Source organism: Onychomys torridus, chromosome 6 (genome assembly GCF_903995425.1).
Source record: "Onychomys torridus chromosome 6, mOncTor1.1, whole genome shotgun sequence".
NCBI classification, from domain to species: Eukaryota; Metazoa; Chordata; class Mammalia; order Rodentia; family Cricetidae; genus Onychomys; species Onychomys torridus.
Genome location: NC_050448.1, coordinates 81,501,343 through 81,573,020, shown reverse-complemented (window position 1 = coordinate 81,573,020; position 71,678 = coordinate 81,501,343). Strand labels below are relative to the sequence as shown.

At 46.4% G+C, this 71,678-nt stretch overlaps 1 protein-coding gene across 4 annotated transcripts; it reads right to left on the bottom strand.

The window, feature by feature from the left end:
- Positions 1-37,827: 37,827 nt before the first annotated feature.
- On the bottom strand, positions 37,828-51,550 carry Kcna2 (potassium voltage-gated channel subfamily A member 2). Of its 4 annotated transcripts, none has more exons than XM_036189312.1 (3): positions 51,460-51,550; positions 49,038-49,376; positions 37,828-48,601 (listed from the first exon to the last, which is right to left on the bottom strand). In XM_036189312.1, exon 3 carries the CDS (start codon positions 48,442-48,444, stop codon positions 46,945-46,947), a length of 1,500 nt encoding a protein of 499 aa, XP_036045205.1. In that variant the 5' UTR covers positions 48,445-48,601; positions 49,038-49,376; positions 51,460-51,550; the 3' UTR covers positions 37,828-46,944. The 4 variants fall into 4 exon arrangements, with proteins under 4 accessions (XP_036045205.1, XP_036045204.1, XP_036045202.1 ...); XM_036189311.1 differs by lacking the exon at positions 51,460-51,550 and adding an exon at positions 51,181-51,303; XM_036189309.1 differs by lacking the exon at positions 51,460-51,550 and adding an exon at positions 50,804-50,997.
- Positions 51,551-71,678: the final 20,128 nt, after the last annotated feature.

Sequence of the window (71,678 nt, the reverse complement as noted above, 5' to 3'; positions counted from 1 at the left end):
CTACTCGACTTGTTCTTGTTTGTCCTGGACCCAGTTCAGATAAGACTCTCCACCTTTCCCTGGAATAAGTACCACTCTGCAAAGAAAATGAGTTAATATATAAACAGTACTTAGAACAGTGCCAGACACCCTCTGAGATCCATACCAGTGCTAGTTATTGTTACTCCATTCTTTGACATACTGTGCCCTTCACCATCCTTAAATAGGATCACACTTTATAATAGCTTGCTTACTTTCCCTTGGTAAGCAGATAACACATCTTTTCTTCATACCCATGCCTTCTAGCACAGTGCCTGACACATCGTGGATGATCAATAAAAGTATGTAGAACGAATGGAGGCATTGTGATGGTATAGTTAAAAAAAAAAAGAGACTCCTTTAAAGCATATTTAATCAGGGCTGCTTAGTGGTGATTCACTGACAATGGTCAGCAGTGGCACCTTGTTGTTTAATAATTACTGAATATTGAGTAAATGAGTTAATATAGGTAGATGGTTGGTTGGGCAGACAGATGGATAGATCGAAGATGGATAGATGGATAATAAATTGTGTGGAAGAAGGCCAGGGTTAGCAAGGAGGGGCGGTTGGAGGGTGGGAAGAAAAGGGCTTTAACATTTCACAGATTCCAAGCCAATCAGGGATGAATTGGGGAGGGGACCCTTGAAGAGCCCTTGCAGCCCCTGTGATCTTGCTTAGGTGAGAATAAAGAAGTGCTGTCCCCGCAGGTCCCCATCTGCAGGCAGTGTGCTGCAGGGAAGATGCTTTGGTCATTACTCACTCTGACACATCCCCGAGGTCACGACAAATGCTGCCTGCTGAATCAGTGAGAGATGGAGAGTTGGTGGACCGGCTTTACTGGAGAAAGCCTAGAGACAAGGAACCAGAAGCTCTGGCTCCTGTGTATTCAGGGGACTGACAGAGAGTTCCCCAGGGAAGGAATCAGGGCTCTAACTTCCCAGAGAGCATGGTTGGGTGCATGCCTACACTCTATTTCAAGGATTTCCCATTACAGAGAGAGCTTGCATTTGGTCATTGGTGGGATAAGCAGGCAGGCAGGCAGTCTGACTAATAGGCAGATCTATTTTGTTGACAGACACTTTGGGTGAGACAGCTGGGGTCTGTCAGTTGAATTGGTAAGGGGTCACACTAGTTAACCACCTCACCACTATGATAGAATTCTCGACATCAATATCTTAGAGGAGGGCATTTTTATTTTGGCTCTTGGTTTCACAGAGTTTGGTCCACAGCCATTTGGCCTTGTGTTTCTGGGCCTACTGTGAGTCAGAATATCACAATGCTGGGAGAGGGTGGAGGAAGAGGCTGTTCATTTCTGGTGGACAGGAATCTGGGTGCAAGGAGGAAATTAAGAGAGGTCTAATCTTCAGAGGCACGTCCCCTCTGATCTACTTCCTCCAGTGAAGGTCTACCTCCTGAAGTTTCTGGAACCTACCAAGCAAGACAGTCTTACTAGATAACTATGTTCTCAGCACATGAGCTAGTGCAGGGCATCAAAACCATTGCAGGGTGCCCTACTGCCATGGGCATCAAGTACCATGGAAGAGGGAATTGGTTAAGAGGCAAGTCAGTGGCTTACTCCTTGCTCTACAGAACCCTTGTGGGTGATTCTTCAAGGGGCAGTACTGTTTCCCTGGAGAGCACAAAAAGTCTGGGGGCTGTAATTCTACCTTGAGAGGACAGTGCTTTATAAAGCACCCATGTCCGGGAAGGAGACATATTCTGGAATCCTGCAATGAAGGACAGCTCTGTACAAGCAAGAACTCTTCCAGCTCCCAAAGAAGGTGGTGTCCTTTTAAAGAAATAGAGTTTAGCCGAAAGGATCATTTTATACTACTCATTTGTGGTGGTTTGTTCCCAGCTTTGTTTTCCTCCACACACTTAGCCCACTGACACAGCCCTTTGGGTCTCCTCTGGAAGATCTGGGGTTACGGCCATGAGCTTGGGGAGGAGAGGTGGGAAGTAAGTGAGAAGTAGCTAGATCATCTGCCTGTGGGGCTGGCTCCCTTCTGTAGCAGGAGGTCTGACCACAGGCCTGGAGGAGGTGGGCTTCCAGGAAGTGAACAGGGGGAATTCTGCCCCTCATCCTCTAGTCTTCGTTTTGGGGCTCCTGGGGTCTGCCTCAAGGCAGAATCTTGGGAATGTGTGGGTTAGGCGGGGCTTTCAGCACCGTTTCTACCCTGTGACTGGTCAGGAACACTTTTGTCTCCTCCCCATCTTGGTTCCTCCCCTTGACTCAGGACTGGGTTGTCAAGTGTAGCTTGGGAGGCAGGGAGGGAGGGAGCTGAGTCTAGCACCATGTGTCCTGGAAGGACAAAGGTGAAAATATAAAAAGCCTCTGGTCTTGGGGCCAAGTCACACGGCTGGGTGGCCTGCCACCTTGACTGTTGAATTGTTAGCTTCTGGGAGGGTTGAGGCTCCAGATTCAGCCAGGGGGTGCTGGGGAAAGCTGGCTTGTAAAGATAACAGCTTTGAGTTGAGCCATTATTGTACCTTCCTGCAGATGTTTACCAGCTCCAGAGGAGGAAACTGAGGCTCAGGGCCCCGGCTGGCCGGGAGTATGCTAACTCAGACTGGGGTCCTCTGATTCCTTATCTAGCCTTGTTTGTCTGCAGGGTAGCCCAAGTCTTCTCTTCCCGGCAGACACTAGTGAAGCTAGCTGAGGAGGGGGCAGATGTCCAGGGGCCTTTCTCTGGAGGGTGATGTGGAGGTTTGGGGGGAAGTGTCAGCATTTCCTGTAGTCCCTTGCATTTGGCCCAGGAAGGACAATGTGTGACCAAGCCACCTTCCAGGGCTGCTCCAGGGGTCAGGCACTGGCTCTGGTACCCTGCAGGACCAGACTGGATGTCTTGAATGAGCTCAGGAAAGACAGCTGGCTTCTGTAACGACAGGTCACTGAACAGCTTGCAGGAGTTTAGTGACATTCTGGCTGCCAACTCTTTGGGCCACTGGGAGGCAACCAGAGAAGAAGGGGCAGCTTGGTAGGCCTTGGCCAGGAGGGCTTTGGGCAGCTAGGCTCCTGAATAATTGTTCTAATTTCACTTGATGAATACGAATACTGGGCACCCCGAAGGGACATGGGGTACAAGGCTCATGTCATCTCTGGCCCACTGATAGTCAGGAACCTCTACCTCCAGCCTCTTCAAGAACACTGCTTAATGCCCACAGATTGCCTTTAGTCTCCCCTGGGCCTCTGCTCAGCCAAGCAGCCTGGGCCAAGATGAGAGCGAAGCTGTCAATAATTCATGCCTCAGCTGCCCTTGCCTCCCCTGCTTGACTGACTGTAAATATTTCACAGGTTTCGGTGGGCAGAGATGCCCAGCAGAGACTTCAGGACAGGAATGCAGGTAGCCTCCTCTTTCCCAGAGCTCCCCACCAGACCTTGGCAAGGTGAGCCCTGCCCCCACCTGTGGCTTGATCAGGCTAGACTTGTATTCTCTGCTGGAGACCACAGCGTAGGGCTGCACCCTCTGTAGGCTGGCTACTTGGAGTAGCAGGTTCTGGGGAGAGAAGGGGAGGTGGCAGCTGCCCCAGAAGAGCTCTGGAGGTATTCTGCTCTGCCCTCTTCTCATCTCTCACATTTCTCAGGCACACCTCATCTTCAGCATCCTGTGTCACCTGCCCTGGTTCAGCCCTCGGCCATTATCTGAATTATTAGTCCTCCTGTGACCATAGCGAAGCTGAGAAATCTTTCTGAAATGGGAACCTGACGGTCCTGCTTCTCAGCTTTCACCCTTCAGGAGGCCTTAAGGGGGAATATCTGCTTCTCTCACACCAACACATGCAGCTCATGTGATGTGGTCCTTGAGCTCTTGAGCCTCTCAGCCTGCTTTCCATGCAGCTATTACTCACCTTTCCTGTACCCCTAAGCTCTTTCCCACATTCCAGGATCTGTTCTAGTTACACCAGTGCCATGAGATTCTGGGGTGCCTGTTTCAGGGCTGTGTGCAGCTTCAAGATGTTCTGGTGGTCGCTGCCACTCTGGGGACACTCCTGTATGATATCAAGTGAGGTGCTTGACAGAAGGAGGTCCAATTTCCAGCTTGGCCAGTAGTTGTCTGTTACAAAGGCGGGTGACCCGTTCTTCCCAAGCTTGGTGCTTCTGCAAAGTGAGGGGTTAATGCTTTCTTCAGAGGCCGGGAAATATGGCCTGGAAGTGCCAGTACAGTCCATGGCAGGGCAGGTGTTCCAGCCCTGTCTTTATGATGATGTTGTGGATTGATGGCTGTGGAATTTCCATTAGTAGGTAGAAAGATACCATCCTGTGTACAGGATGGAAGATCAAAAGGACGGGTGGGATTATGTGGTATCCTGAGGCAGGTGGCATATCTGAGAGGATCCCAAAAGGTGAAGGGAAGGAAAAACCCTAAGTAAGAGGCTGCATATGGAGGGCACTCCCAGAGGATATTAAAGCGGATTCTAATAAGTCTTCCTGGGGGAACCCAGACTACATGTCACAATGGGCCATCTGAGCATCAGCCTGAGGAGCTTTCATCTGTTTGCTTCATATCACACTGGTTTAAGGTTGCCTCCATTGTGTTGGTTTTCTAAGTACGTGCTCCAAGCCAGTTCACATATTTTCCATATATTTATACAAGTCCAGGAGCAGAGAGGACAAGATTGACTTCAGCAAGCACTTGAGTCAAGTTCAAGCAAGGAGAGAGAACAGCAAGAGAACATGGTGTTTCCCAAGAGGTAGGTTTGAGGCTTGTGGAGGAAGAGGAGGTATTGTGAAGGGTAGACTATGGCCTTCTTGATATTCACTCATTTGCAAGTGCTCATTGGTTGAGTAGACAGTAAGAGACAACGAGCAACCAGAGCAACCTAAGCATGACTAGCTCTTTTTCTGCTTCTATCTGAGGTCCAGAGCTAACTTGGAACGAACTCAGGGCATCAGGCAGATTGCTAAGTGGATTGTGGGTAAGTGGGCCTCTCTTAAGAGTTGGAGAGCAGGGCTAGAAAGAGCAGGGCTTTTTGTTCTCCTTCCAGATGCTACTTTTCTGTTGGGCTCCCAAAAGATAGACATTCAGTCTGGAAGAAGCCTGTCTTGCTGGTTTCAGGTGGCTACCCCTGGCCACGATGGCAGAAGCAACCACCAGGACCCAGACCCCTCCTTCCCAAAGGCCAATAGGGACCTTTGTAAGATTGTGTGTGAGGTCCTCCCTCACAGTCTGTGTATAAGTGGAAACAGGTATTCATCTTTTTCTCTGTCTACCTGTCTCTGTTTCTGTCTTAGACTTCTGTCTCTGTCTCTGACTATCTCTATCTCTATCTCTGTCTGTCTGTCTGTCTGTCTGTCTCTCTCTCCTTTCCTTTCAACCATCTCTAAGGAGTCTGCTGAGAGTAGCATCCCTGAACACACCCATCCACTCATCCAGTACTTCCCAGACCTGGGCTCGGGGAGGAAAAGGGAAATGACCCATCTCCCCATTTTGAGATTTTAGCATGGATGTGTGATTGGAGTCCATCTGCAATTCTGCCCTAGCCATTCACTCCTTTTGTGTCCCTTAGAGGAAGTCATTCCACCCCGGGAGCTCAATCCTCTTCTGTAATCCTGGGGTGGATGATAGTGACCACAGTGGCCTCTCAGAGATGCTTGGAGGCCAGGATGACATCTGCATATGAAGATGCATTGCAAGCAATGCTATGCACTAGTGCGAGACCTTTGTCCTGTTTCGTCACGTTTACCATCTTCACCATCACTGTCGTCCTTAGCAGGCAGAAGCACAGCTGTCTGCAGCAAGGTGAGCTTTGCTGGCGTGCTCGGAAATGCCTGTCTGAAGTAGGCCACGTGAGCTGCAGAGAGCAGTGGGCTTAATTTATAATCAGCTTCATTAGGGGTCTGTTTTAGAGGTGGGTTCATGGATGCTCTAACCCACATATCCGCTGGGCTCTCCTCTATGACTGCCCAGGGCCTCCCCCAGCTATACATAGCTTAGAGATATGAAGGGCTGGAGGCAGGAACTGCAAAGGAAGTAGCAGCTAATGAAAAATTCAAGCTAATTGTTTGTTAAGAAGCTCTGTCTGCCTCGAATGGGATTTTCTGAGCTGGGGAGGGGGATGTGGGGTGGCCTGTGGCCACTGTCGGTTTGCTGGGTACTTGTTTCCTGGAGGCTCTGGGTGGGTGGTGAATGGGATTGAAGAGGATGGGGAGCTTCCTGGGCAGGCAGCCAAACTGCATCTGTGGCACCCACATTTGGGGGAGGGAATGCTGACATGGATGCTCGGGCTTTCGTTGGGTTTTGACACAATGTCCTGGTCTGCATGGCTAGATTTGTGTGGCGAGCATGTGTCTTGGGTATGTAGAGCAAGAGCAGAGGGCAAATTGTAAGCTGTAAGGCTCCAGAGCAGTTTAGATCTCCCACCTTGACCCCAGAGTTCATCAGGGATTGGAGAATGACTTCCCCTTTCTCTAGTATCTAAAGACTGTCAGGCAGTGGCCTTGGCTGAAATGTCAGGAGAGGTAGGCTTACTCCAAAATTGGGGAAACCAGAAGTTTGTTGGGTAGTGAAGACATTTAGTGATGAGTTAGTTCATTGATACCATGCATTGATGTAGCTGGGTAGCTTGGCCCCGCTGAGGCCCCTGTGAGAGGCTGGGCTAATGTGAGAGTGAGAATTATGTGACAGGCCCAGCCAATACCAGAGTGGGAAGCAGGATGTGGGAAGGGCTGCTAGTCGTGTGGATTCTGGGAGCGGTCCCAGAGGCAAGGATGAAGAGTGCAGAAATTAGATCAGACTATTTGATAAACGGATTGAGGTTGCAAGAAGTGGCCATTAGGATCAGCTCAAAAGTAGCGGGCTGAAAGATAGAGGAGTGCAGGAAGATGTCTGTAAGTGGGCCTAAAAAGGAGGAATGCGCCATAGAATTTGGGGGTCTGAGAGGCAAAACAGAGAGCAGAATTGGCTCCCAGAGTATAAGGATACAGTTAAGGCACAGTGAGGAAGGGTTGTATGTCCTAAGGTCAGGGGTGATGGAGACAGCTGGTCTCTTTGAAGATATTCTCAGGACATGGGACATTGTAGGTTGTAATTTTTAGTTCAACTGGGTCAGGCTGGTTTTCATTGCTCTCTATTTGCCTGGCTGGCCTCTCTCGTTGAGTATAATATGTATCCTGTGATTTCTTCACTGTGAGAAACAGGTTTTGTAAGTGGGGCACAGTGGTCCAAGATTATAAGGACCCATGAGGCTTGCAGTGGAGGGCCCCTGGCTGCACCCTGGCCTGCTGCTTTTTGAAAAGCCTCTGTGATCCTCCTAGGGCAGTTCTATGTTTCAGTGACACCCATGCTTACTGATCTCCATCTCTGCACTCCATACTGTCGTCCAGTGTGGTCAAATTCATGTCTGAGTCACACTGTCCATCTAGATTTCACTCTGAAATCTCTTTGCCTGATACCTCTTCTCTGAAGCGTATATTTGCTGTCCCAAGTCTCTTAATGATTGGAAATATTAAAAGTGGGGACCACATTTCTTTTTCCTATTGACCTCTAACCCTTTGGCTTGTCTTTGTGGAACTGAGCTGATTTGTGGTCAATGAACCCTTTAGAGACTGGAATTCTCATTGGTAGATGGTACACAGCCTAAGGTGTCCACCTTGGGACTTGTGGAGGCCTGAGAGAAATGAACACCCCTGGTGAAAGACACTGTATATTCACATGTTCTGGTGAATGCCAGGTGTCCTGAGTCTGGCATCTTTTTTCTTATTGTTTTGAGTCAAAACGTTTTATCCAGAGGCTTGGGAAAGCCTGGAGAGGACCACTCTGTCTGGTGTCCTCCTCAGGGCAGACTTTGGAGGTCTGCCTGTTGTTAAGATGAGTCGAACTGTTATCAGTTGGACCTTCTTGCATAGGACTTGACACTGCCTTTCTGACTGAAGGGCTACAGGGATCTTTCCTGGTCCAAGGTGAAAGCATTGCCATGCATTTTTTATGCAGTGCTTAAAGTTTTTTTTTTTTTAATTTAACTTTTCACCTTTAACCTTTAGATATACCTGGGTTAGATCATGATCAGCAGTGTCTGTCCCTCATTTGTTGGTGAAGCATATTAGTGATATACTTGAAGAGCTAGGGAAGCCTGGTTGGATAGAGTCAGGTTCTAACTTGAGTGGCAGGGAATCCATGAAGGGGAGGGGGAAGTGGAAGTGGGGACACAAGCCTGGAACCTGAAGGATCTGAAGCTGTGTCTTGCCAGCAGGGGGAACACTCTGAGGACAGACTAAGCAGGAACCAGCCTATGCACTTTAGATGATGTTTCCTGATGATGCTAAATTGTTTTCATCTCAGAAAATTATTTTTAAAATTTAGACAACTCCTCTCAGTTTGGTTTAAGAAAACACACACACACACACATACACACACATACACACACACACACACACACACACACACACACACACACACACACACAGCTCCATAATCTTTCCTTTGCCTTACTTTGTTGCCATCTAAAATATAAGAACACAGAAATCTAGTTTTACAAAGATTTGAAGAAGTATACATCTTAGGTAAAGCAAATGGGGGAGCTCCCTTGGTCCCCAAGCCCCCTTCTTTCTTCTTCTTTCTGAAGGGCCAACTGTTAACAGTGTGAGAGGTACTCTTTTAGAACATTGCCCACACATTTACATGTGTGTGTGCCTAAACAAAAAACAGATATGAAGCTTTAGGAATAAGCAGGATATTATGATTTTCCCATGCAACATTTTTGGAGACCTTTTTCAAATTTGTAATTAAAAGAAGAATGTCTCTATAGTGTTCCTTAACATGAATGGATTATAATTTCTAGCCATTTTTGACATGCATTCTGCTTATAAATTAATTTTTAACAATTTTTGATATCTATTCTAGTTAAAATTATGTACAAGTCAGTTGAATTTCATTTTTATTGAATTTTAAAAATAATTTCTTTTTTTATGTTTGTTAGGTATTTGGTATTTTATAATTGACTTGAGATTATTGCTTAAAGTATACTAATTAATCCTTTTGTTTTAGATATACATTACAATTCTTTCTCCTATCCTTTCATTTAAAATTATTTTACTCTAGGGAAGTTTGAATTTGTAATGATTTGTTTGCAATTTGTCAACTTTTCCTTTATGGCTTGGAGTATTATATTTCATTTGGAAAATTTTCTCCTAGTCCAAGATTGCAAACAATGTTCATGTCTTTCCTTTCTCTTTGTTTCTTTGTTACTCTTTCTTGCTTTTTTTGGGTGTGTTCAAGTGTATACATATATATACATGCATGTGTGGAAGTCAAATGTAAGTTATTCCTCAGAAGCCATCCACTGTATATTTATTTATTTTTTAAGTTAAAATCTTTCATTAGGAGCTGGGACTCACTACTAGGCTGGGTGGCCGGCCAATGAGCCTCCAAAATCTCTTTGTTTTTACTTCCTCAACACAGGTATTACAAGCACACTCCACCACACACACTCAGCCTTTTTTTGTTTTGTTTTGTTTTGTTTTGTTTTGTTTTGTTTTGTTTTGTTTGTTTTTCAAGACAGGGTTTCTTTGTGTAGTTTTGGTGCCTGTCCTGGAGCTCGCTCTGTAGACCAGGCTGGCCTTGAACAAAACTCACAGAGATCTCCCTGTCTCTGCTTCCTGAGTGCTGGAATTAAAGGCTTGCGCCACCACCGCTCAGCCCACACTCAGTTTTTTCTGTGGGTTTTGTGGGATTGAACTCAGATCCTGAGTGGCATTTTACCAACTGAGTTATCTCCCCAGTCTATCTCTGTGTGTGTGTGTGTGTGTGTGTGTGTGTGTGTGTGTGTGTGTTAAAGATTTATTTATTTATTATGCATATAGAAGAGGGCACCAGATCTCATTACAGATGGTTGTGAGCCACCACGTGGCTGTTGGGAATTGAACTTAGGACCTCTGGAAGAGCAGTTGGTGCTCTTAACCTCTGAGCCATTTCTCCAGCCCTATCTTTTGTGTTTTAATGTACTTTAAATTTCTTTTATTTATGTGTATGTGTCTCTGCATGTGTGTGTGTGTGAAGGTGCCTGCAGAGGCTAGCAAAAGGCACTGGATCCCCTAGTTCTTTGACAATTATGTATGTTCTGAATGTTTTGGAAATTTCAGTCTGTAACAGTCACTGAATTAAAACGCTATCATTTTATTTACCTGTGTTTCATTTATTCACATGGGTGAGCAGTACAATATGATGGAAAAGAACACTGAACAGAAGTAAAAAGAACTGGGTTTATGATGTGGCGCATCCACCACTGGCTCTGTAATGTGTACACTACTCATGACCGCTTGAGAGATGAAGCTATGGTCTTTCTTCCTCCACCACTGGGTCTACGATGACCTTATTTTGTGGGCAAATGCATGGCAGATTCACACACTGTCTTGGGTTCGATTTCTCTATGGATGTGCTGAACAGAGAACTGGGAACTGGGGTAACTACTCATCAATGAGAGGAAAAGCACCAACTTTGGTGGTGAGAGTAGTGAGTGGTAGTTAAGAGTAGTGGTTGGTGGTGAGGGTAGTGGTTGGTGGTTGGTGGTGAAGGTAGTGGTTGGTGGTGAGGGTAGTGGTTGGTGGTGAGGGTAGTGGTTGGTGGTGAGGTTGGTGGTTGGTGGTGAGGTTGGTGGTTGGTGGTGAGGATAGTGGTTGGTGGTGAGGGTAGTGGTTGGTGGTGAGGGTAGTGGTTGGTGGTAAGGTTGGTGGTTGGTGGTGAGGGTAGTGGTTGGTGGTGAGGGTAGTGGTTGGTGGTGAGGGTAGTGGTTGGTGGTGAGGGTAGTGGTTGGTGGTTGGTGGTGAGGTTGGTGGTTGGTGGTGAGGTTGGTGGTTGGTGGTGAGGTTGGTGGTTGGTGGTGAGGGTAGTGGTTGGTGGTGAGGGTAGTGGTTGGTGGTGAGGGTAGTGGTTGGTGGTGAGGGTAGTGGTTGGTGGTGAGGGTAGTGGTTGGTGGTGAGGGTAGTGGTTGGTGGTGAGGGTAGTGGTTGGTGGTGAGGGTAGTGGTTGGTGGTGAGGGTAGTGGTTGGTGGTGAGGGTGGTGGTTGGTGGTGAGGGTAGTGGTTGGTGGTGAGGGTAATGGTTGGTGGTGAGGGTAGTGGTTGGTGGTGAGGGTAATGGTGATTGGGTCAAACAGATCACAGACCCCAGAGAAGACACAGGAGGGCTGTTACGTTAGCAGGAACTAAAATGCTTGGCACCTCAGATAAGTCTTTTTCCCTATTTGATTTCAGAATTTTTGTCTAGAAAACCGGACTTGGGGGAATGGCGGTGAGTAGGAGTTTCTGAGTCCCCTCTCTGTAATGGGTCACAGCAGGTGCCTCTGTAGCTCCTGGGCTGGCTGTTCTTCTGGTCAGCCCTCTGCACTCTTTCACACAGCAAACAGTCTTTACAAAATTGGTTTGGTTGTCATGATGTGTCCCTGTCTGAGCAACTTGAGAACAAGATGCTTCACCAACTAAAAAAAAACTTACTGAAAAATATTTTATTTTTTCCCTCACCATGTTAATTATCATTGTCATTGTAGAAAGAAAAGAGAGTTCATATAAACCACCAATAGTCCAAGCATCTGCTACTAGCACCATGCCTTTCCTTTGATGTCTTCTCTGAATTTTTGAAGATATAATAAAATTCTCTTTGAGCATCATTTAAAAACGTGTAATATCAGAGAGAGAGTATACTGTTTAACATTGTCCTTATGTATATGTCATTTTGTCTCCCTAACCGAACAACATGGAGCAGAACAGGTGTGGCTGTCCCTGATGTGGAAGTGGAAAGTGAAGGGCAGAGAAATCTTGGGCCACGTGCAGCATGGTCTACACTGGGCATACGTTCACAGTGTTTTTACACCCATCTTCTTTACTTCTCACAGAAGTCTCTAAAAAAATTAGTGATCAGCAGTTCACACTCTCTTTCCTGGAGCAAACTGAGGCTTAAGAGAATTGACTGCCTTTCCCAAAGATGCAGAGTCTGCAGCAAACCCAAGACTTGAACCTCCCCGACCCCATTTCCTGAATTTCCTGATCCCAGGTTTAGTGCTCTTGCATTCCCAGGTGAGAACTCATCCCACTAACATCCCAGTGCTATGTGGAACTTCAGTGGTGCTAGTGGGCAGCAAGATTTCAGAAATGGGAGGTCAGGCTTGTTGCTAGAGGGAAAGCCAATCCTCCAATCAATCTAGACATCATTTATTTATAACCACAGGAACTCAAAGAAGGCACACAGCAGCAGAGGTGGAGGAGGTAATAGAGCTGCCCAAAGAGTAGGGTGGGCTTCTGATGGAAGTGTTGGCACTGGGGAAGCTGGCCCTGGGGGGAGGGTAGAACTGGTGGAAAGGGGCATTGCAGGGCCCAGCCTGGCACTGATCCTGGTAGCAAGTGCCTTTCCTGGGTCAATGGAATGGGTCTTGGAGAATCCTCCCTCCTCTGTCGCTCTGCATTAGGTCCTTTAAGACAAATATGATTTAGTTCTCTCTCTGTCCAGCCCTTGACTCCTCTGGACAGAAATAACCTGAAAGAAATTGCTCCATTGCCAGAGCAAAATATGGGTTTGGTGTTTCTCCAGAAAGCACTTGTCTCAGCTTGGTTTGTCTACTGCTGACCTGTCTAGTCTGATTTTCCATCAGCACAGAGACTGCTCAGTTCTTGCACACGGTGTTCAGGGCTGGAGCCTTGCAGGTCATCCTATAGAAACTGCAGAACAAATATATATATTGGATAAAGGCTATGGTGGTGTCATAGTGAGATGGAGCTGTACTGGGAGTTAGGGGCCTGGGTTTCATCTGTCCCAACCATTGCACACTTTGGGTTGGGATGGCTTCTCTTCTGAGCCCTTAGTTACCTTATCTCTGGATGAAGGGTTTAGCTGGGTGGTGGTGTCCTACGTCTTTAATCCCAGCATTCTGGAGGCAGAGGCAGGTGGATCTCTGAGTTCAAGGCCAGCCGAGTCTGTAGAGTGAGTTCCAAGATAGCCAGAGCTGCACAGGGAAGCCCCATCTAAAAACAAAACAAAACAAAAAACAAAAACAAAAAACCAAAAGAACAAAAAAAAAAAAACAAACCCCAAAACAAAACAAAACAAAACAAAACAAAAAACAAAAAACAACAACAAAAAAGAAGGATTTAGAGTATGTGGTGTTCAGGGTCTATTTAGCTCTTGAGTTCCTCTACTTATCTGGAAATAGTATAATGTGTAGAACTTGTGTATAGACTCTGAAATAGAGAATACAGCCTGGGCTTGAATTCTGATTTCATCTCTAGACAGCTGGGTGAGCAAGCCACTCAACCTCTGCAACCTCTATTTCCTTATCTCTATTATAGGGATCTTTATTATTCCTTACCACATGACTATGTGATTGAATTGTTAATTCCCCCCACACATGGAAGAGTGTACAACATGTTGTGCTTTATCCACTTTTTGCTGTTATGTTCATGGGAGGTGAGAATGGGCACCTCTTCTCTTCTGGAGGCTCACAGATTGGGGTCATAGTTCTTTCCTCCTCTCTGAGAAAGGCTGAGATTGTACTAGACAAGTCAATGTTCAACAGTGATTGAACAACCAACCACTCAATTAACCTGGTGGCTTTCAGAGAGTCTGCTTGCTATACAGTGTTATTGGGCTCATAAGTTTTTGTCAATTTGACATAAATTAGAGTCACCTGTGGAGAAGGAGCGTCAACTGGGGAATTGCCTCTATCAGATTGGCCTATGAGCATATCTGTGGGAACATTTTCTTTATTTATGGTATATATGGGAGGGCCAAGTCCACTGTGTGTGATAATACCCCTGGGCAGGTGTGTAAGAATTCAGGCTAAGCAAGCTATGGAGAGCAAGCCAGTAAGCAGTATTCCTCTTGGTCTCTGCTTCAGTTTCTATCTCCAGGTTCTATCCTTGACTTCTTACCTTGGGTTCCCTCAACGATGGACTGTGACCAAGAAGTGTAACAATTAAATGCTTTCCTTCCCAAGTTACTTTTGTTCAGTGTTTCATTACAACAACAGGCAGAGGCTAAAACCATATATACTCTTCTCTCAACACTGCGAGGCTGGCTGATATTGTCGGTCACTCACAAGTAAAGGCTAGGGTCACAGAGAGGAACGGATGTGGTGCCAGGATTCACATTGTCCTGTCTGCCTCTGTAGTGCAAAAATTGGGTGCAGACTTTCCACTCATTGGGAGTTGTGTGCTTAAGGCCACCAAAGAAAGCAAATTAGCTGAAGCCAGAAAGGAGGGCTAACCATGAGCCAGGTCAGGGAATGTGTGTGCTTTTAAGAACTGATTTTACTGACCATATTAAGTCTAAAGATTTATCATGCTTTGAAAATCTTGTTTGCTTACTGCTGAACATTTAAGCTATTTTCAATTTTAGGAATCATTATGCACCTATTAAACTAGTAAAATGATGATTTCATTACTTTAGAAACAGTCACATGCACATATTGTTGAGTACTCCATAAATTGATCCAGTTTTTCAAGAGAACAATCTAGTAATATTTAAGCACTATAAAATTATTTCTGACCCTTGACCTGATAATTTCACTTCTGAGAATAAACTCAAAAGGAAAACAAAAAGCTCAAAAGAAAAGAATTTGTACTTAGTTGCTCTTATGAATGCTATTTATAAAAACTGGAAGCCACCCAAATGCCCAGACATTGGAGCTTGGCTTAAAGCTCATAGTGTATTTACGTTTTAGAATATGATGTCAATATTAAAAAAGAAGGATGTATACCATGTGAAGGTATGGACAAGTGTGTATGTACAAAGTAACAAGTGGAATGGGGCTAGGTCTTATGCATTTCTGACAACAACTACATAAAACATAGGCCTGTATTTGTTCAACGAACTGATAAAGCTAAGATACAAATAGGTGATTTCAATATTCATCAAAGGGTCAGAGTCAGGCTGGGGATTTAGCTCAGTGGTAGCGCTCTGGCCTTGCAAGCGCAAGGCCCTGGGTTCCATCCTCAGCTCAAAAAAAAAGGGTCAGAGTCATTCAACGATTATAGGAAATGAGCAGGATCTGCTGCATCATAGCAGGGCCCAGTGCAAAACGAAAATTCCAAGAAACTTGCTTTAAATTAGACAATTTCAAGATGCCAATGGTAGACCTTTAAGCCATGTGGGGACCTATGTGATCTGATTGTTCTGGAAGCCCATGAAGGAAGCCTTGATTGGAGCAGCCAACCCCATTTGCTTGTCATCTGTGAGAACACTAAGCTTGTAACTTTTGGCTCTGCTTAGGAACCTCAAAAGGATCATCATTCTGAGGTTGGATCTCTGAGCTGAGAGTTCGTGATGAGGCCACTAACACTGGAAGATTGTGATGTTGGGAGGATGTGGTCACAAAATGTGGGCCATTTGTCTCTAGCCCATGCTTGCTTCTCCCATTGCACGTCATCCATTCTTCTATATTCATTTATCAAATATTTATTCATTAGTTATTGTCTACTAGGTGCCGTATTCAGTGACAAGGACAAAAGAGCTTATTGCTAATAGACAAAGGGCTGTGACAGCTTTGGGGTAATAACTATAGCCAGCATAGAAGAGTAGTAGTGGTAGATAGAGGGTCTGAAGTTGCTGACTGGCACTTGTCTATAGAACAGTGTATACTTTGATGAAGATAGAGGGTGTCTAGGTCGAAGAGACACCATGTTTTAGAAAGCTCAAATGAGGACAATGTGTGTGGGGATCTGCAAGTCATGCTTTTTGGATCTGATTAGCTTACAAGGGGATGAGTCAACTAAAGGACCAGAGTCTTTGCTTGGAGAAATGTTCCCAAGCTAGGCATTTCCCATTTTACATTTATTTAGCTGATCTTGTTACTCTTCTGCATATTGTTTAAGCCTAAGGATTTTTAGAAGATGGACACTGACATCCCTTGTGGCTTCATGCCATTGCAGGTTTGATCAGCAAGCCAACCATTTCCTCATCCAAATGGCCACTAAGAATGCTGATCAGGACAGGACCAACATTGGCACCATGCAGCCTCCATGACCCCACCGCCTGGAGACTTCTTGAAGTTGTCCACAGGACTTTGTGAGAGGCTCTGATGAGTATCTTCCTGACAGTGGATGTACTGGTTGATAACACAAGAATCTTGCTGGCTGTGTGGTAGAGTGTTCAGTGCTTTCACTTCGTTTCTAGCTTCATAATATATACTATGTAATATACAATGTGTCATAATATCACAGCTGATGAGAGAAAGTGGGGATTGTCCATAGTAAGATTAGAATAGCCAATAATACCCTTTACCCCACCATCTACAATACATACTCTGTTCTGGCCACATGACAGACCCAACTCTGAACCTCAGTGGTACAAAATTTCCTCAGCATGGGAGGCCCTGGGTTCCCTAGGACTCCCTCAAGACCTTGGCCAATGATTTCCTCCTCTGGAGCTCAGGTAAATGTTTAGGAAAGATGGTAGGTACCAGATGATGGCTATGGGATCATTCCATTCTCTTGGGGCCTCTGTATATTGCTCTTTATTCACCTTCTGAGACTGTTTGCTACTCAGTTTTAGATTTTTAACTGTCTTTTCTCCCTTGTTTATATAAAAAGTTGAATATAAAAGAAAATATTTGACTGAAAAAATTACCCAAATCATAATAATTCCTAAAGGATCATTATTAAAAGTCTCAGGTAACCATCTGAGGGAAGTTTCTATCTGTGTAAATATAAAGAGGAGATACATGGATGGGCACATTGAGACACAGGGAAATGACTTATCAAAGTGAAATCCATCCTGCTGTATTTAGCATTTTCACTAAAATATATTAAATTTAATTAACTAGAATTTTAAATAATATAGTAAGAAACTCAAGGAATGACACAGAACTTCTGAATATCAGATAGGTGTTTTTAAAACAAGAAATATTGGTTCCTAAAATAACCCACAAAATTAAGAAAAAATAAAAATATTAAGAAGATAAAGTTTCAAGCAAGATTTTAATTTTAGACACTTATTATGAAAGATGAAGAAATTAGCATGTTGTTCTTTCCCCTTCTACATCACATGCATTTATTCAATGCCTGACTTTGATGTTGCCCAACTTAATAACAAGCTTCTTCTGTTCTCTGGTTATAATTTCGAATTGTTTAATCTGTGGGCTGTGGATGACTGTGAAATGCTCACTGGCAGGGCTTGTTAGATTTTAACCACAAATCTGCTCTTTGAATTATTTTGATTTACTATTTGGTTGGTAAGAATTGCTGTCTCACATTGCTTGTTCTCTCTCTCTCTCTCTCTCTCTCTCTCTCTCTCTCTCTCTCTCTCTTTGAAGAAGGCCCCTAATTTTGTATGCATGATGATATCCCTTGGAGAGGGTACATGTCTGGGTATCTTTTTGTTGGTCTGTCTGTTTTCTACCCAGGGTTTCTCTGTGTAGCCTGTCCTAGTCATCCTGGAACTCACTCTGCAGACCAGGCTGTCCTTGAACTCAAAGATCTGCCTGCCTCTGCCCCCTGGGTGCTGGGATGTCTGATGCTTTTCATCTCTTTAGAAGCCTATGGCCGACCATTACTGGCCTGCCTGTGAGATCCAGTGGATGTAAGGGGAAGTCTGTGGTGTTTCCTTTCTGTTAGTCTGCACGTGAAAAGTTGTCATGACCCAAACTGACCTCCCTAGCTATTCCAGTGACCCACTCTGTCACTTCACACCTTATTTTCAGTCCTTAAGAAAAGACAATTACCCTGTCTTCAAAATATAGCAAGTTCATCTCTTCCACTGGTCCTGTCTCAGTCCAAGTCATCACACTTGTCTTTCACACTATTTTTCCTGTATCTATTTTTTACTGAATATTGTTATTTTAATAGTACATATTTTTGGGGTGCTGTGTGATAGTTTCATGTGTGCATGCAGTATGAAAATACTACATCAGGGTAGTTAACATTTTCACCTCCACAAACATTTATGGAGTGATACAGAACTAAGAGGGAAGCAATTACGTAAAGAAACAACTTACAGCATGGGAGGAAATTTTTAGCCACCATTCATTTGATAAAGATTTAATGTTTAGAATATATAAAGGACTGAAAATAATCAATAGCAAAGAAGCCAATAATAATAACTTATACTGTTGTAATTGTCTTCTAGATAACTTCCTGCTTCTATTCTGCCCTGTTTTATGCCATCCTACAAAAATACCCAGTTTTTTAAAAAAATCAAATTGTACCATTGCCCCGCCAGAAATCTCTCATAGTTTCCATCACATTTAGAATAAATATATTTTACAAGACCTTATGTTATCCCACCCAGGCAACCTCTCTGATATTATTTCTGCCAGCCACTCGTCACTTGCTCACTGTGTCTTAACCACATCTTGTTGGTCCTTGAAACAACATGCATGATCCCAACTTAACATTTTTTCTTTTTCGCTTAATTCTCAGAATACTCTGTCCTCCATATATCCTTATTACTTCCTCTTCATTTCTTTCAGGCCTGGGTTGAAAAGTATCCTCATCTAGGAGGCATTTTCTAACCATCTCTGTAGTACGAAATAAAACCCCTGTTAGCACACTTTCTCTGAACATGTTGATTAGTACTCTTCATCACTTAGATTGTGGAAACTGGGTGCTTCCTGTTGCCCATTTACTCCATTCGTCTTACTATAAAGATGCTTTCTGGATCAAGAACTTTGCTCTGTCCATTACTTCAACTTCAGGCAACTCACACCCAATATGGGCAACTAACAGCTAACAAAACTGTTGTGAGATATTTGTGTAAAGATATGTCACCATGATTGGTCTAATAAATACTAAATGGACAATATCTAGGCAGGAGGTATAGGAAGAGCTTCTGGACAGAAAGAGATCTGGGAAGAAGCAAGAGGGAGTTGCCAGCCAGATGCAAAGGAAGCATGACATGTAGGAGGAGAGGTAAAAGCCACAAACCATATGGCAGCATGTAGATTAATAAAAATGGGTTAATTTAAGTTATAAGAGCTAGTTAGAAACAGGCCTAAACTAAGGCTGAGCTTTCACAATTAATAAGAAGTCTCTGTTCATGTTTGGGAGATGGTGGCCTAAAGAAAAATCTGTCTACAAGCAATTTAACCAAGAAATTAACATTTTCCACATTATGTGTAACTTCTTTCTTTTTTAAATATTCTATTATTCCTTATCTTTGAAGTTCAGTACATTCAGTGGAATGTTTAACTATAGACTGCTCTTCATATACTGCTGTGGGATGTCTTTCTGTATGCTGTGAATATGTGTTGCTCCCATTGACTAATAAATAAAGCTTCATTGATGGCAGGGCAGGATGGAGCAAGGTGGGAAAATCCAAGAGAGACAGTGAGAGGAGAAGGAGAGTGGGGGGAGACACCGACCCACCACCCAAGCAGCAACAAGATGCCAGTGAACTGGTAACACCATGGCTACATGGCAACATATAGATTAATAGAAATGGGTTGAGTTAAATTGTAAGAGCTAGCTAGCAAGAAGCCTGAGCCATAGGCCATACAGTTTGTAAATAATATAAGCCTCTGTGTGTTTACTTGCGACCAAGCAGCTGCGGGACGTGGGTGGGAGAATTGTCCTGACTGCGGGGCTGGGCAGGACCAGAGAAACTTCCGGCTACAATATATTTTTACTTTCTGGAATGCTATGTACCTTTGCTGTTGTTGTATTTTGATATGCAGGCTTTTCAGGAAGGTTTTATTTTGCTGTCTTTTAAATTTATCAGTTTTAGTATCTATTCTCTCTGCAAATGGCAATGATATTTATTTTGTCTTTGACTATTTGTGTTATGCAATTATTATTATTATTATTATTATTATTATTATTATTATTATTACTATCTGGTTTTTTGAGACAAGGTTTCTCTATGTAACAGCCCTGGCTGTTCTGGAACTTGCTTTGTAGACCAGTCTGCTCTCAAACTCACAGGTGTCTGCCTGCCTCTGCCTCCTGAGTGCTGGGATTAAAGGTGTGCATCACCACCACCCAGTGTATACAATTATTTTTAATATTTATTTTCCTCTCATATTTTATAGTTTCCTTTGTCCTGTCTGCCATCTGTTGAGAGAATTTAAATAAATACTCAGTGTTTCATTATTTATTTTTAGTTAATTTATATTTTCAATATTTTAAAATTAAAATAGATTGTAGTATATATGACTTTTATAAAACAAAACATTATCACATGTATAGCCAACATATTTTGATCCTATTTACTCTCTTTCCTCTCTCCAAATAAGCCCCCTTTGCTTTCATGCCCCCTCCCCCAGTCTAGTTTTTGGAGGTAAGAAAATATATAGCATTTGTCTTTTGGAGCCCGGTTCATTTCACTTAGCAGACCATCTCCACTTCTATCCATTTTAGTTCTTTTAATTTTTTACTTTTTGTGGTGAATTCTGACAAATGCAAAGTGGGCCTATTTCACCCTGAATCACTCTCTGTGGTCCCCCCCCCCTTTTTTTTTGCCAGTTCTTCCCAGGGCTGCCACTCTACCCTTTAGAAAAGACTATCCCCATAGTTTGCTCTTTTCCAGAAAAATCAGTGAAGAGATACGTTACACAGGCTTTGGGGCCTGACTTCTTTTGCTTAGCAAAATGCACTTGAGATTCATTGATGTCACTGTGTGTGTAGACTTCATTTCATTTCATTGTGGAACACTCCGACTTGCTTATTCAGTGATGTTAGTTGTTCCCAGCTCCCAGAGATCGCAAACAAAGTACCTATAGTTATGCACACAGTGGTTTGTGTGAGCATTTACATTTTCATTTCTCTAGGGGAAACATCTAAGGGTGGGATTACTAGGTTATCTGTATGCCTGGCTTTGTAGGAAGCGATTATTTCCCGAGTGGCTGCACGGTCTGCAGCTAACAGCGTATGAGAGGCCAGTTGTTCCACAGCCGCCGCCGCCGCCGCAGCGCTTGCGATTGTCAGGAATTTTTCACCATTCTGATAGGTGTGTGATGGGATTTCATATATAGTTTTAGTGTGCATCTTTCCTAAGGTAATTGATACCTTTTCAGGGGCTTCTTTTCCATTCACATATCTGTGTGTGTGTATGTGAAATATCTATTCAAATGTTTTCAGAGGATGTTATTTGTGTTCTTATTACCAAGTTCTGAGAGTTATTAAAAAGTGCAAACTAGACATAAGTCCTTTGCCGGGTAGTGATTTACAAGTGTTTCTCCCAGCATGAGGTCTGTCTTTTTAATTAAATAATTAATTTTGTTTTTTTAATATATTTCGAGGCAAGGTTTCTCTGTGTAGCTTTGTGCCTGTCCTCGAACTCACAGAGATCCATATGGCTTTGCCTTGTGCTGGGATTAGAGGTGTGCGCCACCACCGCTCAGCTTTGTCTTTTTAGTCTTAACCATCTCTTTCACAGAGCAGAAGGCTTTCATTTTGGCAGAGTTCAGTTTACCAATTTCATGAAATGGATTGCGCTTTCTGTGCTGCCTCTGACCTCCTCCTGACGGACACTGTGGTGACTTTTCTCCTTGGCCTCCTTTTAGAAGTTTTACGGTTTTGTTTGACCTTCAGGGTTATGATCCACTTTGAGTTCGTTTTCACATATGGTGGGAGTGTTCGTGACCACTCTGACGGCTTGCTGTGTGTGGGTGGCACACACGTCTTTCTGAAGTCTGAGGCTGGAGAAGAAGGCAGCTATCCCTGGTCAAACAGCCTACGGATGAGAGCAGGTGTTGGACTCGGCATGTGAGAATGTGACAATATCTCTAGAAAGCCTGAGGAAGGTGAGGGCTTGCACAGGGTATAAGCAGAAGGTACGGAGAAATGTTTATCCAGGAAAACAGCTGCGGAGGGTATGGGGTCTGGTGGGAGGAAGACTGGGTATTAACAGGGTGAAAATTTGAGAATAATAACAAAAGTGAGAATAGCTGGCTTTTGCTGAGCAGTAATCTATGCCAGACAGTTTGAATACAGACATGTTTTAAGCCTTATAGCTATCTCGCAGGGGGAGGCAGCATCATCCTTTTCCTACAGATGAGAGATCCAAAGTTCAGAGAGGCAAAGTTATCTACTCAAGGCCACACAGGGAAAGCTGGAATTCAAGGCTGGTGCTCTGCCCACTCCAACAAGCTGTCTTCTGTCCCTCAAGGATGTGGCGATGTACAAAAGGCAAGGAGGGAGGAAGGTAGACTCTCACAAGGCTAAAAGAATCTATGGACTTATGAAACAGTGTCTAAGGTTTGGATAAAATGACCCCAGTAGCCACCAAGGAGAGTCTCATTGCATCAGTCCTGATGGAGTCATCTGTGTCTGCTGTTCTGGATGTTTTCTTCCAGGCCAGACTTGGTATTATTAGGCCAATCCCACCCTGAGAAACCAAAGACCATGTTTGTGCCTTCTAGGTGGTTGCCTACATTGCCCCCTGGCATCGCAGGCAGGTCACAGCCAGCAGAAAAACAGTCTTTTGTTAACTGTTCCTACTCTGAGGGATATCCAGGGCCATGGCAGGGGACAGGAAGCGTCCCCAGAGACTGTGGCCTGGAGCCTGAGGAGAGGGATTTTTGACCAAGGACAGCAGTTCTCGACCATTCTGCTGCTCTCTGCGTAAAGATTTTCTTCCCTCTGCCAAATATGGGGCCTCTCTGGCCTAGGTCACTGAGCTATTATTGGAAGGTGGGCAGTGAGCCAGTATTCCAGGCGGGCACCACCATTCTTGCTCTGTAAATAAATGCACTGGAGCCATGGCCCAGACCCCAGAGACCCACAGCCCAGCATGCCTCCAGGTAGGGCTCCCAGAGCAGAGGGGCAGAGCCACAAGAGCTAGAGACAGGGCATATGGAGGGCACCATGGCCAACCTCTGGGTGGCGGTACTTTGTTAACCCTTGCTGAAAGCAGTGAACAAATGAGTCTCAGATGAGAGGTGGCCCTGTCACCTGCCCTAAGGTTCTGAGTGTGAGGATCCAGGTGACAGTGTCTGTGTCTGGGCAGCTTGGTCTAACTGAAAAAAAAAAAAAGTGCATAACCCAATATTTAACCTTCAACTTTGATACAGGAGCCAGCTTTATTTAAGACAGGAGGTCCTTTCTAGGCCCAGAGGCACAGAGCTGAGGGAAAGCAGTGAGCAGGGGAGGAGAGACCAACCCTGTGAGCTGAGTTCGTGAGTTCAGTTAGAGTCTGGAAAGATGCAAATATCACCTTAGAACCCTTATCCCAGAGATAAGTACAGCAGTGTTGGGGTGAGAACCAGCTCCAGCTCCTCCTCACTATTAAGTGAATCAACAGAATACCCTGAGCCTCAATTTTATCTGCTGTCAAGTTTCAAGGTTATCAAGAGGAGTAACTGATACATGGGATGTGCACAGTGCAGTGCCTGGCATACAGAGAGTGCTTTGTAATTACAGCTGCAAACATCTTTAGTATCATCATTTAATACTTTCACTAGTGCATTTGGAGTGGAAATACCTAGATTTGAGGCCACTTCTGACCTTTAGGTATTGTGAGACCCTGGTAAATGCACTTGACCATCGTGAGCCTAATTCACAAACCAGCTAATAATGATTAATAATAATAACAATGATGATAATTTCAGAAAAAAAGGATATCTAAATGACTGAGTCCAAGCTTCGAGTAGGATCTAGATACAAATGAGAAAACTTTCTCCATGCTTAAGAAGGTCAGTTAAGGATCTTTCCTATCGGGCAATGCATTCTTTCATGGCTAGGGTCAATTCACAGGATTTATTACCTCAGGCTTAGAGCCTCAGTTAGGAGTATTTCAGAGTTGAGCAAAGAAACCTAACCCAAGCTAGCTTGAGGAAGCAAGGAAGCTCAGGGGAGTGGAGCTGGTGCAGCTGGCTGTAGATGATGCTGGCATCAATGCACCATCTCTGCGTTTCTCTCTTTTCCATTATGCTGATGTCTCTCACAGACACTTTCCTGGGGCTGCAAAGGCAGCTGCTGTTGGCACTGGGTTTGCAACATCCCACAGCTCCCACAGCTTGCTACAGAGCAAAGAACAACACTTTCTGTCCCAGGAGACTAGCTCACACATCTCACTCCCTTGAAACAATTGTTTGGGTCATATGACGACATCTGAACTAAAGAATAGATTGGATCTAGGTCCCAAGCCCAGGCCTATGGCAAGACCCTTAAGGCCCTTTGATTGACAGCCCCAATGTACTCTGTAACAAGGGACTATTCCCATAAAGCAACAACCGTGTGCAGTTACCAGAAGGGAGAAGTTTCGCTGGACAGGCAAATGCAATTGCTGTCGGCTAGAGTAAAAATATGCTCTAGGTAAATCCCTGGATGATCTAATGCATCATCTTAATGGGCTATTCAGGGGAGTGGGGAACGCTTAGAAGATTTCATTGTATGTTCACTCCATGCCTTGGCAGGATTTATGGACTTGGTCTACTTTGTATTGCTTAGTATTTCATGTATAGCCTGTCCCCTAATGGCTCTCTCATCTACCTTCACCCTTGCAGCCTCACTTCTGCTTCAAGGCTACCTTAAAGGCTCAAGCCTCCTCTTGAGCTAAGATATTCAGCAAACTTGAGGGTCCAAGACTGAAAACCATACCCTGCTTAAATGAGTGCTGGGGATGGATGGAATGACATAGAGGCAGTACTGAAAGGAACTTGGGACTTGAGCTCAGAAGCCAAGGGTCTACGCCAGCTCAGCTACCTGACAGCTGCATGACTTTGGACATACTACTGCCCTTGGCATCCCCTTGGCCAAAGGAGGGGCTCGGCTAGATGGTCTCTGACGTCTCTTCCAGTGCTGACATTCTGGGAATCTGTGAATGTTATTAAATTCATGAATCGGCTTCTTTGCCTGGAACAAGTCAGCTTAAAATACATGCAAATTGCACTAAGTATAGCTGTTCCCTTGCTGAGGAGGCAGCCTGGCATATTTACATAGTTTGAAATTGGCTGCTGCGTGCACGGGGTGGGGGTGCAGTAACCGGTTCCAGACTGGGCCAGCAGCAGCCACCTTAACCCAAGTAGGGTCCTTGACCTTCCCCAGCCTGGAGTCTGGATATTTACTGCTACAGAGAGAAGGGGAGAGCCTCTCTGTGCTCCCTGGGATCCATTCTGGGCATTCACAATCTATTTTCTTGTTTAAGCCTTGCTGTAGCCCTTGATAGCAAGCCAAACTAATATACTTTGCCAGTGAGAAAGCCCCAGGTTGTAGCTTTCCCAGGGCCACATTGCTGGTCCACCAAGAGTTTGGAATGTAGGTCTGGCTGACTTCAAAACCCTTGTTCTTCCTATCAGTAGTTTCCCTCCATACACCCAAGTTCAGACAGACAAACGGCTCCCCCACTAGACTCTCGTTGGCTAGTGTTGGAAGTCTATATTCATTCAACAAACACTCGATGAGTGCCTCTTATGTGCTAGGCTCCGTTCTAGAGACTCTACAGGAATCAAGACGGGTCCTCTTGGAGCTTACACTCTGGTGGGAGAGTCAGAAAATAAACAGGCGAATAAATACGTGAAGCAGATTGTGGGTTATGATGAATGTTCAGAAGAAAATAAACATAGTACAGATGCCAAGAACACGGAGTCCTGCTTATATGGAAGAGCTGTTTAGGAAAGACCTGCCTGTAATGGTGGCATCTAAGCTGAGAGCAGAAGGTTGTCAGCGATGAATGTTACATCAACAGCTCTGCTCAGCGCCTCTTAGCTATGCCACCTTCAGTGACTCACTCCGTGTTGCAGTCCCTTCATCTGTGAAATGGAGTTGTATTCAGCTTTGTACACAAAGTCTCTCACACAGTGACCTACACGTTAATTGCTATTGGCATTGTACTTTCTGAACTGGCCTGGATCAGGCACTTGTGTTACTTACAGTGAGGTAGTTGCTTGATTTGATTACTCCATCTACGGCCAACTGCAAAGATTCCCAAGTGGTAGGGAAGCTTCAAGTGTCTGGCTAGGAGTCAGAGCCCAGATTTCCCTGTTTTTTTGTTGTTTGGGGAACATACAGGGTCTCAGGGACTCCCATCAGTAGGTCAACCCTGCCTCCGAGGATGGCTGTGACACATTAGGACATGACAATGCTTTGGAACCCTCTGCTTACATCTGTCTCTCCATACATTTGCGTATGTTACATTGACAAAGTTCTTTGTGTCTTTGGGCCCCATTTCCATTATCTGCAGAGGGAATAAAGGTTCCCACCTCTCTGCTATTGCAAGGCTCAGACTATACTGAGAACCCCCCCCCCCCCACTCCTCCAGGGTAGAAAGCAGGATTTCAAGGTTCTTTTTGGTCCTTACCCTTACCTCCTCCCATCTGGAAGAGGTAAGGCTGGCTGGGACTTCAATGGTAGTCAGTGGGGATCAGAGGGTAGACGTATTGTCTGTGGGCTGTTACTAGGTAAAGGAAGGGGCTCGGTCTCCTGAGCTGCTGAATGGAGTCAAATGATGCTTGCTGAAGTCAGTGTTCTGGAGCATTAATCCAGAGGAAACTGGACTCAAGGTTGGGGTTTGTACTTTTTCTAGTCTCTGTAGAACTGGAAGGAATAGAGGAAGATTAGCATTGCAGGTTCTGGCCGTCTGTCAGGAAATCTCTGTACCAGCGATTCACAGGTAGGATGGCCCAGTTTCCCAGAGGAAGGAACTGGCTCAGCCTCACTCAGCTTGCAAATGAATCTGAACCTACATCTCATCTGGAAATGTTGCAGCTCTACTGGCTTTTCAGAGCTGTCTCTGTGGATCAGTGCAGCTCAACCTCCTCATTCTTCAGGAGAAGGAACTGAGGCCCATGAGGCAGAGTTAACCTATGGTCACACTTCAGCCCCTGTCACAGGCATGTGATGGTGTCCTAGTGAGGGTTTCTACTGTTATATTAAAACACCATGTCCAAGGAACTGGAGAAATGCCTCAGGGAGTAAGCGCACTGTCTGCTCTTCCAGAGGACTTGAGTTGGATTCCCAACACCCACATACCAGTTACAGAAATATCTGAAGGTCTCTTCTAGCCTCTTCAGGCACTGACTGAAGGTAGTATACAGGCATACAGATAGATAGACACCATATACATAATAAATAAATTAAAAAAAAAAACAAACCAAAAACAAGCTTGAGTGAAGAAAGGATTTATTTAACTTCCAGAATCACCGAGGACAGTGAGGGCAGGAACTCAGAGCTGGAACCTGGAGTTAGGAACTGAAGTACAAGCCATGAAGGAACACTGCTTATTGGCTTGCTCCCTATGGCTTGCTCAATTGGCTTTCTTATAGCACCTAGGACTACCAGACCCAGGGATGGCACTGTCTAAAGTGAGCTGGACCTTACCATATCAGTCATCAATTGAGAAAAGGAACTGTAGGCTTGCTGATAGGCAGATTCAGTGGGGGCATTTCCTCAGCTGAGGTTCCTGCTTCCAAAAGGACTCTGGCTTGTGTCAATTTGACAGAAAACTGGCAAGCACAGATTGCTAGAGAGAAAATAGCAGACACACCTGGGTCTGAGGTTTCATGCAGCATTTTCTAGGTGAGTGAAACCTGGTTGAAGTTCATTTTTCTCCCTCTGTATAAGAGGGTGTAGTATCTATCCACTGTGTGAACTGGACACACACTGATGTGCATTTGGAAGAGCAGAGTACATTGTAACTGCCTCATACCTCTTACTCCTGGAGCAAGAAGCACTGAAAGAGCTTGTCTGGGAGGGGTCATCTGTTTATTCCATCATCCAACAAGCTAAGAGAAACGCTGAGTATTGTCATATGGTTTGGCTCGTATGTGGAAGTCATGATCCCAAGACTCTTGGAAGGTGAGGGGCTTTAGAAAGAGGGGGCCTATTGGAAGGAAAGTGTATCATTGAAGAGAGTGCCCTTGAAGGACATATCAGGACCTTTCTCCTACCTTTGCTTTCCCGATGAGTTGAGTGGTTTCCTCTGCCACATGCTCCATCATAATGCACTGTGCTTCTCTAAGTTCAAAGTGACATGGCCATGTGATCTTGAATTGAAACCTCTGAAATCACAGTCCAAACTCCCTTTTCCTCCAGGTAGGTTGATTTTTCTCAGATGTTTTATCATAAGGGCAGAAATCTGATTAGTTCATAAAAAGAGAATGAGAGATCAAGGAAGTTGGAGAGAGCTGCTGGTCAGGGTCTGCTAGTGGAAAAACAGACATGAGACCAGGGGAGGAGCTTTGGGGTGTATGGGAATGTGTGGATAAATGATGGGAAATAGAGACAGCTCTGAACTGGGTGTCCAGCAGTCTACTTACATCTGTGCTGCTGGCCTCAGACTCCTTATTCATATGTGTCAGACAATTTCTAAGGGCTCTGCCTGCTTATGTTGTTCCATTTCTTCATAGCCCAGCCAGCTCACCTAAGCCACAAGAATAGTTTTACAACTGGATAGAAACAAGAGATAAGAGTTGTCTTTAGGGAGTCCCAGAGGAAGGTGGCTAGGGGCCTGGTGGAGGAACTGTGTCTGGGAAATGTGCATGACGCTTTTCCTAGGAGAGGATCTATGAACCATTTGTGGCCTCATTTTGGAGCTAGGGAGAGATGCTTACCTTGAGAACAGTGATGGGAGCTCTGGGAGGCGTCCCGGGCAGGTACCCTACCATATAGACTGGACTCCTCTGCCTTCCTCTTCCTACCTAATCCTGGTGTGCTGAGCTTCTACAATCTTCACCTTTATTTCTAGCCAGATCCTTTGACATACTTTGCAACTGAACATGCTCAATCACTCTAAAAAGCCCAGGTACCCAGGAGCGCATCCTTCCCTGAACTCTCTGCCCTGTTTCACTGGTTTTAGTAATAGGTATCTTTTTGAGTTTCCACATCAGCACTTGGAGCTCCCCTGTCCCAACTCTGCATCTTAGTCAGTTCCAGATGAATAAAGATGAACCACTATTCATGGTTCTTTTCCTTTCCTAGGAACCTTAGATGCTCTAGTCTCGGTAGACTCGGGCCACAAGTTTCAAGTCCTGTTAATCTTCATTGTTTATTTGGTTAGATTTAGAATCACCATGGAAACACAGCTCTGTGTGTGCCTGTCAGGATGTTTGCAGAGAGGGTTAGTTGAAGAGGAAAGACCCACCTTGAAGGTGGGTGGCACCGATCCCTTGGGTTAGGTTGCTGCATAGGAAAAAAATGAAGAAAGTGAGTTGAGCACCAGAGTCTGTCTCTCTTTGCTTCCTGACTGCAGATGCCATGTGACCAGCTGTCTTAGGCTCCTGTCACCCCAGCTTTCCCACTTTGACGGACTGTCCTCTCAAATCGTGAGTAAACCAGCCCTTCTACCTGAAGCTGGTTTTGTCGAGCATTTTGTCATAGCAATGAGAAAAGTAACCAATAGGATGTCCCAGATCTGCCTGCAGTTGGAATGGAAGCATATCAGGCCCTCAGTGGCCAGTAACAAGGCCAGTCAAGCCTGCTGGATGGGGCCCAGGGAGCGGTGTGTGAACCTAACTCCCTCTGACAAGTCCAGGAACTGCACCCTAGGGGCTGGCCAACTTGAGGCCCAGGGACACTCCTGCTGGCAGGGCAGCTGGTCAGATTGATCTTATAATTAAATCAGGACTATGCCTGGCTGACCAACTGGGCTCCATCCCTGCTTGGCCTTTCCTTCTTGGCTTCCAGGATGGGCCAGGTTTACCTCAGAGAAGGCAAAGGGTTTATGGAGGGGCAAGAGGTTTGTAATAGCATCTCATGCAAGGGGTAATATGGATTTAGTGTGTGCCTGAGGGAAGTTCCCTAAAGCTTAGTTGTCCATATCCAAGATGGTTGAAAGCTAAATGGTGAGAGCTTAGGCGAGTGTCTTGAGAAATCAAAGCCTTCATTGATTTTGTCAATGGACTTCTCCATCACTAGGAAATGTGGATCCAATCTGCCAGATTCTCAGGCCCAAACCTCTGAGTCCTTTGCTAAAAGTCTTTGCTTCCCTTACACTGAATGCTCAGTCTAGCGATAGACCAGTTGACTCTACTTTTAGGGAGTATCCCGAATCTATTTCTTACCACCTTTTTGATGGTCCCCGTCTGAGCTGACGTGCTCACTCATGGCATTGCAGTTGCTTTTCACTCCACTGGGTCTCTACTCTCACCCTGCAGTGTGACTTAGACAGCAGTTTGGGGGACAAGTCTGATAAAATTTGATATGCTGAAAAGATGCTACAACTCCCTGCCTCACCAGAGCATAACCCGGAACCCTGTTTTCAGCTTACGAGGTGTCACCAAGTCCCCTTCCAAACCTCTTTCATGCTTTCTTCCTCGTTTTCTTTGATCATTTTGTTCTGTAACCCTGGCCTCGAACATACACCTTCTGCTCCCACAGGGACTCTGTCTTCCTCTTCTGAGCCTACAAAACTCTTTCTCTGCAAGTCTATGTGGCTATCCTTGATCTCTTGACAGTCTCTCTTTAGATGTTACCTTATCCATGAAGCTTTCCCATCTGCTCTACATAAAATAGTGTCCCCCCCACTATATTCTATTTCTTTATCTTTCCCAAATATCTTACTCATCGCCCACCCTAAGGCCAATTCAGGTTCATAAGAGCAGGAGCTCTCATGGTTCCAATCTGACCAAATGCCATGTGACCAGCTGTCTCCTAGACCACCACTCTGTGTAAAGATGATTGAAGCACTGGGATGTGACATGTCTCATTCATGCATGCTCACTTGATGACCAGGCCTCGGAACTTATCGTAATTAACTGCTGATGATCTGTCAGCTCCTTAGGAGGTATGTTATATGAGGTCTTCATCTTCTCAGCAACCTGGGAGGTGAGTAGTGTCATCTCACTTGTAGATGGGGGAGTTGGGACTGAGTGAGCCAATTACACAGACAGAAAACCAGAGGTGGTCAGTGCAACCCCATGGGCACATCGCTGAGTACTTTGGTTTACAGGATACTCCTTCCCCTGAGCAGAAGTTACCACTTACGGCATGGCAGGATTGTGTTAAGGCACTTCCCCATCTTTTTCTTCATGGTTACCCCATGAAGGCATTTTTCCTACTCTTCCCTTGATTTATAAGCCTGGAGACTCGGTTAGACCTAAAAGGAGGAGTGGTGCAGGCAATCCCTTCATCCACTTCCCAGATCTTGACAATATAAAGTGAAGAGGGGACTGGGAAGAAGCTCAGCAGGCCCATTCTTCTTCTTTTCTCTTTCTCAGGAGCTGAGGCCCAAGGGAGGAAGGCTTTTTCAGGAACTTTTAATATAGCAATTGCTCACTCACACCTTGCAGCCTCATGAGTCCCATTGACAAAAATACCCAAGGAAGGTGATCCAATTCTACTGCACATTGTAATCCCCAGACTTCCCGACTCTTCCCCAAGGCATTGAGGTGGTGACATTCCTATATTTTCCTGGACGCGTCCACATATTGGAGGACTCCGGAGAATAGAGCCAGTGTCCTTGGCCGATGTTGCTCCAGTGTCACTACCACCTGGCTGCAGGCCCCACCAAGGTGGCCCTGGTTTCCTGTCCTGGCTTTCAGTGATTTCCAGACGTCTTGCATTTGAGTACTAAATATGCTTCTCATTAGCTGTGAACGAGTGGGTATTAATTTGCCTCCCTTCATTTTTAATTCCTCGTCTAAAAATTCACAGAGTGACAGTGACCTCATAGTGTTGTGAGACTTAGCTGAGATCGCACAGGCCAAGTGCAGAGCACATCGCGTGTGGCTGGTGCTCTTTTAACCATTGTCGGGTTTGAGTCTACTGTACACAATGACCCTCTTACTCTTGTCAGCTTTCAGAGTCATCTAGGACTTTGTATTTTTCAGTTGTGTGTGTGTGTGTGTGTGTGTGTGTGTGTGTGTGTGTGTGTGTGTGTGTATTAACACATGTGTGTCTCAAAGTGGTTCTGGTCCCTCTTCACCTCTGAGAGAGTCAGGAAAGAGACCCACCACTACTGCTTGAAGCATCTTAGAGAGGAGGAAGTTTTGTGGATGAAGGACTGTGTTGCTAATGATACAGCTGAGTGGTCTGTATCGTGTTCATTTTCTCTGCTAGTTAAAGAATTAAAAGGCAAGAGAATTCTCAAGTGCAACCAGTGGCTATGGAGAAGTCTCAAACACCTCAGACAGCACCAGACAGAATCAGCAGTTAAAGAAAGGAGCTTATTGGGGATGAGGAAACACACACACACTACAGACATACGGGGAGCGGTGGGGGACAACAGAGGGACACAGGACTCCTAAAGGTGAAAAATCCAGTCTCTTCTTGAGGGTCAGGTTTTAAAAGTCTTTGAAGCGTTTTCCTTCCCTAATTTAGGGTTGGTGAGTCTGAAGAAAGCTAGAGCTGTTAATTGGCCCCAAACTGTTGAATGGTAAGTCCTGATCTGGCCTTTAACTGGGTGAGCTAGTCCATCAGCAGGGGCCTGCCAGAGGGAGACAAAAGCCAACAAAGTCCTTATTTTAAGCTGCTAGGCTTTTGTCTCAAGGCAAGAGGCCGAGGAAGAAGTCAGCCATATTGGAAATTTATCCATCACCTTTATTATTAGCCATGGCACCTCTCCCTGTCTGTCTGCCTACCAAGGAGTCTAACTCCTACTTTCTCACTAAGATTTCTGGTCCCACCTGGTGCAGGAATGCTAGGCATACCAAGCCTGGATGGTTGGGTTGTGGACTGTGTAGGCAAGGTACTTGTCACCTGCTGCACTGGACTCTTAGTTGACTGGAATATGAATTGGGGCTTTGCCTCCTGAAATGGGGTAGCACTTAGCTGGAGTCCTAGCTTTGTTTCTGTGAACTGTGCCTGGCAGGAGTCATTCACCTAATACCTTTGGCATGTGAGGCTCTAGCTTAGCCTCCTGCCTGGTCTGGCTTCTTGCAGTACAATGGGAGGAATTGCTTCTTCTGTAGGCTGGAGCCTTTCCCTGCCCCACTGATCTTTGATGCTACTTTCCAGGGATTTGCATGTTGGGCTGAAAGCCAAAATCAAGGTCTTTCCCAAACTAGCTCTGCCAGGCTACATGGGTTAGTTTGACTCTTATCAAGGTTATTTAGCACAGATGAGGTTTTCTTGTTTGTCTTCCTCTAAGACTTTGAATGTCCTTAGTTACATGGACAAGAAGGCAATGGTAACAGGAAGATTCTATTGATTGCAACACTCATTAAGGAAGGGCTGCAGCCACACAGAGGCTCTGCCAGCTCTTTGACTGTGTGACCTTGACCTACAGATACAACCTGGGTCTCAGTTTCCATATTGATAAGTAAAAATATATCCCCCGTTCGTGGGTAACGCCGATGATGCAGTAAACTAATCTAGCCAAATGAATACATCCAGGTTCAATAAACAGAGCAAAGCCACTTCCGGGTGACTCTTGGGAAGGAAGGAGAGAAATCACATGGCAAGTATGGCGACTAGGTCTTAAATACCCTGTAGGCAGGTCTTGAGCTGCCCTGGGGAGGGGCTGACCCTTGGTGGGCTTTCTGAGGGGTGAGGTCTGGAAAGGGCAGGTCCAGGGAGCTGCTGCTTGGCGTGCTGAGGGTGGGGTTTAGAATGTGGCCTCAAGCTAGAGATCCCCAATACATAAGTAAACTGTAAACAGTAACAAACACTCTTCTTACAGGACTTGCAGGTAAATTAATGATATATCACTTGGGAAGCACATTTTGGAGTACACAGCACACAAAGTAAGTCCTTGGCACATGCAGGGCACCACATACCCTTATTACCATTGTGCTGCCCTCAAGTACCTCTACATAGCTTGTTTTTGTAACCTTTGTGTACTGTACAGTAGAGCAGAGAATGGACCCCAATCCTGACTCCCAAGCAACAAGATTTCCTCAGACTTAGAATCTGAGAGTCCTGTGGGAGTCCTTCACAGTTCTAGGTCCTTAGGATAGGCTTGGCCATAGGGCTTCTATGGGATTTGGCTCTAGACACTAGATTCTCTGGGACATGTGATCCAGGCAAGACTTCAGGAAATAGGGGGCATTTTGAAAAAGAGGCATTCAAATGAGGTAACTCAGACCAGCTGCATAGAGGTAAAGGGGTCCTGATTATCACCCTGTCTCTGCAGGACCCACAACATGGGTAGCTTGGCTGCCTCTATGACCGAGCGGTGTAGATATTCATTTATTCAACGGATATTTATTGTGTCTGAACCAACATCAGTTACTAAGTATTGAGAGCCTAATGAGCTATGTAAGATGCCGAGGTTAGGCGAGGAAAGAAGGTGCAGTAACTCACAGCAGTTTCCCTTCTCACGTGACTGTTGGCTCCTCAAAGGCTCAGCAAAACAGAGAGTGTAAATCTTCCATCACAGCAGACCTGGAGAGAGGCAGCTTTTCCTTAGTGCTGGCAGCTGTGCAGATGGAAGATCTTCCTCCTAACTCCACTACAAACCATTAAGCATCCAAAGCTCTGGCTAGCGTTCAGGATGGAACAGGTACAAGGCCAAAGAACCTTGATCTTCTCCTGATAAGGCAGTGATTTGTGGAAGCAGCTGGTTACTGACCTAAAGAGGAGTGTTGGGAGGAGGAGGTAGCCTGAGGGAACCCAGGAGAGTAATAGCCATGGTGAGAAAGTGGGAGTGAGAGTGAATCAAGGGGATGCAGACTTGGCATTTACATATCATTTAAATAGCATGAATTTCACATGGGAACATGTGCTCTTCCCCGACAGCTAAGCTAAACCAGCCTGGGAACACTTCAGGTCTGGATTCTGGGGCTCAGGCCCTGGCACAGCTACGGCAGAAGGACAGATTAATAGAAAGAGATGTCTGGTGCAGTTGGGTAGGGGGTGGTGGGCGAAGTCTGGCCTGGCTCTGTGGCGGTCATATCCTTCTGGGTGAGTTCCTCTCTTCTTGTGGTAGGAAGTCATAGGACAAGAGTACCCTAAGCACCAGGTGCAATTTCTTCCTTCCTTTCTTTTTAATAAATGCAATAATCCTAAGAAAATCTTTAGACAAAGACACGATGAAGTCATCACAGCCTAGGTCTGGGCAATAGTTTTAATTCTGGGGTTTTATGGACAGCTATGGACACTTTCTACAGAAAAAAATGCTGTAATATGGCATGTCACATGTTTTCTACAGGTTTCAAATCTTCTGGAATTAATCTTGGGTTAGATTAGGAATCCTTGGGGTGGAAGTAGTTGGCAAATGCTTCAACACACACACACACACACACACACACACACACACACACACACACACACACAGCATGTAGGGCACAGGTTGACGTAAGTGCCTTTCTTTTTTTTTTTTTTTTTTTTTTTCGAGACAGGGTTTCTCTGAGTAGCTTTGTGCCTTTCCTGGAACTCACTTGGTAGCCCAGGCTGGCCTCGAACTCACAGAGATCCACCTGGCTCTGCCTCCGGAGTGCTGGGATTAAAGGCGTGCGCCACCACCTTAATTACTCTCCATTTAATTTTTTGAACAGGGTCTCTCACTAAACCTGGAGCTCATCAATTTGACTAGACCATCTAGCCAGTGAGCTCTCGGCATCCACCCGTCCATCTGCCCAGCACTGGGACTACATTTGTGCACACCTCCTTGTCCAGTGTTTATGTGCATGCTGGGTATCTGAACTGAGGGTTCGAGTCAGCAGTGCTGTGGGATGTTCTGTATGTCAAATGTGTTGCTCTGGTTGGTTAAAATAAATAAAGTGCTGATTGGCCAGTAGCCAGGCAGGAAGATAGGGTAGGCGGGACAAGGAAGAAGAGAGGGCTGGGAAGTGAAGGCTGGGGCAGAGAGAGACTGCCAGCCGCCACCATGACAAGCAACATGTAAAGACACTGGTAAGCCACAAGCCATGTGGCAAAGTATAGATTTATAGAAATGGGCTAAATATAAGAGTAAGAGCTAGACAATGGTAGGCCTGAGCTAATGGCCAAGCAGCTTAAATAGTATAAATGTCTGTGTGTTTATTTTACAAATGGGTTGTTGGACTAACAGGGCTTGGCGGGGACTGGAGAGAAGGTCTCCAACTACACTGCAGCAGGCACATTACTCACTGAACCATTCCCCCAGCACCAAATCCTTCAACTTATGTCCCAAATTCTTCAGTATCTGCCCTGTATGTGTCTTTTTGGCATGGAATTTGGGGAGAAGAGATAGTCACATAGTTTTATCGAGGCTTTACAATTTACCAGGTGCTCACTTAATCTTTACAAGACAGGGCAGGCATCACAACTCCTTTTGTAGATTCATGGAGATGGAGGCTCAAAGAGGATATGAGTGTGTCCCAGGGTCTCAGAGCTTCTGAGGGACAGAGACGAAAACCACAGCATTGGAGCTCTTCCTTCATGAGGGCGCGAGAGGCCATTTGTTTCTCAGTTAGACCCATGCAGTGTTGCTACTCCATGCTCACGCCTGGCCATGAACTAGATGGGCTCTCTCCCTAGTAAGTATTTCGCCCCATCACCATCCATGCCTCTTTGAACTGGGAGTTACTGGTGGACACAGTCCAGGGTTCTGGCCTCTGTGGTGGACAGAGAAGAGGGTAGGAGCTCCAGGCCAGGCAGAGAAGGTCCAGTGTGCTCAATTGGCTGGGAAGGTCTACACAGGGCTAGCTGAGTACTCCATTTCTAAATAGAGAGGCCATTGGGGTCCTTGCTGTTTCAGTTCCTACCCATAAAACCTTTTTCTTCCTTTCCCCACTTGCTTCTCCCAACAGGACCCCAGCAGTCAGGAACAGGCAAACGTCTCCACAGCTGCCACCCTTCGGCCCTTTAGAGTCAGGAATTCCACGGCTGGTAGAGTGGACTAACAAGAGGGCTAGCCTGGGAGCCTGACTCCATTTCCCACTTCTTTGAGGAAAGGAGCCTCATCCTGTTGGTCAGACTGGTCTGTTCTGTCTAGAAATCTTGCAAGTCCCCGATGCCACAAGAAATACTCACTGTGGAGGGATCAGCAGCAAATTAATTCACATTTTCTTCATCTTTTTCCTTTGTCACCTCAGTGCCTGCCGCCCAGAAACACATCTTTCTGAAGGTAAGATTAGGATGTGAGGGTGGGGTGGAATAGAGGGAGGGCTTGGGCAGTTTCCTAGGGACAGAGCATGGCAGACCGTCAGGAGGAGAAGCTGGAGGTCTAGAATGGGATACCTGGGCAAGATAAGGGAAAGGTGCTGGGTGAGACAGGTTGTACTTGCTGGTGGCTGAGGGCAAGGGCTTTGCTGTGGTCATACTCTATACTATGGCAGATTTTGAGCCATCTGAAAGCTGGAAGTCCAGTTCTGGATGCACTTAGCCCTGAAAGGCAAGAAGACACATGTGCCTTAGCAAAATGTGCCAGAATTTTCTTTGAGAGATGCCTAGAGAACAAGGCCCCCGTTGTTCCTTTTCACTTCATTTTACTTTTGGGACAGGGTACCTGTATTCTAGGCTATCCTCAAACTGAATATGTACCTAAGGATAGCCTTGAATTTCTGCTCCTCCTGCCTCTATGTTCAGAATGCTGAGATTATGCACATACCACCATGCTTGGTTTATGCAGTGCTAGGGATTGAACTCGGGGTCATGTGAGTGTTAGGCAAGTGCTCTGTCAACTGGGCTATAGTGCCATGGCTATTTCTTGAGTGGCCAAGGTAGGCAGTACCACTTGAGGCCTGAGAGTCTAGTTGGTCCAGACTCCTTGGCACCTGCAGTAATGAGAAGTGAGTCTAGGGCTGCCAAAGGTGGATGAGGTAGGAATTAAATGAATCCTAGGTTGACTTTGTACTAGAGTCCCCTTTCCCACACATTCTCCAGCTATGAGGAAGACACCGATGTAATGGAGGAGATCCCAGAAGAAAGCAGAAATTCATTTCTGCTTTCCACATGTCCCACTGTGTCTACATTGGACTCTTAGGCAATGGCAAATGGGCATACAGCCAAGATGGTCCCTGATGCATCGCAAATGGGAAGCCCTGGTCTGATGAGCTTATAGTTTTCTCATAGCTTCAGAAAATGGAGAGTAAGGCAGCCACATTTTTATTTTGTAAAGACAGTAATCCAAACAAGAAAGAGGGCAGAAAGCATTGGTGTCTGTCAAAAATTTTATTTTTGTCATTTCACACAGAATGATGTTAAAATAAATCCTCAGTAATATATATTTATATACTTATTTACTTGTGTCAATATTTACAAAAGACTGTGGAGCTCTATGAAGTCTATGTACACCTATGATAAGGTGGACAGGCAATGTTCATTGAGGCACATATGTACACATATATGTATAATCTATGTACATACATCAGACCCTACTGACACAGGAACTCTCAGCTGCAGAAGTCCTGGGTGGGGCAGTGTTGGTGGGGCTGAAAGCTTCCAGAATATGTCAGCAAGAATGGTACATCTATACATCCTGTGCAATGCAGTTACAGCTGGTGTCTAAATTTTCATGAAGCAAACAAATAGTTAAATGACTTCCGACTCCCATGAGTCCTCCACACTAGTCCTGCTCCGCCTTCAGCTTTCATTGGTTCTCTGTCTGTTATCACCATGGAGACCTAAGTTCCCTTTCAGCATCATCCTTAGGAAGCTTTGCCATCAGCCTTGGAGTTCCTTTTCCTATTGATCCCAAAGAGGCTTATTTATCTTCCTCTCCTCTTTGAGTTTTCAGTGATTTTTTAGAGACAGGACATGGGAGGGCAGCTGCAGAATCATGCATGAGCAGCAAAGAAGCCAGTGGAAACCCTAATTAGTCTGTGCTGCATGAGCCTAAGTGAGTGGCCATTTCCATACTGTGTGTATAAATAGACACGCATATATTTATACACTCACATATATAATATATATAATATATTATATATAGATATGTTCTCCAAAGACAGCCTATATAATAAGCACATAAGCATACAACAGCCCCCACTCATGAGCTTTACAGCTCTGTCTGTAATGGAAACAAGAGAGTCCTCCTTGCTTGCTGGCACCATTAATCCTGGTTGTTCCAAGATTACCCTCAGTGGGAGAGAGGGGTGCATGGATGCAGAAACCCAGGAAGAGGCCAATTTGGCTGGGGCACTGTTTGCTCAGCAGGCTGGAGCTCAATCATGGGACTTTCCAGCTTCCTGGAGCCCTTCAAATGAAGGAACCATCCAAGCACGACAACAAAAGGAAACTGGGTCGCTGGCTCCCACGTGAAGGCAGAACTGGGGCAAGCACAGAGCATGTTCAAACTCTCAGGAGCTGAGACTCACCCTTGCCAAAGCCACCTGGGCCTCTCTTCTTGCTTCTCTATTCCAGTTCTTAGCCTGGAGCTCGTGTGCTCCTTTCTAGCCTCACCTGGCAGGTCAAAGTCTTTGCCCTACACTTCAAGAGTTCAGAAGTCAGTCACATTAGCAGCTAATACAGAAACTGTCTGCTAGCAAAGCATACCCCTAAACAGTCTCTTCCCTAAGCTCCTCCTTTGCTTTCTCTGCAGCCCTGAGGGTTTATGCAGTCAGACAAACAAGGCAGCAGTGTCTAGGGAGTCATTTTCAAGGAGAAGCAGGGCTTAGAGGCCTCTCACAAGGACCCAGAGACATGGCATGCAGTCCTCTGGGTAGCTACCTAAGGTCCTATCACCCAACTACTTCTCTATTCCCCTTAATTAGGTAGCTGCTGCAGCAGCTGTCCACATTATTATGTAATCACACCTGCCCTATGCATCCGTCAGTAGAATGATGCAGGGACTTCTCAGGTGCACACTCATCTGGAACATACCTGACTATTTTAGGAGTATAGAAGAGCACAGGCAGTTAGATTAGTTTCCATGCTGAGGCTCATGCAGGATGAGAGGCGACCATATACATAGGCCAACTGCAGCATTTACCAGCTGGTCATGCTAAGTCAAGGGTAAAGGCTTCTACTATGGGATGATGGCTCACTTGACCATATTGCCGAGCTTCTGGGAATGTGGGGAGATGACAGCCACCCTTGTATCACCTCAACTGCTTCAGATACTAGTGAGGAATCCCTCCCACCTACTTCCAAGTAGAGCGCACACAGTCTAATGCAGGAGATGAGGCTGAGAAAGTGTTTCCCTCTGAATTTAACACTGCCAGGCAAGATAGCGAGAAGGGCATGTTTAGGCTCCTACCCAGAATTTTCTTGAATGGTGTATACAGCTCATCCCTAAGAAGACAAGTGAGTTTTAGTTGCTCTAGGCCTGGCCCTCTGCTCCCACTAAGTGGACTCAACTGCATGCTGGTTTAGTTTCACGAATGGCCACAAAGCCCATTTTTTCATTCTTCACTAAGGATGTTTCAGAACTCAAGAAAGTCAAACGTAGGACTAACACTGACCAAGAGAAAACTAAACAGACCAGCCCAAGTCTCTGAGCGTTCCATTCCCTTACAGCTACAAAGTTGAGCATAACTTTTCAGGTCTTGAGAGATGAGGTTACAGCCAACCAAGGCAGACAGAATAAAGGATAAGAAAGCACCTGGCCCTGGGCTCACACTTCCCTTTGATCCTTGAACCAGGCAGCCACCTGGCAGGGAAGGGAAGAGGCGACCCTAAGCCTGTTCTTTTGTTTGAGTAAATGCCTTCTAGATAGGATCTTAAGCAGAAAAAGCACAGAGCTGGAGAGGTGGAAAGAATGCAAAAAAGGTCACGTTAAAATTCAAGTAAACGCAGCTTATTCCTTAGAATGCCAAATTTATCCCACGCTAGTGAAACTGAGATTGGTCAACATCTATTTGTGTAATTTTTTGAAATAATGGCATACATATATACATATACTATACATATATACACACAGGTATATGTATAGATGGAAAACCTCTAATAACTCAGGACCAATTAACTAAAACCTTTATTGACAGCAATTAGTTGTCTCTCTATACTTTTAGTAGGAAGAGGCAAGCAAGGGCATCATCTGAGAAGCTATGATGTGCCCAGACTTTGCAGCCAGTGTCATTCAGCCTGTCTCTTTGGTCTGCTACACTTCTGTTTCCATACACCAAACACTGAGGTTTAGAAGGTTGACTCTGAGCCATGCAAGGTCTTCTGTGTTCTCCAAATGCTCTACTTAACTAAGGCAAGAGTTTATACTAACCTATTTAGGAAATACTACTTCCCAAGCACAAAGGCTGAACCACATATTTTCTCATGTTTCCTCAAGTAACCAGGATTGCAAAGCATCCAGGACACTCTCCTCCCTGAGATTTCTCAAGGTTAGACTATGCAAGGGTGTGTGGAGCAAAGTAGACTGAGAAGGATGGAATGGTCTCCTGGGGGTTGTCAGCCTTCCTTAATTCCAGTCTGAATATTAATAGCTCACCTCACAGATGTTTCAAGAAAGGGGTCCCTTCCAAAACCCTGAGTGATATGTGAAATATTTGCACAGCTGCTTCCTGTAGTGAGAGGTGGGGTTTATTTCACTAATGATATCCCCTGATCACCCACACCTTTGTGCCTGTCCACTTCTACCCAAAGCCACAAGACTCATTTTGCCTGAAGCTCTGACAGAGTTTCTATGGTTGAGCAATTCAGTCTGTTGTGAAGGAGAGTCAGAGGGCAGTCCCCAAATCTGCCCAAGTAACTGATCCCAGGTGTACACCTCAGGGCTACATCCCCTCATATTTATCTCCCTGGAGAGGGCTGCAAAAGAATCAAGTAATGGCTTTTAGTGCATGGAAAGGATTTTCTATAATGGCTCAGGATGCTTTATTCTTATCTATCAGTAAGCATTCTCCTATAGGCTTCCATTACACCCGACAGACAAACACAAGATGGGCTGGCATGAGGTCACTCAAATGCAAGGTTTCAGTGCCTAGAAGTTTCTAGGGTGCTGTTAAAGAACTACTAGGAAGGTGAGGTATTGGAAGAGGGATACAGAGACACATACAGAGAGAGGTACACACAAGAAAGAGACAGTGTGACAAAGAATGTCTCCTCATGGGCCTTCCTCGGGTGAACACTGCACCTCTGTGTATATGTTCATTCCAGAAGGAGGTCAGACCTCAGCAGACAGGAATCAGTCATGTGATCATGTGGGAAGAAGAACTACAAAAACTGTGAATCAATGTCCAGAGGTCAAGGGCATTACCTGATGATCTATGTACTACTATCTATCATTTTTCAATCCTGAGAGCAAGATTTTGAAAGAGCTATTGCTAAAGAAAACAGTCACTATTGCTTTTATTGCACATTTCCTCTTTAAAAACATGAGACACAAACTATGAGGGATGGAGCTGAGTTCTAGGGGGAAGGGGAGCAGAAAGAAAGGCAAGTGGACTAGGTAAGTTGAGGTGCGTGTAAGGGATTCCCTTACCCCTCCTGTCCCAGCTTTCTGCTCCACGAGGGTTGGTGGTGGTGGGGCTAGTCTCAACAAGGGCCAAGTCCGAGTGTAAAGATGATCATTACAATAATTACTAAGACAGCTCCCAGCATATAGCTCCTGCTGGTTGACTTGAGTGGCTAGTGATGTTAATGAACTAAGGTCATGAGTTTGAACCTGGGCAATGGAAACCTTATCAAGGCAAAAAGAACCTCTCTTGTGTAACCAGGAGTAGCCTAGACATCAGACCCCTTTCAGGTCAGGTATTCATCACATCCCCCATGTGCAGATTGTTATGACAGGGGTAGAGGGGTTCATAGGAGAGCTGTGTCCTCCCCCTTCCTAGCTTAGCAAGTCAGAGCACTGAACTTTCCTTATGGCCTTCACATGCCGTTTGTACTTCCTATAGTTTTTCTATGGAAGATCAGTTTCCACCTCCTTTGCACTACTGGGGCTGGCACTGAATTCCCAGGCTGAGGATCTTCGGAAGAGCGGCCGGCCTTTTCTCACCAAGACTTGACTGTCATACACCACGAAGTTCCAGGAAGGCACAGAGCCTTAACTAAATTAAATTTGGGTTCCTGAATTAAATTTAATTAACAAATGAAAACTTGGTTCTTGATAAATTTATTCGGAAAGTCAACAGTTCAGTTGCTTTCTCTTCCTGACAACTTCTCTGCCTTTCCTGGACTCTTTCTTTTCCAACCTCCCAGAAGCTCCAACTTTTAAAAAAAGTCCGAGGCCACAGAGGCATGTCACAAAGCTAGGGGGAAAATTGATATCTTGCTTGGGCTACATGTCCGTTCTCTGCTCTTGTTGCCTCCTCTATGGAATCTTGAAGGGAGGAGTAAAATATCCAGGACCATAGGGTATCTTTGTGGGCTCCAGAGCCCATGAAGCTTGAGCCAAGGCTGGATGCAACTTTTAACTTCCATTTTGGATAAAGCCTTTGCCAAAATGCACTCAGGCCCTACCTGGTCCTACTAGCAGGAAGAAACAACTCCTGGGGCTCTATGATGCTGGATAATCTCACAAAGTGTTTAAATCTAGCGTTAGAATAGAGGATAAAAATCAGGCCCTCTAAAAATTGTGAATGCTCCTTCAGCCATAGGTTAATGTCCTTCATCACATTTTACTTCAGCTAAATTGTCCTGCAATTTTGTCAAGGCACAACAATTGAATGGGAGGCCAGGCTTCCCTGGGAGCCCTGGTGGGGAAACATGCCTAGATTGAACACTCATAGGTGGGGATCAAGAGTTGGCTTCACTGGACTTGTGCCCAAGAGTGAGTGAAACGCCACAAGCAAGAAAAGCTGTCTCATTTTAGGAGCTAAGTCTATACAGAAAATCAATTTTCTGACCTGATTCCAGACAAAGAGGTACTTTGGAAGGTTGGGTAATAAGTTCTTTTGGCTCAAAGAGTGGTGGGGTATTTCAGCCTGGTTTAGGGTTCAGAATCCTAGCATTTCCTGAGCCAGCACTGCTTCAAGAGAATAGGGATCAATCTGGAGATTCCAGACATTTTGAGGGGAGTCCGAGTCGCCTGTGTGGATTTTCTCTGAAGGAAAGGTATAGTGAGGAGGCCTGTACTAGATTGTTAGCTCTCACAGGTCATTTCACATACCCTGCACTCTGGAGTGCTGTTTGAAAGAAGGTGAAGGGTAGCAAGCCCAGGAGATTCCAGTGCTTGATGTGGTGGCCTGACTTTCTGATTGAAACCTCGGGAGTTCTGTCTCAGGAAGGAGATTGGATGTCAAAGAAGCTCCTTGGAGAATACTGAGGGTTATTGATATGGGCAAGGAAAAGCAATTCAATCTGATCTCTTGCCTTTGTCCATCAAATTTTAGATGTGGAAGCGTAAGAATGATTAGTGATTCAATGTCTAAATTTTTCGTGTATTCTTGGGCATGGGTACTGTTTTTTTTTCCCCTGCATCTAGTACAACTCTGTGCACTGTGTATGCTGAACTTTGTGCAGAAAAAAAAATGACAAAGTACCATTTATGTATTTGTATGTATATCCACTGTCCCCCCAGTTTGATTTGTATATTTTGCATATAGGTTGTATGCTGTGTATTTGCACATGGGGTAAATACATCTCTTGCAGATATTCTGTGTTGGTATGCATAGTCTATGTTTGGGCAGCATATGTATGTTTTGTCTACCTTTTATTTGTATGATTTTTATGTTATTTTGGCCCATATGTATTTTGCTTGTATGTTGCATATTTTATGTTTGTGTGTGACAATGATGTGTCATTTATTCTATGATGCATTGTGTGTGCACATTTTATGGTTCCCAGGCCAAGGACTTTGTGAATAGGTAACTTCTCCTGACTTAGACCTGCATGAGTTGCTTTAACCTTCTACCCTTCAAAGTATGTCCCTCCCAACCCATGTCATGAAGTTCAGCACCACCTCCCACAAAGGAGAAGAAGAGAAGCACAGAGGCTTTGTGCCCAGCGTGGGATGCCCTGCGGTCACCTGGGGATATGGGTGACCAGGAGCTAATGAGCACCCTGGACTAGCACCCTTAGCTGGTGCCCCCTCCTCTAAGATAACTGTAGATACCAACTCATGAACAGTGATACCTGCGTTGGAATCAATCACAAACAGCCTGACCATGATTCACTGTGTTTTGGGGAATTTAAGCCACTGTGTCAAAAGGCAAAGAAACCCAGCATGAAGAGGCGAAAGCTATCTCCCACAACTCTTTCTAGGACCAGCACATTCTCTCCTTTGAGGCTGTACAGTGATCATTCCTTCTTTACCTATTCTTGGGGTGGGGGTAATTCTTTACCCATCCTTTGGCTTTTTTTTTTAAGGGCAACTCTTATTACCAGTGTACTAGGGAGAGTCTGAGTTTAGTAATCAAAATGATGCTTTGGGCCATGCAGGGAATCCATCCCTTGGTTCTGGAATTTGGAAATTTTCACCAATAAGAGGGTTCCATTAAGTCTACATCAGCAGAATCTGGTCCCAGGGAGTTTTACTCCTTGTTTGCAATGCAAAGGCTCCATCCTAGGGACAGGTTCATGAAAACGATGGATGCAGAGCCAAATGATGGCGAACCAAACAGGGGAGAGGATAATAATGGAGACGATTAATGGGATGAGTTGTAGAGAGGAGGCCTGGGGTGGGCCTGGCCCAGGATAGCTGGAGTTGTGAGGCCTCTAGGACCCTTGTGCACTCAGGAAGACAAGCTTCAGTCATGGGAAACTGAAGCTGCAGCACATGGAGGGCAGAGAGACAATTCTAATGTCTAGGAATCTATGAACACTGGAGTGTGTCTGAGGCAATGACAGCAAACCCAGGTCCAGCGGGTTTTACCATACCCATTGGGCTTCTTAGACAACCAACCCACCAAGCAATGGATTTGCTCCTGAATCTGAACTCCAGAGAATGAATATATATATATGTGTGTGTGTGTATAACATACATATACACACACTTGTATTTGTATATATATATATATTCTAGTGCACATAGTCAAACACATGCATAAATTGCCCTGTGTCAAAATATTGCATAAGCTTATACAATGTTCAAATGCAATTTTTTTCTATAGCTTACTAGAGGAACACATGAGAGAGAAAGATAGATAGCTGATATATATTTATATACATTGAATCCACAGATCTGCCTGTCCTCAGGATCAATGCCCTGGTAAGCTTTGTAGTCATGCCCATGACTAGATTAATTCATAAGTTTCAGCCATGTGAGTGTTTAGACTCTGCTTTTTATGTTCATTCTCCTGGTGTGGCAGGGTCTTTGCTCTCATTGAAAGAAGAGAGATGGGTGGGCTGGAGGGCCAGCCAGAAGTTTTGGTTCCCTGTTCCAAATAGTCTATTTGATTTTCCCTGATGGAGGGCTTTTGCCTTCTGATGGGGAAAAATCCCTAGTTCAATACCATCCCAAGGCTATTAATACTCTATGTAGGAATACTGTATAGGCTACTAGGAAAATAGGTTATCTTCTGTGTTTTAAATATTGAGATTCATGCAGTGAACACCCATGCAGCTCTATTGCATGACTGGTACACTCCACTGCAGTGTAGTGGAGCTGGGCCACACCATCAGGAAAGCAGATGTCTGCAAACTCCAGAGTAGAAGAAGAAATCAAACATGTTCTGTGACCCTGAAGCTTGCAAAATGGTATCTGAAGCTAAGAAGTCCCTGAATTAGGTAGCTTCTCTCCCTAGGCCTAAGGGAACAAATGTAAAACTTGACAATTCATATTTGGTCATATTAACTGTCCCTCACCCCCCTCCCCGGGCTTCCCTCCCATCAACACTGCAGAGAAAAAGCAGAATGCAGCATTTCCGTTACGAAACATAAGTCTCCGGAACATCTAGTTGGCAACTGCAATTCACAAAGCCCAGCCTGTGACACAGAGAGTAATTCCAACACACAGGACTGTGTGTTCTTTTCAGTGCAAAAATGGGAATGACCTTTGGAGTAGTCGCCAGAACTTCCAAACTAAGCCCTGATGGTGTTCCTCAGGGAAGGGGTAGGTGGGCTGAAGTGGGGTGGTAGGGTGTGGCAGGGAGAATGCACCTGCCAGGTGTGTTGGCATTTAGTTAGGAAGTTAGGGTGGTGTTGATATGATGGATTGTGTGTGGACTATGAGGTGGCCGCATTGTGACAATCTGAGATGCTGGCTCCATAGGTGACTCCCATCTTTAGAAACCTGTAAGTCAGTGATGAAGATTTCTTGAAAGCCATGATAAATATTCTGTGTTCTAAATCAAAAATCAAAAGGTCAAAAGTCACTTGCACAACTATTGCTTTCCATGCAGAACCAGATGCACACTTTAGAACACTGACTACAATGCAGGCTATTATGCAACATCTGCATTAGTCCTGTTGAGCTGTGAGTACATTAATAGATTTCATCAGACATCAGTTAGCATTTTGGTAATATTCACATAGTTTGTGTTAGCCAGTGTACAGTTGGCTGTTTTTAGGTTCTCCTCTCTAAAGTCCTCATTACTGTTGTTTACTCCCTCCTGTATCTCCATATAATCAGACTTACTTATGGTAGAGGCACTTCTACTTTTCTTTAGGTCAGGGGAGGACGGGATCTTTGGACAGCTTGTCACTTGCAAGTACTGGGCCTGCTCCTCTCCCTCTGTCTCCCGATGGTAGAAGTAGTTGAAATTAGACACTATGACAGGGACTGGCAAGGCAATGGTTAATACACCTGCAATCGCACACAGGGAACCCACTATCTTTCCCCCAATGGTAGTTGGAACCATGTCTCCATAGCCTACAGTTGTCATGGAGACGACTGCCCACCAGAAAGCATCCGGGATGCTGGGGAATTGGGAATCTCTCTCATCAGCTTCTGCAAAATAGACAGCACTAGAGAAGAGGATGACCCCAATGAAGAGGAAGAATATCAAGAGGCCCAATTCCCTCATGCTGGCTTTGAGGGTCTGACCTAGAATCTGCAGACCTTTGGAGTGTCTGGACAACTTGAAAATCCTAAAGACTCTTACCAACCGGATGACACGGAGAATGGCCAATGACATGGCCTGCTGGCCTTGCTGGGCATCCTCTGGCTTCTCAGCTAACTCTGTCCCCAGGGTTATAAAGTAAGGGATGATAGCCACAATGTCAATGATGTTCATAATGTTGGTGAAGAAGCCAGCTTTGCTGGGACAGGCAAAGAATCTCACCAGAAACTCAAAGGAGAACCAGATGATGCAGAGAGTCTCTACAATGAAGAAAGGGTCGGTGAAGGAGGTGGACTGCTGGTACCCGATGGTGCTGTTGGAGTAGGTGTGGAAGGTCACCCCACCACCGTGCATGTCCTCATTCTCATCCCGGAAGATGGGCAAGGTTTCCAGACAGAAGCTGACGATTGAGATCAGAATGACCATGACGGATACAATGGCTATAATCCTGGCAGGCCCTGAGCTCTCAGGGTATTCAAAGAGAAGCCACACCTGTCTCTGAAACTCATTTTCGGGCAGAGGACGCTCTTCTTCCTTGATGTAGCCTTCATCCTCCCGAAACATCTCCATTGCTTCTTCTCCTAGCTCATAAAACCGGATTTCTTCAGAGAATATATCTAAGGGCACATTCACAGGTCGCCTCAACCTGCCTCCAGACTGGTAGTAGTACAAAATGGCATCAAAGCTAGGCCGGTTGCGATCAAAAAAGTACTCATTTCGCAGGGGATCGAAGTACCTCATCCGCTTCTTGGGGTCCCCTAAAAGGGTCTCTGGAAACTGGGCTAAGGTCTTTAGCTGAGTCTCAAACCTCAGGCCTGAGATGTTGATCACCACCCTCTCACAGCACTCGTGGTCTGCCTCTGGGTCATAGGTGTCCTGTGGGTGCCCAGGGAGGGCAGCAGCCTCATCCACTGGGTCTCCAGTAGCCACTGTCATAATTGGGCTGAGAAGAGTACTTTAGTCTATGCCTTCCAGCTGCTTGCAGCAGGGGGCTCAGGGGACTGGTAACTGGGCCCCAAGAAACACAGAAGCATTAGTCTGTGCTCCTGCAGGACTGTCTCCCTCTGAGAGCTGGAGACACAGCCTCCCTTGTCTGAAAGACAGAGGCAGGTAAAGACATGAGACCACCAGTCATTGGCAACCTGATATGAGCTGTACTTGGTGTCCCCCATCTCTCAGCCAAGAGTTCAGAAACACAGCCATACCATTACCCCTGCCACTGAAGCTACTTTTACCTTGTAACTTGTCTAGAGATCAGTAGGGTTCAGGGAACAATCTTTCAATTATAGAGTGGCCTGCACTGGAGGCAGATGGCTGAGAGAGGCTCCTGTGTACCACACAGCATCCTGGGACATAGCTCCATAGGAGGAGGTGAGGAGGGAGCCCTCTGCCAGGCACTGCGCTAATGTTTTGCCAACATCTGCATCACAAGAGGTACTCATGGTAGGGTGTTTGGGGCCTGGGTCTTTGTCCCTGACACCCCACTCCCCAATGACTCTAGTTGAGCTGTTATTGATTGATTGATTTACCTGGCCAGGCAGGAGCCTGAGGTTCTTTTCCTTGAAGAGCAGATCAGATGCCACAGGAATCTTAGCTACACAAATAGGCAGCTCAACTCCCCATCACATCTTCTCACTTGTGCTGGAAATAATGGTGAGTCATTCTGAGCAGGAGGGCAGGCTCCAGGTCCTGGAGGTGTGCTCTAGGACTGGAGAGGGCTGGAGGAATAGTTTGATGCTTGGCCAGGGGCATTCAGGACTTGAGAAGAGTGAAGCCTGGGTCTGAAGCCTTTGGAAGGAAGGAGGTAAGGCGCACAGCTCAGCAAAACCCAGAGTCCTCCTGGCTGTCCTCAGGAGGTGTGACGTTGCCTGGAAAACACAGCAGCAAGGTGGAACCCAGGGCTTTCAGGCAGCAGGAACCAAGACTTAGAAGGACTCTGGCAGATCCCCTCTCTGCAAGTGGCAATCCCCCACGCCTACTTTTCATGGTGGTAGTGACTGAGAACTCCCATGGACCCTCCTAGCTTCTCTTGGGTAAGCCTTTCTTCCTATAAGAGCACTTTCTCCTCCTAGTCCTCTGCTGCCACCAGGAGCGACCCAGCTTTCTCTAACCTGGAGTCAGAACACCTATCTCCCAAAGGGAGGGTTTTCCCCTCTGACCTTAGCTGTGTCCCGATGAAGAAGTAATCCCTCCTTCAACACACGCCTACCCAACTAGAGAGACCCCCCCCCGGGGGGGGAGGGGGAAGCACACAGCCAGATCGCCTCTGTAGAATACTGGATAGCCGGGGTCGCTGAACTTACTCTCCCTCCGGGATCCCTGGGCCTCAGGCCTTGCTCTGGGTTGGGTGGCATTTGAGCTGGGCAGGCACTCGACCACTGATTTCTTCCCAAGAGAAAATCCCTCACATCTCGGCAGGGAAGCACAGAACAAACGCTCAAGCTGTTTGGCTGTGAGGAGGATTGGCTTCAAGGAGAGGGGGAGCCTAGAGGAAGCTGGCTTCCGGGCTGGCCCCCCGCCGACCCAATCCCGCTGGCCCCAGGGCCGGGAGGGGTCTGGGCCCTCTCCCATCGCCCCGGGCTCCGGCCGGGGATTCCGCCGGGCGCGCTCCCGCCGGAATCCGCGCGGCTGACCAGAGCCTGCAGCCGTCCGCCGGCTGGAGCGTGCCATCTTAACCCCTTCCTGCGCAGTGCGGTGGGCTCCCGCTGTGGGCCCGAGGACAGCCTAGCTGGTGCCTGCGAGGTCCAGCTGAGGGACCACCGAGGCTCGTCTCCACCTAAAAACACCGGAGCCTCAACTCTGAGGGTGCAGAGCAGGCTTCGCCAGGCAGCTGCCCCAGTTCTAGCTTCCTCTTAGGCAAGGGGGCTCTGCGGCAGCCCACCACCCCGGCCAAGTGGAAAAAGCAGCGACTGCAGAGGAGCCTGTTTACTCTATTGCCGAGAGGCAAATGCAACCAGGAAGACCCAAGTGACTCGAGTCTTACCCACCCACTATTCACCAGACATGGCTATGCAAGCAGCTGCACTTCCCATCACCCGCCACCTCCAATCTGCGCCCTCCGCCCTATGTCACGCACAGACCGCAGGGTCCCCGAGCCCATTCCATGCACTCTTCTGAAGGGGCATTCCCCCTCCCCCTCGCCGAGGCCGGCGCGGGTCCATAACCCTCCAGGTCGACAACAGGGGTCGGCATCAGCTTGCCCGCCCAGACTACCCGTGTGCCCTGCAGCCCCTCTGGGCGCTGCAGCCGGGCAGGGATGGCAGCCCGCGCAGCCGAACGCCGGACACTGATTTACCCTTGCGGATGGGTACCCGAGCCTCCATGTTCCTGGGTGACATCCAGGGCCGGCAGAACCCGGGCAGCGGGCGGTGGCGGTGGTGGCGGCGGCGGGGTGCGGGCGGCCAGCCGGGAGCAGACTCTGCAGTCCCGCGGGCGGCGCGTACGGAGCGCCCGGCCGCCGCCCGCAGCCGCACCGCGCCGCACCGCGCCACGCAGCGCCGCACCTGGCCCCGCAGCGAACTCGAATTAAAGGGGCCGGCGGGGGCCAGAGCCCGCGAGGTGTGCCGCTCGCCGCCGCCACCGAGCTGGCCACCGGGTTAGAGAGACTCCCGTGTCCCCGACCCTCACCACAAAGAAAACACCCCATTCTTTGGCAGAACGTAGGTTACCCACCAGAACTGGGTGCAGAGCTCAGCTGGGTGCTGCCTGGGCCGGGAGAAGTGGAGAGGGTAGAGAAGTTGAGGAGCTCCTGAGAGGTTCTTGCCAACATAATGAAGTAGGCAAGATGAACCGATCAATACTAACTATCCCAGGCCCGAGACGGGATCCAGCCCCGCGGGAGATGTGTTGCTATTATTAAGATGCTGCCAGACAGGATCTGCAGACCCCAGGCCCCTCTCTGGCCTTTTCCTGCGTCCTCTCCTGTAGCCCTGAGCCCCACCTTGATCTTACCCAGCACAGCTTTGGCTTCTCAGGGCAATGCAGCAGGTGCGGGCCTGGCTGCAGTGTGGCAGAAACTCAGCGCTGTCTTTGCCCCTCACCGGGTGGGGGTTGGGAGAACCGCAGGAACAACTGAACTGGAGGGCCGGCCTCTTGCCTTTCTGACTTCCTTTCCCTAGGGCTCTGGAAAGAGAAGGTTAGGGGGACACACAGCTGCCCTTGGGAACAGCCGCCTCCTCACAGATGCCTTCTTATAGATCTGACAACACTAGCTTGTCCACGTTGTGATTTGAATTTGGGGGTGTAGCTCATCGTACCCTGAGGTGGATAGAACAGGATACCCTCTGTCTCCAAAGAATTTATGTAGGAAGTCCTTGGTTTAGTTGGGGATGGGAGTGCTTTAGGGGTCCAGGTTGGCTTGCAAGCCACGCATAAGCTCCAAGCCTTCACTAGGTCCGTTCTGCTGACCCCTGTCTGCATAGACGATCCACAGAGGGACACACTGAGATGGGCCACAGAGCTCCGGTGTTCAGAGGGCCCTAGTGTGGGAAAGAGTCTTCCTGGGCTCTCTCTGCTAAGACAACCCTCTCTATGAGAGTGTCTGAAGCCCCGAGAACCTGCTTCCCTGAAAGGGAAGGTTCTGAGGGATGCAGCCATTCCCCAGTGGGTAGTCTGTAGAGAGGAGTTTAAGCTTGCAACTCTACCTAGAGCTGCAGGGAGTACCCTGAGAAGGCTTAGAGGGAACTGATGACTATTGGACTGTACTAGTTTGGCTTCTGATTCCTGGAAGGTGGGCCGTGAAGATGGGCTGTCAATGAAGGATCCAGAGTCTGGCCTGAGTGTTTTGCCTGCCAAACTCAAACTTTAATCTCTGCCAGTTACCGGATAAGTAAATTTACTACAGAAGTGGCAACCTGTTAGTGTTAAAGTGCATACGAAGAGTTTAGCATCCAGCAATCATTTAATAAGCAATGATTTGTAATGTTCTGCCCACTCTCCTCAGACCTCCTAGCCTTGTGTTTCTCTTTGTACAAACCACTGGTCTGTGTTTCCTGTTCTTCCTGCTTCCCACGGGCTCAGCTATTCAGCAAAAACATCCTCCACTGTTCTGCTGTGTACGCTTTCTGGATGATTCCCCGAGGGTCTCTGTTCTCCTATTTGTCATGCTTATATGTCCACTGGAGAGTGTGTCTATAGCTTCATTGCCTTACTTGGAGAACAAAAGGTGTGGACAGCAAAACACCCTTGTGGGAGAATTAATAGTAATCGGAACTGGTGGCTTGTGCTCACTGTGTTCGGGGGCTATGCTAAGCACCTGCGACCCAGCACACCACTCAGTCCTCATAGTCTTCTGACTTGTCTGTCTGTCAGGACCATTCATTGGAAAGGCAATAGCGGCTGAGAGAGGGGGGAGTGACCTGCATGACGTCAAGAAGTGGTGGCTCTAGGTCTTGAATCAGGTCTTTGTGACTCCAGGGGTCTTGGGATCCTGATTCCCCAGTGTGTGTGAGTGTGTGTGTGTGTGTGTGTGTGTGTGTGTGTGAGAGAGAGAGAGAGAGAGAGAGAGAGAGAGAGAGAGACAGAGAGAGACAGAGAGAGACAGAGAGAGACAGAGAGAGAGAGAGACAAGGATGTCTGAATTTCATTTCCCGTTGGGAATTTCTTCTGGCCCCTGCTGTTGTCTCCTCACGTGGCATGTCACTTTCTCCCTTCCCTTTAAAATCTGACCTAAGTGTGAATGGCAACGGAAAAAAAACAACTAATGAAGGAAAAGACAAGAGAAGGCTACACCAAGAGCCCTTGCCCTGAAAGGCATTTCTCTGGGTACATTTGGCAGTATCAGGACTGGGGATGAAATAGTAGGAAAGAGCATGGGTCTGCTTCCCCATGTAGGCACTTGTTAGCCATGAGAACTTGAGCAATTATCAAAAATCTTTGCACTTCAGACTCCTAATCTGTCCAACAGGAGCAAAGCAGTGTGGTCAGGACTAAACTGGATGGGAGGAGAGGACAGCTAACCAGTTTCACTGGTAAATTAAGGCAGAAGGGCTTTGATGGTCAAGTTCCCTTTCCAGGTCTCCAGTTCTTAGTTCTGGTTCCAAAGGAACAACCAGTGAGTCCCTTGTTCCTTTTCCTTGGTGAGACACTGACATTCCCCTCTGCTACTTGTCCCCAGTGAATTCTCCTTTCCCTTCCGTTTAGTTTCCTGCTTGGGAGCCAGGCCCTGCCTTTAGGGAAAGGCCATGGTGACCACTGCAGGGAGAGGCAAGTAACTATCGTCATTAAAAGAAGGGGCTGTGTGGATAAATATTGAATAACCACACTAAGTATAAGAATCATTGTGCAGCTCCTCCATTTATATAGCGTTCTAGAAGATACAAAACACTGTGGTCTGCAAAGACAGCAAACAGGTAGGTAGCTGCAGGGACAGAGTATGGGGACGGGAGTCGGAGATGGACTGCCAAGGGGTTTCTTTGGGGGGTGATGGTTATGATAATAAACCAAGATATTATGGTTTGTTATCTTGAGTGTGTTGACAGGTTTGCAGGTATATGCCTAGGTCAAAACATCTCAAGTTTGACATTTTAAGCAATGCAATTTATTGTACATAAAGCATACAACAATACAGTACTAAAACTCAAAAACAGAAAAGAAGGGCTTCTAACTCTCTGTGCACCCGTTCTCAGGCCCTCCCACCACTATTTAGGAGCCCAGAAAGACTCCATGATTCTTTCTCTTGGTGTCACCTTCCTGGTCTGGCCAGCACCTCTTCTTGGTGTTCCTGTACCTACTGTGTGCTGCCACAGCCCTTCTAGCCCAGGGCAGGCAGGGCAGGGGTGCATTGTGGGTATTTGATTTAATGCCTATAACAAGGCTTAGGGAAAGGTGTGATTGACTATTTCACAGAGAAAGACACTGGAGCTCAGAGAGGACCAGACACTGGTCAGAGTAAGTTAGCTGGTAAGTGGTATGGTTAGGCCCACACTCAAGATGGTGTGAGTCCACAAGTTGCCATGTCATCCTGCCAACTGGATATCAGGTTTCTCCATTTTGGATGTGGATGCAGACCATCCAAATTCAAAAACCCTGAAGGCACCTTCTCTTATCCTGAGGACAGGAAGACTGCTTTAGAAAGGGGTTGATGTCAATGGTTAACTGGCCACATGTTAACTTGGGGACTGGAAATGGTGGTACAAGCTTCTAGGCTCCAACCCTCTTTTGTCTGTTCCAGTGAACGCTCGGTGAATGCTTCTCATATTTGCACAGCCTTGGGGCACTGCTCACCCTGGTGAAAGGAGTGGACCAGGCAACATCTAGTTTTGGTCTTGGTGTGCAGAGCCTTGTGGTTCATGGGATATTCACTTGACCTTTCTTTTCAGGAGTTCATTTGTGAAATAAGTACCACATTCTCTCAAGCCCCACCTCCTTGTTCATGGGAGTTGGGGTGGGGGTAGGGAAGGGAAGAGGAGAGGGCAGAAAGACTGAAACTAACATTTACAGCCAGTGCATATTAAAATCTCAAATGATCAAGGAGCTTAAGGAGCTAATGAATGGACTTGGTGAATGGACTCACCAGTGGGATGAGTCTACTGTGAACATCACTGCTGTCGCACTGCTGTGGCGGGGCCCTGCAGGTATGTGTCAATGGACATTGGAGAACATCCTTGAAAGCAGAGTCTGGCCCCTATGGCTTCAGAAGTCTGCTACTTAACACAGAAAAGTTCTGTAGGAAGTAGGAAGCGTCTAGATTAACTCCAGCTGCTCCCAAAAGGCTCTGGGGTGGAGCCCGAGACTTGGCTCCTGGCCTGAATTGTCTGCTGCATCTCATATTCCTCACCCAAGACTGGCTGCAGAGGGTGTGCCTCTGCCTAAGGCTGGGCTGCTCTTTGCTGGGCTCCCGCATGTACCTGTGAATGAAACAGCACAGTGGTCAGAGCACAGAACAAGTGCCAGCTGGTCTAGGGCCTGCTTCCAGCCTGCTGTGCTTTAGCTGTGGCTCAGTTTCCTTAACCATGGACTTTCAGGGTGAGGCTGGAGGATAAACCACTTGGAATGGAGCCTGTCCCATGCAGACACAAGTGTAACACAGACATCGACAGTATTACCATCCTCTATGGGAAGTGGGAGTTGAGCTGTCTACGCCAAGCAGTTATGGCAGATACTCCGTGGGTTCTCAGACCACCTATGATATAAACTGCCTGTGAGCACAATGCCCAGGTAAACTCATTCACTGTCCCTTGGCTTTTCTGCCACAAGTCTCTTCTTGAGGTTGGCACCATGTGTCCCTGAGCCAGTTCATGTCACCTAGTGGCTCCTTGATAGGTCTCAGTGTGGCCTGCACGGTGTTGCAGCTGCTCATACCTGTAAGGGCTCCATCTGCAGGCCAGTTGGAGCAGGGTAAAGTATGGAACACAGGCCACATGACTGCTTTGTGGGCCTGGGCTCCAAGCAGCCAAGTTTCCTTGTAGCTGCACTCAGGACAAGTTCCCTGGGTTCTCTGTGTTCTGCCTAGGACTTTTGTGAGCCTCACTTCCCAGGCCTACTTCTCTGCCATGCTCCTTGTCCCGGGAGATACTGCCATTTCCCCAGCTGTCTAATCCAGATGCCTGGAAGTCATTATGAGACCCCTGCTTCCTCTTCTATGCGGACAGCCTCCACATCCAGCCAAACACATGGCCTGGACACCCCTGCATGCTTTCTCCTTCCTGTCTGGTCTGGCTGTCTGACCAGCCACCAGCAGGCCTGGTCACATCTCTCCAAACCCATTTTGGTCCTCTGCCTTCATACTAGGGCCCCTCTGCCCTCCTCTCCTTGACGTGGCTATAGTCACCTTCCTACTGTGCAGATCCGACCATGTCATCTCTTTAACTTCTCCTTGACTCTGTATTGCTGTGGTCAACCAAAATTTCCTAAAAGGCAAACAAAGCTTTCTAGGGCGGTCCTCTGTCCTCCATGACCCCTACCTTAGAAGTCCATACAGGCATCACTCTAAACTGACTTGAAGGTCCAAGTGGCTTCATCTAGATGTATAAGGCTAAGATCTGAAATGAGACAGGCTTGGAGTCCATCCCTTCCTACCTCCACTGCTTGCCACACATATGAATGTCCATCTCAGTGATGGACAATGGTAGCTTCTGGAATCTGCAAGTCTTCCTGCTTTGGCCTTAGCAGTCCCTCAGCCAGATTCTAACACCTTCTCTGCCACCCAGGGACTTCTAATATTCAGTTCATGCCATGTCTATCTAGGAGGCCTTCCTGGCCCTCTCTCTGGTTTCCATCCACTGACTCTATGCCCGGGATATTTGATCAGATTTTGAGATGCCCCATTGATATCCCATGATATCTTCTACTAGGTGGGCCAGACTCTGTCTCTTCTTTATATCTTGGTGTCTGGTCTAGCCCAACTAAAAGCGGCTTTCCTGGCATCCGCCTGGTGCACTCCAGCAGATGAATGGACCCTGTGACACACCCTGACGTCACCATCTTCTCTTGTTCTGCACCAACATGGCCATTCTCCAAGATCACGTTAGTTTCCAAGTGTCTGTACCACACCTTGACTCAGATGTGGCCCAGTTGGCTCAAAGGTGGGCATACCTCTGTGAGTGCAGCCTGGCTGGCACACACTGGCCCTTAGTACCCAGGTTCCACCCAGGTTCCTGTGCCTGGTTGCTCCTCCGACCCCCAGTCTTTCTCTTTTCCTCTCTGATAATAGAGAAGGAGAATAGAGCAGGTACAAGAGAAGCCACTTAAAATCATGCGATGACCTTGACCTGTACTAGATCTGCCCATACTAGATCAAATTCTGCCACTCCCTAGGTAACCATGCGGTATGTGACATGGAGAAAGTTACTTTTTCTTCTTTAGACCCCACTTTACTCATTTGTAAACTGTTAAAGTTGGATGAATATATGATCTCTTTGTTCTAAGACAATTGCATTGGCTTTATTTAGTTAAGGAATGGGAGCCTCAAGTAAGCAACGGACAGCCTTACTCCTGGCATCCTTAGTGCCACATACCGAGAGACGCTGATGCTCAGAGAGGTCAAGGTCACTTGGTCTAGTGACAGAGTGCGACTTGAGCTCAGGCTTCTCTGAGCTCCAGGACAATAGTTCCCACTGAGGCTCTCTCATTGCCTATTTAGCAGGAAAGGAATGACCTGGAGACTTCAGAAAACAAGATCACTTCGAAAACAAGTATTGCAAGAATTCAAAAACAGTGCCAATCTGCTGCTTGGTGCATCATAATGATGTCCCCTGAGTCCAAGCAGGGCCATCAGTGGCGGAACACAGAGAGTCTGCAATGCTGAGGCCTCGTGGGAGACAATAGGCTCCCACTTCTCAGTGGGTAGATGGAGACACCCAAGAGACTCTTTCAGGTCAGAGCAGGAGCCTGGCTGCTACTTCGAACCTGATGCTTGCTGGGTGAAGACTGAGTACAGAGTGTCAGATAGTGGGAGGAAACCTGGTATGGAGAGGACAGAGAGCAGATCTTGTTCAGGGAGCTCAGATAAGGGGCTTGGAAGGAATCAGCCTCTCTGACCCAGTCTTTGAAGCAGGGAGTGGGAAAATTAGAGGATCAAGGAGGCAATTGAGCCATCTCAGCTGATGATTTCCTGGGGTTGGACAGCAGAGATGTAACTGAGAAAGAGGGTCTGGAGGCACAGTGATCAGGTAGGAAGTGGGGCGGGGGTAGGGAGGCACCTGGTAGAGTCTCTGGTTTCCCCTCCATCTGCACACTTCCAAGCAGGAGACTTGGACCACTTACAGTTCACCTGATAGTCCAGGATCATACTACAGCGCCACCCAGTGGCCATGTGGTAAAGGTGCAAGGCCGTGCCTAAGAAAGCCGCATCTAGGTCGGCAGAAGAGGACAAGGCCCAGATAATACCGAAAACGAAATGTTTTCCTGAGCTGAGGGCATGGTATAGGCGTCCCCAGCAGTCTGTGGACCTAGGCAGAGTCCAGCTTTAATAAGGGCTGTTCATGCTCTGAAGGGTTTCCTTCTTCTCTGAACTCTATGGCACAGGTTTGCAAATCTCCCTGAATGTGCAGATGGTATCCTGATGAAGGCCTGAGCATGCATCTGACAGCTGGCCTTCTTCCTCTGGTGAATCTGGAACAAGTCATGGCTCTCAGGTCAGCACAGGGGGCTGGAGATGAGAGAGTCTCCAGTCTACTTCCCTGGAGACTGAGAATCACTTCACTTTCAGCCACACCCTCTTCAAGAGCGGTGAACTTCCCAGAAACAAGCCCAAGTTTGTTCTCTAATAATTTAAAGCAGGACACAAAGCTGGAGCAGAAGGGAGGTGGCATGAAGCCAGGGAATGAGGGTCGAAACACAGCTCTTCTTTGCAGGCATGTGTGAGCAGGACAGTGACCTACCAGGGGTTGGTACTGTTTTCATTCCTATTGGACACACTGACACCAAAGCTTAGTGGGGTAAGGTGACTTGGCCATGACAACATAGACTGGAACCAGGGACAGAAGGAAGAGGCACGTCTTGACCTGGCTGGCTCCCAAGGGCACCGAGCTCACCTCTGGGGGACACAGAGCTCGGCACACACAACTTAGTTGAGTTTGTAGATGCTAAAGGGATGACGGGTAGGGAAGCAAAGTGGCCAGCATCTGCTTCTGACCCAAGGCTGAGGGTTGGCTTAAGCTGGGCAGCCAATCGGAAAAGTGCATTTAAGAAAGAAAGCATTCCTAAAGGATGGGCATTTGGAAGGTTTGAGCAAGTTTGCTTGTTTCTTTAAATATGAGATCTATTGTGGTATATGGCCTAAGATGGTCTCAAACATGTGGGGCTCAAAGCAATGCCCCTCCCTTCTTGGGTTTAAGCCTCTTGAGTAGCTGGGCAATTGTAAGTGTTCCTACAGTGCCTGGGGTGGGTTTGGGTATTTGTAGTTATATCTACATGGTCTACCCTCCTTCTTTCTCTTTCTCTATCCCTCCCTCTTTCCATCCCTCCCTTCCTTTTTCCTATCTTCCTTCCTTTCTTTCCAACCAGAAGAAAGGTTCTCTAGAACAATCTATTTCAGGTACCTCTCATCATTCTGCCCTTTATCACACTGTATGCATCTGCATCTGTCTTTATCTATCCATTTGCTGTGTATGCATTTCTTAATTGTCTTCTTCTTTTATTAGAAATCAAACTCCATGAGGAGGGTGGAGCACTCTGGGTGCTCAATCCATATCTGCGGTGTAAGAACTTATGTGGATGAGTGAATTCCAGGCTAAGGGGACACCAGACAGAACACGGATGCAACTTCTTCATTCCCAGGAATGATGAACCCTGCTGCAAGAATGGCACACACACCATGGAAAGGTCCTAGCGAACCAGGAGAGGCCACTGGAGGAAGATTGAGAAAGGTCGTATGAGGAGTTTGGATCTATTGTATCTAGGGGAATCAGGGACCATTGAGGGTCTAAGGTGGGAGATGACAGACAGACTAAGCTATGTTCCAGAAAGACAAGTACAGCTGAAGATAACCTCAGAAAGACAAACATTGTGCAGTTCATAGTGAAATTTGTGATGGAAATGTCTTATAATGAATGGATCTGGAAACTAGGGAGGGGGAGGTTGCTTACTGAGAGAGAGGTCAAGTGGGTGGACTCAAGTCACTTAGGAGGGAAGAGGGCAGATAAGACAAAGGTAGAGAGCGCCAGCTAGAAGCTTCTGGAAAGTCGGAGCCCCCACAGCTTGAAGTTAAGGCAGGCAGGTAGGAGATTGTGGAGTCCTGTCACAGGCCCCTCCACTGTCACCTCAGCAGATGGCAGTGCTGGCTTGATGCTCAGAGGGAGGCTGAGGCTGGGGGGTGGAGACCTCACGTCTAACAGGATCAGGAAGGACATTTGAAATCAAGGGAGAGAATGGGAGCCCCTGGATGACAGTGTAGGTGGAGTGAGGAGATATGAAGGTGCCAGGTAGAGTGCTTTAGGATGCTCACATCGTGGGGAAAGGAAGGGAGAGAAGGCTGGTCCTGTCTACCTTCCTAGCACAGACTGTCAGGTTGGATACCACTGTGTCCCTGCTCAGGGTCAGTGTTTGTACTGCACTGGAGTCAGGACCTTGGGAAAGAATAAGTAATTTATTGGCAGCATCTGTAGAGTTAAAAACAATAAAGAAATCTGACAAAAGTTTTATCGGATTTTCAACCGAAAGCTCCTCACCTTCCTGTTCATCTGTGTGGCAGAGGAGACTGTGGTCTGGAAATGAGACCCCATATCCAGAAGTGAGCTCCAGGTGGGTCTTGGAGGTGGAAAGACCCCAGAGCTGGCGGATGCTGATGGTAGGAAAAAACAATACTGTCCCCCCTCAAGGGGTTTGCTCACCCATGAGAAGATGGGGAGATGGATATCCAATGATGGATGTTAAGATGCCACCTGCCTTGCAAGATGGGGTCTCAACTGCTTACAGACAGGGCTCATGGGACCACACACTGCCATGGCGGGACCCGATCTGTACCACATGGAGGGTGGCCCCTATGCTTGTGTGGGAAAGGACTTTCTTTAATTGCTCCCTGGAATGTCTGAGTTGCCTGAGAAGCCTGACTTCCTCCCACTTCTTCATTTAGCTGGGTGTTGCCTGAAAAAAAAAATTACTGACTCTGTTCCTTTACTCTGGATCTGCCGTTTTCTTTTTTTGAGGGGAAATGAAGTTCAGGCCCTCAGATAAGAAAAGCAGTGATAATTATAAAAGAATAAAAGAAATACAAATACAGGGACTATGCTTGCTGGCCCGTGCCTACTATAATCCCAGCATTCAGGAGGCAGAGGCAGGAAGATCACAAGTTTGAGGATAGCCTGGTCAACACAGCAAGGTTAGCTAAAGCTACACTGAATGATCCCGTCTAAAATAAGCCAAAGCCAAATCAAGCAAGCAAGTAGCCAGTCCACAGGGTAGGGTGTGTGTGTGGGGGGGAAGAACCCTCTTTGGGTGATAGCATCAACACTGAGAGTCTAACGGACAGTCAAGACTTGGCAAATTCCCATTTGCTTTTCCATCTCCAACCTCCCCCAGCTCTCTAGGTAGCAACACCCCTTAATTACTCAGACACAAAGCCCAGGATGTAGCCTTTGACTAATCCACCTGAACTGGATGTCACTGTCAATGAAACAAGTCCAGTACCAGACACTGTCATCTTGTATGTGGACTCCCAGGGCCCCCTGCTCTTACCTTCACCCCTTGCAGAAGCAAGAGATTAAAAAAAAACAAAAACAAAAACAAAAAACAAACAAACCAGGTGGTGTTATCACTTTGTTCAAAATTCAGTGGCTGTTCTCACCCTCAGAACCACAGCCAACGTCCTCTGTGGCCTAGAAGGCTCTCCACCATCTGTCCCTGGATACCTTTCTGACCTCATTTCCAGCCACCCTCCCTGTGTTCATTCTGCTGGGCCAGCTGCCTCCTTGTTGGTCCTCAAACTCAGAAAGCACAGAGATGGACAATGGTTTGTGCCAGTGCCCTGGAGGCTCTACCTCAGTGTTATGACTCCATCCTTTAACAGTTTGTTTTGCTTACCCATAACTTCCATGTTACCTGCTAACCCTGTGCCTAGCTCATAGGAAGTGCGTGCTCTATGTATGCAGTAGTAACCTGGACTGTGCTGTCTGGCTTTGGGTATGAAATCTGCTCCCATCGCCTTTAGCAGCTTATCTATAAAAACATGGACCCTTTCCTCCAGGAGATGGAAATCTCCTCAAGCACACTGAGTCGGTTGTATGTGTGGCCATCGGCCACCAGAGGGAGCCACACATAATGGTGCTGCAGACCATGGCTCCCACAGAGGCTGTAGCAAACTGAAGATGTCCCCGAAGCCATCCTACACCCACGCACCAGGAGAGGCATGGAGTCTGCAGAGCTGCAGGCCTGAGTTTCTGAACTAGCTGCTCTGCCCTCCCCACTGCACACGCCTCAAACAATGTCCTGGGGGATTTATTCTTTTTAAAGGGGAAGCTGAGATTTTGAGAGCTTAAAATGAGTGCACCCGGCACCTCCAGTCACCTGAGGTCACATCTCTTATGACAACCCTCCCGCTATCCTAAAAATACAGAATCTAGCAACTAAAGCTTTAGTGAAGTTAAACAGCATGCATCTCTGCCCCAGCCTTCCCCAGAACAACCCTGCCAGTCTTGCTGAGGCTACTCACACCTCACCAAGGGGTCACTGTACCTTGTATACAGCAAAAACTGCTCTCAGCCATGTCAGTTTTGGAACAGGAAGAGGAGCCCACGAGGGAGGGAGAGGATATTAGGTTCTAACTTGGGATATAGTTAGGGCCAGGAGGCACCTATCAGTCAGCCTCCAGCCAAATGTGACATCTCTGACTCTGCCCCTGACCTCATGCGTCCATGTCTGTCTAGACACCTGCTCTTCCTTCCCTTTCATGTGGCCCCTTGTGGTGGTATTGTGTTCCCCAAAATATTGTTCACCCTAATAAATTTATCTGGGGTCAGAGAACAGACAGCCACTAGATACAGAGGCTAGAAAATGGTGGCACTCACGCCTTTAATCCAAGCATTCCAGAGACAGAAATCCCTCTGGATCTCTGTGAGTTCAAGGCCACATTGGAAACAGCCAGGCTTGGTGACACATGCCTCTAATCTCAAGAATCGAGGCTTTAATCCCAGGGAGTGATAGCAAAAACAGAAAAATATATAAGGCGTGAGGACCAGAAACTAGAAGCATTTGGCTGGTTAAGCGTTTAGGCTTTTGAGCAGCAGTTCAGCTGAGATTCATTCCGGATGAGGACACAGAGGTTTTCAGTCTGAGGAACCAGGATCAGCTGAGGAAACAGGATGCAGACCAGCCTTGCAGGCCCCCCAGAACTAAACAATGTCTTAAAGATCGCCTCAGAGGTTCACTGGGATTGCCTACTTACCACCGGCATCAGGAGCTCCCTGCTCATCACCCCCTCTTCTCTGGGTCTTCTTGCTCCACGTTGCTCCACTGTGATTAGTGGCATATCTTACCCCGTGGAAAGTGAATTCTGTCCCCTAGGAATGGCTGCCCACAGCCGTGCCTGGCTTTTTTCACCCTTTCTCAGGGCCAGCTCTGTGAGGGAAGGTCCTTTCCTTGGCAGAAGGCGTGGTGAGAGGTGGGGGATTGGGCAGCCCTGGCAGGGCATTGGACGTGAACTGTGGATCTGTTCTACAGGGCCTGGAAGGAGAGGAGTGGTGGATAAGCAGGGCTGACTATGAGGTAGAAAAAGTCAGTCTCTTAGATCCGCAGTCCCTCACACAGTTCATGCCTCTTCTTCGTTAGTCTCAGTCTTCATGCCTTAGTCTTCCAGTTCCTTTTTAAAAATATCCTCCCACCCATCCCCCAAGGTGTCACATGTGGTGGATCTTTTTGCCTGCAAAACTGCTTTTATTATGCAATGATGAATGTAGCCATGTACTGTTAGCCCTGGGAACATCTGCAACAGCCAACACAGTTTCTGGCCAGTGTGAGAGGCTGTATATGCCTCACTGAAGTGTGAGAATTCAGCCCACAGCAATGCCACTCAGCATTCTGTTCTGTCTCGGCAGCCTTGTCAAAAGTAAAGGTGTAACCTTTCCTCAGGTTTTTAACATTCTAAAATCATGAATGCACTCATTATTGTCCCTATGGGCACTCGATCTCATGGGATGCTTGGGTTCAGGCGCCGGCTTGGCTGTCTGACATGCTTGGTCCTCTTCAGTCTGCTCATTGGCTGCACAACCAGTGAATCATTAACAAATATTTTAAACGTTTCCATAAAACATGGGTTTTAAGGCTAACTTTAACTGAACTTGACTTCATAAAATGTGGGGGTCTGTGGAGTATAGATTGTGTGGACTGCCTGGTTGGTTACAAATTCTTAAAAAGAAGGGGTCAGATTCCTAGCAATCTCAGGAGCCAAATGGTTGACAAACCGTGCAAAAAATGATCTGAAATTGGATTATAATTAAAAAAAAATCCCATCATTTAAGGGCTCTCGGAGTTGATCAGATACAAATAGTGCATTGAGACTATTCATGAGAAGTGTGGGCGTTTGTGGAGTTCTTGCTTAGGGCTGCTTCCTTCCCCCCCAAGCTTGGGTGAGGTAGGGCTAGGCTTTCTTGGTTGCCTTGGTTTGGAGAAGAGGACAAAGTCCGAGCTGAGGAGAGTTTCCAGGACATGGAACAAACTTGACACAAGGCAAATGGGCCTGCTCTGAGCCATGCCAGCCTCAAGTGGTGACACTGTTGGTGGGAAGCTCAGCCACTGGGCTGTTCGGCAGTCTGACAGGAATCTGGACATAAGAGAGCTTCAAAAGGAGTACGCACGCTTTTCACACTTCTCTGGCTGCCCGGGAGTTTGTGTTAGTCGTCCCAAGCGGGCCTGATGGAAAGCAAAAGCCGACTTCAAACCCTTCTGTACTTTGGACATTCACTCCATCTCAACCCCGATCCACTGTCTGTGAAAGCCTGCCTCACTCCAGGTTTCAAAGGTTAAAAGTCATCCTCAACTTGATCGAAGAGGCGTCACCTATGGGCTACACCTTGGGGCATGCCAGTGAGCGTGTTTCCAGAGGCTTAACCCAGGGAGACTCGCCCTGAGTGTGCTCTGCACCACCCCATGCCCCAGAGCCGGCCCCGGTGCTCTTCTCCTTTTGCTCTCTGACTGTGGGGGCATTGTGACCTGCTTTACACTCTCCTCCATGACTTCCCCTCCATGACGGACTGTATCTCTTCAAGCCTGAGCCTGACTAAATCCGCTTCCCTAAGTTGTTTTTGTTGGGTATTCTGTCCCACCAAAGTAATGAGAAAATTGGCCAATAGCGCTTGAACCCATCTTCTGAGTCATCATTGTCTGGCTATTCTGTAGAAACGAGGGCAGTTTCTCCAAAGTCAATCTGAAAAAAAAAATTAAAAAAATAAGAAAAGGACCCACAAAACCACCATCACCACCACCAATAATAGTAATAATAAAACCTGACGAAACTGAACAGAGACACTGGTAGAAGCAGTGCTATACAAGGAAAAGACACACCGGAAGTTAAGTTCAGGCAAATTATGTGAAAAGGGAGCTCAAACAAAAGAAACCCAGCAATAATACTTAATAATGTTAATGGGAATTTAACTGGTTAATTGGTTTATCTTCCTTGGAGGGAAATTTGGCAATTGCTTTCAAAACTACAATTATATTTACTTTCCTTTTATTAAGAAATTTTTTATTCATTTTGCATACCAATCACAGATCCCCCTCTCTCCCCTCCTCCTGCCCCCCAGTTTCTCCTCCAACCCACCCCCCATTCCCTTCTCTGAAAAAGTAAGGCCTCCCATAGGGAGTCAGCAGAGCCTAGTATACTCAGAGGCAGATCTAAGGCTCCCCCCCCCCCCCGCCCCTGCATCAGGGCTGTACAAAGTGTTTCCCCATAGGTAATGGGCTCCAAAAAGCCAGATCATGCACCAGGGATGGGTCCTGATCTCATTACCAGGGGACCTCTTAAGCAGATCAAGCTACATAACTGTCTCGCTTATGCAGAGGGTCTTGTCCAGTCCAATGGAGGCTCCACAGCTGTTGGTCTAAAGATCATGATGGGGAAACCTACAGAGACAACCAAACCAAGCTAGTGGGAACTTATGTTTACCTTTTAACTCAATAACCCTGTTTTTTTGTTTTTGCTTTTTTAAAAATTTTTAGAAATTTATCCTATGAATTCAGCTGAGTATATAAAAGCAACAAATCTGCCCAAAGCCTTCATTGTCCAGTGATCTGAAACAGGAAAAGACTGAACACAGCCCTGGTATCTATGTGCCCTGGTGCCCATCACCAAGCAGCTGATGGACTACAGTGTGTGAACTGTATCTATACAAAGGAATTACATGCTGGGCAGATGGCTCAACAAGGGAAACCCATAGCTGCACAAAGCCTGATAACCTGAGTTCAATTCCCAGAGCCGACATAACAGTGCCTCTGCAGTCTCGGCATTCCCTATGGCAAGATGAGGCAGAGGCAGGAGGATCTGGAAGCAGCGCTGGCCTTCTGTCTGCAGCACAGCAGCCCCTACAAGAAGATAGGCTCTTGCCTCAACCAGGTGAATGGTGAAAAGCAGCTCTCAAAAATTGTCCTCTGACCTCCACACCTGTGCCATGGTATGTGCATGTCCATGTATGTGTGTATGTGCACACACACATAATAAATAAGTAAATAATAACATTAAAAAGAATTAAGAGTATTTCTAATATAGAAAAATATTCTAGATATATGATAAAATAAAAAGAACAAGAAGACAATATATTAATATGTTACTTTTATGGCATGAAAATATGCATCTATATCTGATTATCTGCATAAAGAAACATACTTGAATAAGAATAAATCTCATGATTGCCTACAGGGACTATGATATGGGGTAGAAAGGTCCGGGTGTGAGTGAAACATCTCAATGAATTTTAAAAATTTATTTTTATTTTAATCTGTGTGAAATATTACTATTCAAAACAAAAATAAAAAGTCCATCATGAATAGGTGTTTAGAAGCACACCCAAATACACATGCATGTGCTCCCCCATTCCCCACACAGAGAAATGTCCTTTCCATATTCACAGGATCAAGCACAAAATCCCAAGGGTAATTTTCCAGTACATAAAAGTTTAAATAACCTAGGCCTTAGGCATCAGCTGGACCAGACTACCAGAGAGAACCATGTGGGTCTTTGACCTTTCTATCTCCCTGCATGGAACATTCACCTTCTACTACCTATTCAATAAATTTCAAGACCTTTCTGCTTCTCTTGTGAGGTTTATAATAAGGAATGTGGTGATAATGATGACGGCCATATCACAGTTTACTTGTGTTCGAAGTACTTCATAAAATGCCTGTTGCATTCAGTCAACCTTACCACCAGCTACATGACAGGAAAGTCACACACACAAGGAACTGTGGCCAGAAGAGGTAGCTCTAGAGATGGTACAGTGTGATGACCTTGATGTCTGGAGTCAGAAGGGTTTGGCTGAGAGTTCCAGCTCAGTTCTTTCCTGGCTCTGTGGTCTTGGGGCAGCTCATTTGCAGAAGCCTTCATCTAATCATCTAATGTGTGTAGATGAATTTCTAAAATGGTCTTAATAAGTAAGAAACATGGATCCAAATATAGGGGTGAAAGCCTTAGCTCAGGGAAATAGGGAAAGCCACCAGCCAACCTTACCTCACCAACTCTGCATCTTCCAAATGCGAGTTACTTCCTGTCTACCTATGCCTTTATTGCCTTGCTGTTCTGCCCTCTCATTGGCTCTTTTAGCCCAGCTACCTCACTTCCTCTTCCTACACAGCTCTGTCACTATCTGTCTGTCTGTACAGACCTCCAGGTCTCTATGGTTGGTACTGGGATTAAAGGCGTGTGCCACCATGCTTGACTCTGTTCCCTAGTTTGATCTTGAACACACAGAAAGATCCTGCCTGCTAAGGGTCGAAGGGCGTCTGCTGTCTGACTTCTTTGTTTACTTAAAATGGCTGGCCTTTTCCCCTTGATCTCCAGGCAAGCTTTATTTATTAACGCATAAATAAAATATCACCACATTTCAGCACAAATAAAATATCACCACAAACGTGGTAATAATAAACATGGTTCCATCATGAGGTTGCTCAGGATCAAGGAGGCACAGGAAGGAAAAACACATAGTAAATGTTCAATCATTGGCTGGCCACGAAGTCCTGGTGTTACTAAATCCTACCCACTGTCCTGGACTGAAGTCCTCTTCCCCTGAAATGCAAAGGCCCAATTACCTGAGCCTCTTGGGTCACCAACATCATGTCAATCAAAGCCATTATTATCTTCATCTGTCTCAACTTGTCTTTATTTTGACAGCTAGATCATAGCTTTCCAGAGCCAGGGTCAGTTTCTGGGGCTCTCTGTAACCTTCACTCTTGGTTCTTAATATGCTCAACAACTATCTGTTGCTTAACTAAGACTGGAGAAAAGGAGCATGCAAGGAACATTAGGAAAAAAACCAAAGCAAAACAGAGATGAAATCTAAAATAAAACAAGAGACATTTAAAGGCCGATTTAATTATAAAAATCAATCATGCCAGGCTCGCACTAAGGAGGAAGTGAGAGGAACAGAAGCTCTTATTACGTGGACAGGAAGTGAAATTGCAAGAGCGGGAATGTGGGGAAAGTATTGAAAGTCGTGTAACTTGATTAGGAAAATGTCTATATTTAGAAATACTCTCTGGCAATGCTGCTTCCTCTTTTATACATTTTTTTTTGAAATTCAGTAAGGAATGGATGATTGAAACGAATTAAAATGTCCCTGCTAACTCCTAAGTGTCTTAGACACTCTGATGGGGACAAGGCACTATATATGAGTTGTTATAGGACCATAAACAGTCCCCTATTGTGGTCTAACCTGGACATTTTGGGATTTGGGATTTGCGTCCAGTTTGGACTTTAAAAATGAGGGAGCAGCAGGAAGGAGTCTCCAGTCAAGACAGAAGGAGATGGCCTCACTCCTCTTCCATGCTCACCTCAGAAATTCCACCCACTTAAGGTTGCAGTGAAGAAGTCTCTGGAATGTCAGAGGGATTTTTCATACTCCATGCTCCTGTCCACTGGTTTCTACTCAGGACCCGTTTTCTATGGGAGACTTCCTCATCCCACACTATGAACTCCTTGAGAGCAGAAACCCATATTCTTCTTCTCCTTCTTTTTATGTATGTATGTATGTATGTATGTATGTATGTATGTATGTATCTATTTATCTATCCATTCATTCATTCATTCATTTATTTATCTATCCATTCATTCGTTCATTTATTAATTTTATTTATTTATTTGTTTGTTTGTTTATTTATTTATTATTATTTTTTGAGACAGGTTTTCTCTGTGTAGTTTTAGTTCCTGTCCTGGATCTCACTCTGTAGCCCAGGCTAACCTTGAACTCACAGAGATCCGCCTGCCTCTGCCTCCTGAGTGCTGGGATTAAAGGCACACGCTACCACCGCCCAGCAAAACCCATATTCTTTATCTCACTGCTGCTTGCTGGGGGACTTGTTTGCTTTTCTGGTGCCCAGCAGAACAGGTGCACCATAACCATTTGTTGACTGAGGTCTTTTTGTAGTGTACTGGACAAAAGGCACTGGCTGACAAGAAGTTGTATTAGATGCCCCGTTTCAGAGCTCCCCCCATGCCCTGATCCTCTGCATCCTATCTCCAATCACATGGGATTCACTTGCACATGGTAGATGCTTCTCTTCCCGACATATCCTCAGGACCACAGCCTGACTATTTGTGTTTATGGTAGGCACAAAGTCACTGATTGATTGTTCACTGAATAAACTGACATAATTCATCATGCTGTGGACCACTTCAGAGTTGAACAGAGTTGATTATCCTGGGAATCATGGGTTTGCCCTTTGCAGTCAGAGCAAGTCCTTGACAGCAGTATTTGATGTACTTTCTTAAAACTCAAATTAGATTCAATCCATCTCCTGAGCAGACCATGAGGATCTTCAAGGCTTCCAGATACACCTGCAGTTGGGGTTTTTAAGGGTATTTTTAAATTCTTGGTGCTCAGGACAACTTTCAATTAAGCTAGAATGTCTAGGAGTGAGAACCTGACATTGGTGATGTTCAGAAGTTCCCCACAGAACTTCCCCATAGAATCCCAAGAAATCCCTGGTGACCTCAAGACCCTGCATGATCCTCCACCAGAGATTTCTAAAGACCTCTAATAGTCCCAAGATCTTGAAGACACAAGATCCCTAAGGGTTCAGTCAATTTGGGGAACCATTGGCTTGGGAGATGCAATTTTATTATTGAAGTTGAGTTAGGCTCTCTGAATCACATGATTATTAGATATATCTAAGTCTCCACTATGATGTAAGTTGAGTTTTAACTACAAAACATCTGTAAGGATGAAGTGTTTGGGGTGAGGGCTGGGATGTGTTCAGGTCCTTTAATGTCTGTGATGCTCCTGAGAAGTAGGCTCAGGTGAGCATCTTCAGCACAACCCCTTCCTCCTTCTTCTGTGGGCTTATTCAGTAATGTAATTCTTGGTTGTGACACTGAACTATGAGCACCTCAAAGGCTTGGACCACAAGCAAAGTGAGTGTCTGACCCACACCCACAGTGGGTGAGTGACACGTTGGTGATTTAAATGTGTCTATGCATTGTGTGACAGACTTTTCCTGGGGAGGAGCAACACACACACACACACACACACACACACACACACACACACACACACACTCATTATTCACCCTAGATAGGAGCCCATGACAGACGAAAGTACAGATATGATCTGAAAGGGAAACTATCAGCTCAGGATCCCCAAGGCCAAGTTCTCAGCATAGAGGAGATTTATTTGCCCCAGAGGGACAGAGGGCAGGGAATAAGAGACAAACACAGGACATAGAGGATGAACGACAAGGGAAAGGGGGCAGAGATATTTGTCCCAGAAGAACAAAGGACTGGAGAGGGGAGACAGGCATGTCACATAGGCAAACGGCAGTTTATAAAGGTGGGGGGGGACTCCATGCTAGGATGAGGTGTTTAATTCTAATTGAGAAGGTTAACTAGGTGAGTCAAGGGGGGCTTTTGATTAGGGGACTTCAATAGCTGGACCTTGGTAGTCAGCCTCAGGAGAGATTGGATAAATAAGGGAATAGTCTTGGTGGTCTGCTCTAGGAATGCAATCCAACACTTTCTAACAAGGCAGAGGGAATGAGGGAGAAGGGCAAGGCCTGTCAGAGCCATGGTCACCTCGCTAGAGCTGGCCAGAGTCCCTTCACCACCAAAGTCCAACTTGGTGAACCAATTAGTTTTACTGGGGAATATAGGTGAGGGGTTACCTACCTGGGCAGAAATAACTCAAAGATGGCTGCATCACCAAAGCCCACCCCAGCATGAGAGGCAGCTCACAAAGCTACTGAACCATCTACAGCAGCTCAACAGCTTGGAAAGTGTCCTTCCTTTCCAGGTGTCTCAGTTGCTCTGAGCCCCTCTTCAGCAGCTGAGCCGGTCTTTTGTTTTCTCTAGGCAGTTTGACTGGTTTCTGATTTTTTCAAGCTGCTTGGTTGGTCTCTAGTTTTTCTGAGCTTGTCTGAAAGAGACTCTCAGTAGTCTTTACTGCTTATACACTGTTGGGGAAAGAAGAGCCCGAGTGCATCTGGTCAGCTTCAGAGATATCCTAAAGCCTCTTGGAGCTATTTACTTCCTGTCCTAACAGGCTTCCCTGCAGGATGGAATGTTTTATCTCCCCTTAGAATATCCTATTGTTTCACCT

What these genes read in the sequence shown, in the direction of transcription:
- Kcna2 (XM_036189312.1), bottom strand. Translation starts at nt 48,444, where the DNA reads ATGACAGTGGCTACTGGAGACCCAGTGGATGAGGCTGCTGCCCTCCCT.